Source organism: Ipomoea nil, unplaced genomic scaffold (assembly GCF_001879475.1).
Source record: "Ipomoea nil cultivar Tokyo-kokei standard unplaced genomic scaffold, Asagao_1.1 scaffold0519, whole genome shotgun sequence".
Classification (NCBI taxonomy): domain Eukaryota; kingdom Viridiplantae; phylum Streptophyta; class Magnoliopsida; order Solanales; family Convolvulaceae; genus Ipomoea; species Ipomoea nil.
The window spans coordinates 818,362-890,450 of record NW_017616947.1 but is presented as its reverse complement, the minus strand read 5'-3'; the positions used below and the strand labels follow the sequence as shown (position 1 = coordinate 890,450).

The following is a 72,089-nucleotide window of genomic DNA, read 5'->3' as shown; positions in this document are numbered from 1 at the left end:
GCCAATATTGGAGTTTTTATCTGTTTAAAGTGTTCTGGTGTGCATAGAAGCCTTGGCACTCACATCTCAAAGGTCAGTTTTTAAACTATCCAACCAAAGACTCCTTTAAACTTTTAAACTTTTTTTTTTTTTTTTTTTTTTTTTTTTTTGCGTTTTTGTTCTTTGGGTTTGTCCATACCATGTACATATGGGTCAAACCACACTAAACGACTGAATTCAATCAATTAGCTAGTCTAACCCATGGCCTAATAGATCCATATGTTCTCTCTTATTTTTTCAATGTGAACTCTTAACAAAACAATACTTGGAATTCTTTTGCATGTTTACCATAGAGGATTCTTGAGTACTTAACTGTTAAGAAGGCTCTGCTTCTTCCTTCCCTTTTGGGATGGATCTTACCAATTTGTCCTCTCATAGCTGAGCCTGCTGTAGTGGTTTTCTCCTTCATTTTCCATCTCCAACTAATGAATGCCCACAATGTGCAGGTTTTGTCTGTTACTTTAGATGAATGGTCGGATAATGAAATTGATGCAATGATTGAGGTTGGAGGAAATGCGTCCGCAAATTCAATCTATGAAGCTTATATCCCTGAAGGAGTTTCTAAACCTGGACCAAATGCCGGCCATGACCAGCGTGCTAAATTTATCAGGTCAAGATTGTGTTTAGAAATGTTGTGCCCTAGCGTCCTGATACTAGACTCTTGAGTTAGTCCTAGCAGTTAGAGCATGACTGGTAAAAGTAGAGTTACAATAATATTCCAGAGATGGAGTAGGAATTCTAAAGCTGATAAAGTACAGTGTCCTAATACTCATATCCTTGAATGTTGATGTAAATGGACTCTCTGTAGGTCAAAATATGAGCTTCAAGACTTCCTCAAACCAAGTTTGCGCATCTTGTCAGCTCCAAAGAATCAGTCTCTTCAATCGAGTTTTTCATCTAGGAAGAGTATGGAAAGCTTTAGGAGTTCAAGTTCAGTGGACAATTCTGTAAGTTTTAACTACTCTTTTTGCACATGGAATATAATGGCCCTGTTTGGTAACATAGTTAGCTTATCAGCCCATTTTAATTTATTTGACCACTATTAGCTGTTTGAATTGGTTAAACAACTAATATAGTATTATAGTGTTTGATTAATTAGCTTTTTATAACAACTTATTGCTCCAAAACGCTAAAATTCAAAAAGCTGCTCAAAACAGTTTTTTGGGAAAGTCATTTTGCATGTAATCAACTATCAGCTAACAAATATTTCACCAAACATCTTTATACAATCAGCTTATGCTATCAACCAGTCAAACCCACTAACCCAGTTAGCTAATAACTATCAATTAACAGCTATTTACGAAACACTCCCAACGTTTGTAAACTATGCATTTGTTGCCCTTGGAATTATTGTTATTGGTGGCACAGCTATAAGCTAGTTAGGTTTGTAGTTTAGCCATGTTAACTGGAGGACAGTTTTATTATATTCTTCCAAAATGCCACTAACACTGAGCTTCAAACACAGGTAGGCATGGTCGAATTCATCGGAATGTTGAAGGTTAAGGTAATCAAAGGAACAAACCTAGCAATCCGAGACATGCTCACAAGTGATCCATATGTTCTCCTCACACTTGGGAAGCAGGTTGGTTAGTCACTAATATAGGAATGCCTTTTTTTTTTTTTTTTTTTTTTGCTCAAATCAGCACTGCATTGACATGTTGTTAGCTTATTAACACTCTCATTGCTGTTTGGGTATCCCAGACAGTGCGAACGAACGTAATAAAGAGCAATTTGAATCCTGTCTGGAATGAAGAACTCATGCTTTCTGTTCCTCAACATCATGGGGCACTAAAGCTGGTAATGCACTTCTTTTCACCTTCTTCCCTTCTATTATGTATACTTGCATCCTCCTTCACTTCCACCATCACTTTCTGTGTGACATTCCACTGTACTCTGGAAATCCACACTAGTCTCAGTTTGCCTGTAGATGGAACCGCGTGCACGGCTGTGAATGAAAATGAAAGGGGAGATGGTGAAATCCATCATCCACTCGAGTTCATGCAATAACGTTTCTTTTCTGATTTGGATTTCCAACTTCTGCATTTTCAAATTTGATCTGTTGGGCGGAGGCCGATGAAGGGTCAAGTCTAACAATTGGTGGGTAGGGGAATTGTTGGGCAGATGCTAGTGAAGTTCCAAATCCAACACCCTGTCTCTCTAAAATGTGGTGTCGATATATAAGGAAATAAAGTTGTGCTTCGTTTTGAGTTATAGCTTTTGGTGTAATGGTATCCTAACAAGTGGTATCCAATTAAGACGGGTAGGTGCTGGAAGGGGAATTGTTGGGCAAAGGCCGGGGAAAGGCCAAGTCTAGCACCTTGCCTCACGAAAATGTGGTGACAATATATAAGGTAACAATCGGTGACTAGGGGATTGTTGGGTAGAGGTCGGTGAAGTTCCAAGTCCAACGCCCTGTCTCTCGAAAATGTGGTGTCAGTATATAAGGAAATAAAGTTGCGCTTTGCTGTGAGCTATAGCTTTTGGCTTAATGGTAAGCGCTTGATCTTAACAAGTGGTATGCTGGGAGGGGAATTGTTGGGCAGGGGCCGGTGAAAGGCAAGTCTAGCACCCTGGCTCTTGAAAATGTAGTGGTAATATATAAGGAAATAAAGTTATCTTTGCTGTGAGTTATAGTTTTTGGCGTAGTGGTAAGCATTTGATCCTAACATGATCTGTCTCCATTGCAGCAAGTATACGATCATGACACATTTAGTGCTGATGATATAATGGGGGAGGCAGAGGTTGACATTCAGCCTATGTTAACCTCAGCCATGGCATTTGGAGATCCCAGAATATTTGGTGACATGCAGATAGGGAAGTGGCTGAAATCCCATGATAATGCGCTCATTCAGGATAGTACTATCAACATTGTTGATGGGAAGGTTAAACAAGAAGTATTCCTCAAGTTGCAGAATGTAGAATCAGGAGAAATTGATCTAGAGTTAGAGTGGATTTCTCTTGATGATCACTAGTTATGAATATAGATTATTTATTTATTTATTTATTTTTCTACATTTCATTCGGGTGATGCCCGACTAATATTAAAACAGAACATTCATTATCAAATTCATTGTGTGTATTTACATATGTTCAATGTCACAACAAATCATTTTACATTTTGGAAGTGAAAGTGCAAGTGAATTCTTATGATTTATGAATCCTGAAGTCAAGTGATATGAAATGTAAATGAGACTAATATTTTATTCAATGAATAATTCAATAAACAAATCATACTTTATTTAAAGTCATGAATTCGATTCATGCTAATACTATCTTAGTTAAGATTGTTATGCGAGGTCATTTTTACACATTAACGAGTAGTGACTACAGGTTTTCCTTGTCACAAAAAATAAAAATTTTTTTATCAACATCTTGATTAGGATGAGACTTCAACTTGTGACCTTTCGTTTGAAATAGTAACAGTGATGCTATCATTCTTCCAAAAGGTTGAACTCCAACTCTAAGGCCCCTCACACCCCGGCCCGACAGAGCATCTGGGAGGATGTAAATTATGGTAACTCAACTGAATATGAACCACAGAGGCTAGACCTTTACTTACTGTGCACAAGGAGTCCCCTCACTTTGAGAGGTTACTCCCACACTGCAGCTGGTGAGACTCGATTCCTGGTACAGTGATGCTATCATACATGATTGAATGGTTGTTAACTTAAAAAATGGAAAGATATAAATTAAAGCTATAAGCACATATGTAAAATACCTCTTAATTGAGTCTTATTTACTTTCAAATATCTAATATTGTGTAGCTAAAAATAATAATATTGTTTTGAGTTCGACATACTCTACCCCTGTTTTCTAGTAGGGTAATGCTTCAATTGAAAGTATTATACACCAAGGTGAGGAATTTGTAGAGGAAATAGAGAAGAGAGTATAAAAGAAAATTAGAAAACACTAAGAGAGAGAAAATGTTAGAGCTCGTATTTCATTAATAAATGTTATATATATATATATGGAAGGGATCAGGTGCATTTGTGGTTTCCCGTGCGGTTGTGCAGTTGATTAAAGTGCGTGAGTTTTACACTTAATGTGCGTGAGTCTTGTACTTAATGTGCCTGAGATTTGTACTTAATGTGCGTGAGTGTTTAATGTTAATGTGCGTGAGTTTTGTATTTAATGTGCATGAGTATTGTGCTTAATGTGCGAGTGGTTTGTGCTTAATGTGCGTGACTTTTAACACAATCGCACAGGAAGCTATAAATAATACATTCAGACCACAAATGTGTTCAGATACAAGAAAAGAGGACAAGCATTATTGGCTCACGATTGGAAGCTCACACCATTCCACACTTTGAGCTTCAACCAATCAAACATTATACCAAATTTAGAAGAGGAAAATTTGGTCGGGAGTGGTGGATCGGGGAAAGTTTATGTTGTGCCGTTGAGTAATGGAGGGAAAGCTGCTGTGAAGAGGATTTGGAGCAAGCACAAGTTGGATGAGATGCTTGAGAAGGAGTTTCAAGTAGAAGTTAAAATACTGGGAACAATTCGTCATTCCAACATAGTGAAGCTCTGGTGCTGCATTTCATGTGAAGACTACACATTTATGCACATTAACATTACACACTCACGCACATTAACTACAAATTTCAGGCACATTAAACACAAGACTCAGGCTGCGACAACCCAAAAATCCACATTCAATCCATGGATTAATTGAGTAATTAATCCTATTTTATTTGAGGAACTAATTCTTAAAATCCTGATTTTTAATACTCAAGGACTAGTATTTGACTAGTCAACCTTAAAGTTGTGTTGTACCTTGAGCTTTGAGGGGAGTTCCCTTGTTCCTTACACTTTCTAAAGGTTAGTAAGGGTATTCTTGACTTTTCACCAAGAGTTAGTATTGTAACCTAACCTAGAAGACTTCTTCATTTCATTCCTTTCAAATCTTAGAAATTAGTTCTACCTTCTCTCTAGAAAAGAAGTGTAGCTTATTCTCCAAGCCAAGTTGAGACCCTTGTCAAGATTCCAAGATTTGCTTCCAAGATTCAACCTTTCATCTATTTGGGCATCTAGAAGGGTAAGATCTAAGTTTATCTTGTGTTTTTGGTTCTATCTTAGTTGTCTTTTTCTTAAAGGGATCTTTATGATCTTTTGGTTTGATCTTGAAGTGGGTTTGGAAAGTAAGCTTTGTGGGGAGCTTGTTGTGGTGTAAAGTGAAGTCTTTTAGTCTACAAGAGGTAACCCATGCTCTACAAAACCTATTTTGCTTACCTATATGTGATTTCTTGAATTCTACTTGTGTTTTGCTATGAAATGTGAGGGTTTATGCATTTGTCTTGTGATATTGCATATCTAGAGCTTGTGTTTAGGGTTCCTTTGTGCCATTGCTTGGCATTTTCCATGGTTCAAGTCATTTTGTTGTATTGGGTGAGATTTGGCATGTTTTGGACTTGAATTTGTGTTTGGAGAAGAAAATCTCCGAAGGGATTATTTTGCACAGGTAGATGTACCCGCGGGCGGAACGGCGGGGAGAGCCCTACCCGCCGCCCACCCGCCGGTACAAAGGCTTGTGGATAGTGTACCCGCGGGCGGAACCACGGGTAGAGGCCTACCCGTGGGTCCACCCGCGGGGAACACAATGGTGTTGAGATGGGATTTGTTCCCCGTGATCCGTTTGACTCGGTATTTGGTCTTTTGACTTCCCGTTGTTCTTTTGTGAAACTATTTGAGTGTCTTCTTGATGTTTCGTATGTCTAGAACTATATGGTAGGTATCCATGTAGGACTTTGGTGTCTTGAATCGTGCTAAGTGTTCAACATTGTGTTTCGTTGGACCAAGAGGTGTCTTGTGTGTTCTTCGGAACTACCTTGAGTTTCCCCGTTGATAAGCATGCTGTTGTTTGTACCTTCCGTTCGGTTGATGATAACTTGTGTTATTCATCGTTGTTGTTGTTGGGTTGTGACCCGTTCCTTGATTGAGTATGTATCATACCTTCGTTGTAATCCGTTGATTGACTCTTGTTGAGTTGTGGTGTGTGTGTGGCTTTACCTGGATTGCACGATTAGTGGTATGGGACACTAGTCACCAAGGTATTACAGCGGTCCTCGTGGTGGCCGTGACGTGATTATGGAGCTGTGGCCTGAGTGATGGGTCCACGTTTTTTGGGGATAACATGTGTTATCCGGGCATGTGTTGCCGTGTACGGTACCTTGTGTACTATGAATTGGTGGTCTCGTTGGTGGTCGTTGGTGGAGGACGACGGTCCCGGGGGAATAAGGTTGGACTAAGAAGTACAGGGGTCCTGGAGGTAATGGTTGGAAGAAGATATAAGGTTGGGGGTAGCCATAAGGTTGGAATAGGGCATAAGGAAGGCATACCAACTCGTGATGGGTGATGTTGCGAGGGCTTGTAAAGGTGGCGTTGTGTGTTCTTCTCTCGTGACGTGTGTAGTCACGGAGGCATGTGTTGCCGTTGGGTGAGTTTTATCCTTCGCGTTGTGGTTAGCCTTTGTGGTTTGGGATGTGTTCCCGTGTTATCTTTGAGAGTGATGAGTCTTGTGTTGACTGTTGATCTTGGCTTTTGACTTATATATATGTATTCCGTTTCGAAAATGGTTTTACACCTTATATCTATCTATATATGATACTTAACGGTATTGGTGGGTTACCAGCATTTATTGCTGACCGGGCGTCGTCCCAATGTTTATCTTTGTATCTTTCAGGTGATGTTTAGACGAGCGCGATGTCTAGTGCCTGGTAGCTTAGCACCTTCATCCTCGTTTTGTGGCCTGTGTGCCCGTGTAGTTTTAGACTGATGTTTTGGGATAGATGTATACACTTGCAGATTGTTTGCCGTAGCGTTTACCGTGTTTGGTAGACGTGGCGTGACACCCCGTTCGGATTTCTTTTATCTAGTTTTCGTTTTATGTTCCGCTGTGCTAGTTTTGTTGTTTAATCTGCATGTGTTAAGGCTTATATATAGGTCTTGTTTGGGGGGTGTTACACAGGCACATTAAGTACAAAACTTACGCACATTAACATTACACACTCACGCACATTAAGAACAAAGCTCAGGCACATTAAACACAAGACTCACGCACATTAAGTACAAAGCTCACGCACATTAATCAACCGCACAACCGCACGGGAAGCACCCACCCGCACTGGAACCTTTCACTATATATATATATATATATATATATATATATATATATATATATATATATATATAATGAGGTGTTACATCGGTTGTCTTGTTAAAAATCTTAGTTTAAGAAAAACTCGGGAAAAAAAACCTAGCTAAGGAAAAAAGAATACTACCAATAGCCTTTAGGGAATAATATTCAGGATTTTCATGTATGTATATTCAAGAGAGCCTAGACATTGTCGCTCCCCGTAAAGACAATAATCTTACAAACCTACGCATTCCAATTTTGTGAACATATTTTCAAAAGTAAATGTAGGCAGGGATTTAGTGACAAATCTGCCAAATTATCACTTGAGCGAATCTTCTCAACAAGGATTTTACCACTCTTTTGGAATTCATGTGGGTAAAAGAACTTAGGCGCAATGTGTTTCGTAAGATTGCCCTTAACATACCCACTACTCATTTGTGCAACGCATGTTGCATTGTACTCACATAGGACAGTAGGGGTGTCGACTCGGCTCGCTATACCACATGAGCTATGGATACGATGTATCAATGACCTCAGTCATACACATTCTCTTGAGGCATCATATAAAGCATTGATTTCCGAGTGATTAGATGAAGTAGTAACTAAGGATTGCTTAACGGTCGTCAAAGATATAGTTGTACATCCACAGAGGAAAACACAACCAATCTTTTATTTCATTATGGGGATCAGACATAGAGGTGTCCTGGTTACTTTCAAAATAAAGACGGAGGTCTTTTGTACCTTGGAGATATCTAAAGATATGTTTTACCATCTTCCAATGTCTTCGGGTTGGAGAAACACTAAATCTAGCAAGTAAATTTACTATGAAAGCAATATCCGGTCTAGTGAAGTTAGCCAGATAGAGTAGAGCACCAATAGCATTTAGATATGAGATTTCTGGTTCTAATACATTCTCATCATCCCCTTTAGACCTAAATGGGTCTTTGTCCACTTCAAGGGACCGAACCACCATTAGAGTACTAAGACGATATGACTTATCCATATAAAATTTCTCCAAAAGTTTATTTGTATAATTTGATTGGTGTACAAAAATTCCATTAGGGAGATGCTCGATTTGCAGGTCGAGACAAAACTTGATTTTTCCCAAGTCTTTCATTTTGAATTCCAATTTTAAGCATGAACATACTTCCACATGATCCTTGTGTGTCCCAACCATGTTTATGTCATCAGTATAGATAGAAATAATGCAAAAATCATCAGATGACTTCTTAATGAAGATACAAGGACAAATATCATTGTTCACATATCCCTTGTTCAGGAGGAATTCACTTAATCGGTTATACCACATTCTATCTGATTGTTTCAAACCATATAATAATATTTGAAGTTTGATACTATACATGTTACAGTCTTTTTTCTCCCTCATACTAGGGTTTTGAATGCCATCGGGTATTCTCATGTATATATCAACATCTAGTAACCCATATAGATAAGTAGTCACTACATCCATCAATTGCATATCTAAATTCAACTTTACTGTTAGCGAGATTAAATAGCGGAATAATGTGCCATCAATAACAGTTATGGAATTATGAATGTACAGTTATGGAATTATGAATGTAAGTTATGGAATTATGAACACAGAGCTCTGACATTATGAACTTACAATTATGAACATATATGATAAAATTATGAACATAGAGCTCTAAAATTGTGAACATAGAGTTTCGAAAATTATGAATTTACAGTTATTGAATTATGAATGTACAGTTACGGAATTATGAATGTACAGTTATGCAATTATGAATGTACAATTATGAAATTATGAACACAGAGCTCTGACATTATGAACTTACAATTATGAACATATAGTGATAACATTATGAACATATACTTCTATAACAAAGTGGTCTGAAATTTAAAAATAAAAAATAAAAAGTGGAAGATAACGGTGTCACTAATAGCACCGTTACCGTGTCAAGCATGCATGCTGGACACGGGTCCATAGCATAACGAGTGAAATTTTAGAGGAGCAATATTTAATTTTTACCTAGCTAGTTTAGAAATAAAAACTAAAAGTTTTCAATTTAACTTGAAAGACTCTATGAAGAAATTGTAGGAATGTGTGTTTATTATAATTTAATTTGGAGGTCAAAGGTTCAAAACTTTCGTGTTGCACTTGCTTTAGACATCACCCTATCATGCACACTACTATTATAATTGTAATTTATTCTATAATATGTCTTTTGGCTTTTTCTTTGCGCACAGTAACATTTTACTAAATTATTATTATTATTATTATTATTATTATTATTATTATTATTATTATTATTATTATTATTATTAGAAAAAAATTGATATTCATTTTAAAAATTAAGATTTTGGTAGTGCCTCATTTATTTACCACAACATGGCCACAAAAATTTAAAAACCGGCCTTGATACATACATACGTGCGTGCGTGCGTGCGTGCGTGCGTACGTACGTACATACGTACATACATACATACATACATACATACATACATATATATATATATAAATATAAGATTATTTTCTAATACAAACCCCCCTTAAAATACAAACTGTGTGCATGTAAGTATGTTAATGTGTGCACGAGCTAATCCTAGATATTGTTGGCAGTGTGCCTAGTGTGCATTTAAGAATGTTAATGTGTGCACGAGCATTAATGAATGATTGTGATTTTTTCCTCATATGCGATGTGTGCATGTAAGTATGATAATGTGTGCACGAGCTTTAATGGATGGTTGTAATTTTTCCTCCTACGCACTGTGTACTTGTAAGTATGTTAATGTGTGCACAAGCTAATCCCAGAAATTGTTGGTAGTGCGCCCTCTGTGTATGTAAGTATGTTAATGTGTGCACGAGCTCAAGTTTGTATTTTAAAGGGGTTTGTATTTGAATGCAACCTATATATATAGATATATATATATATATGTATATATATATATATATATATATATAGGGTAGAGTTCCAGTGAGAACATGTGCGTAGGTGAGAACGTCAGAACACATCATGTGTATCCATCTAATATTTTTTTTATTGGTCTAGATTATATTAGGTGTGTGCGAACGCGCATTAAATGTGTGCAAACACACTAAATCGCGTTTGCACACATTTAATGCGCGTTCGCACACACGTAATCTAATCTAGACCATTAAAAAATATTAAATGGATGCACATGATGTATTCTCACGTTCTCACCTAAGCACATGTTCTCATATGATCATATATATATATATATATATATATATATATATATATATATATATATATATATATATATATATATATATATATATATATATATATATGTATGTATGTATGTATGTATGTATGTATATGTGTGTGTGTGTGTGTGTGTGTGTGTGTGTGTGTGTGATTAATTTCAAATACAAATTTCCCCTTAAAATACAAACTGTGTCATGTAAGTATGTTATTGTGTGCATGAGCTAATCCCAGATATTGTTAGCAGTGTGCCCAGTGTGCATGTAAGTATGTTAGTGCGTGCACGAGCTTTGATGGATAGTTGTGATTTTCGTTCTACGCGCTGTGTGCATGTAAGTATGTTAATTTGTGCACGAGCTTTGATGGATGGTTGTGATTTTTCCTCCTACGCGATGTGTGCATGTAAGTATGTTAATGTGTGCACGAGCTCAAGTTTGTATTTTAAGGGGGATTTGTATTTTAAGGGGGTTTGTATTTGAATGCAAGCCTATATATATGGGTGCACTCTCATGCGAACGGTCGCCCAAAAGAGAACTGAGAACCCATCAACGCGCGTCACGTGTCCAGATCTAATGGATGAGAAACATTGATTATATATATATATATATATATATATATATATATATATATATATATATATATATATATATATATATATGCGGTGACATTTTCGTAAATAATTGAACATCGAAGTGCAAGTAAAATATGTTTAACAGTTTCATATAATGCACCTCAGTGTATGTAAACTGTATTACAAATGCAGGTAAAATGTATTACAGGTGCAAGTAAAATTTATATTGAGCATCAAAACTATGTCCACCTGATGTTATAACTAAGTGCACATATAGTTATAAGTAGTTGGACCTAGGTGCATGAATGTTAACAATGCAAAATTACATGCACTTGTAGGTGAAAGTAGGTGCACTTATAAGTGATTTTATATGTACCCGTACTTTTTACTTGCAAAGGTGCACCAACTACTTCACTTATAACACATTTACATGCACCAAAGTTTGAGTTATTTACGAAAATATCAGCGCGTCGTTTTCTAAAATTACATCTGATTCATTCATCTAGACACGTGGACGACGCTGAATGGTTCTCATTCCTATCCTGGGCGAGCAGTCAGCACCTGAACGCGATCCTATATATTTTAGTGTTCAATATTGTTATGAATTTCTTATGAAATATTATTTTTTTTGTTGATGTTCAGTAATACTATACAAGTAATTAGCATATAAGTCTTACCATACTATGAATAAAAATAATAATGTTGAGAATGTTGATGCGGGTGAAGAACTATATAATAAGAAGAGTTTTATGATACAGAGTATATTATAACATGTTTTGTAAGAATATCTACTATATATATATATATATATATATATATATATATATATATATATATATATACACGTGTCTAAGAGAGTTAGGCCTATAATGGGTAAAAAAAATGGTTGTCAATTTTTTTAATCAAATGAATGGCTCAAATTGATCAGATTTTAATTTTTCCTTAAAATTTTCTAATTTATCCTTAATGAATATGATTATCCGTTAACGTTTCCGTTAAATATTATCTTTTCCGTTAATTTCTGTTAGTTCACCATTAATTTACTCATTGATTTCAATAAGAAATGTCTTAGGTTCGAACCACATCCCATTCAAAGTTGGCATAATTAGTACTCTATTTTACTCTTAATAAATTAAATAATAATTTAGTAGCTACAACAAAAAATAATACATGCATTTCTTTAATTTATAATTATGTGTCTACAATGTCTTTGTTCAAAAAAAATTATTCATTATCAATAAATTAAATAAGAGAAATAATTTCATTAGTTATATTGTCTTTATTTGTAGTGGGAGAGGATGTGTCTGCTTTTGTTGTTAACTGTTTGAATACAGGTGATTTTCCTCATGATTTAAATGCCACCAATATTATTTTGATCCCGAAGAAAAATGACCCTAGGACTGTGGCAGATTTGAGGCCTATTGCCCTGGGCAATGTTTTGTATAGAGTTATGGCGAAAATGATTGCTAACAGATTGAAGCCATTGGTGGGGATTTGATCTCAGAATCCCAAAGTGCGTTCATCCCAGGCAGGCTTATAACGGATAATATACTTGTGGCGGCTGAGGTGGGGCAATTTTTGAATCGTAAACAGTATGGTCTGACAGGGTGGGGAGCACTTAAGCTGGACATGGAAAAAGCTTATGATAGAATGGAATGGCCATTCCTAAAAAGGATGATGGAGGTTATGGGCTTTGATGAGCGGTGGATTAAGCTGATAATGACATGTGTTACCACAGTATCATATAATGTTATGGTGAATGGCGTGAGTGGTGGCCGAGTGCAACCAACAAGGGGCCTCAGACAGTGAGATCCACTTTCTCCTTTCTTGTTTATTATTTGTGCTGAGGGGTTATCCATGCTTTTACAGAAAGCGCAGGCAGTAGGTTCTATTCATGGATGTAGGGTGGCTAGGGGGGCCCCTCCTATATCACACCTTTTTTTTGCTATCAGGTCAGTTGGTAAACTATCATAAATCCAACATCTGCTATAGTATGAATACTGGGGAGGGAATGAGAGAAGAGGTTGCTGCGTGTTTGGGCGTGGAACATGCACAAAATTTTGAGAAATATTTGGGACTACCTTCTTTTATAGGAAGGAATAAAAGAGTTGTTTTCTCTTATGTGGAAGACAAAATCAGGCAAAGAGTTTTTTCATGGAATAAAAAACTGCTATCACAGGCTGGAAAGGAAGTGTTCTTGAAAAGTGTGGTCCCAATCTATGCCAACATTTTCAATGAGTGTTTTTTTGCTCTCTAAAACGGTCTGTGGGTCTATTCAGAGGGCCATGAATAGGTATTGGTGGGGGAAAGGCCCAGACAGAGGAATTCACTGGAAGGCATGGGATAAGTTATGTGTCCCCAAGAAGTTTGGTGGGTTGGGATTTAAGGATCTGAGGACATTCAACCTTGCAATGTTGGGAAAACAGGCATGGCGATTTCTTACTGATTCGGGATCCCTGGCAGCAAGAGTTTATAAAGCACGGTATTATCCTAAAACCTCTTTTGTTGATGCAACAGTAGGAAATAATCTCAGTTTTTGTTGGCGGAGTATTATGGCTGCTCATAGTTTTGTTTGTGCTGGTGTCTGAAGAAGAATTGGAAATGCTGAAAAAACTTTAATCTGGGGACACCCGTGGTTACAGGATAATCATAGTCCGCTTGTTCAAACAGTAATGCCTGAACCGTTACGGAATGCAGTAGTTGCAGGCTTAATAGATTAGCAGACAAAAACGTGGGATCCCCATATTTTGTCTGATCTTTTTGAACCAGAAGATGTGGATCGTATTGTTAAAATACCTGTAAGTCCTGATTATGAAGATACATGGTATTGACATAATGACCCGAACGGCCGCTACACTGTCAAAGATGCTTATAGGCGCCTAATGGGGGAATTTAATCATACTATGGGGGATTTTGATAAATGGGTAACATTGTGGAAGATGAGAGTCCCACCCAAGTGGAAAACTTTTTTGTGGAGAGTGGTGTGTGATATACTCCCAACCACAACAAATTTGATTATAAAGAGGGTGGATGTGGACCCAACATGCATGTTGTGTGGCCTCAGCAATGAAAATGTTATGCATTCACTAGTTTTATGTGATTATTCTAGAGCCGTATGGAATATTTCGAGGCTGCCCATTATGAATATTATTTCTTCGTCTTTTCCGAACTGGCTTATGACTGTTATGGATATGATCACAGGCGAACAAGTCAGACGGTTTGTGGGGGTCCTCTATTATTTATGGATGGGCAAAAACGAGGCGGTATGGGATCACGCGGTAAGGAGGCCGGAGACGATTTGGCGCCGTGCAGCCGCGGGGGAGGCAAGCTACACGGCTGTGCATGCTCGCACGATACGAGCACCCTCCGACGGTGCACTGGTAGTGGCGGGCGTGCGGATGAAGTGCCACTTCAATGCTGGCTACGATCCGGCAACCGGGCAGGCGACCTACGGGGCAGTATTACTCGATCACGATGGTATGTTCAGAGCTGCAGCCCATGGAAAGCTCCCGGGGTGTTTTTCTCCTCTTATGGCGGAAGCACTAGCATGCAAGGAGGTCTTGTCCTGGCTTAAGGACCGAAATGAGGTCGAGGTGGATATTCTTACGGATTGCCTCGTATTGAAAAATGTTGTTTGCTCAATTGCTACGCCGAATTTATCTTATGTTTGAATTGTGGTAGAATAATGTAGGGTAGCTATCAATAGTTTCGATTATTGTTCGCTCAATTTTATTACTAGAACTTTAAATTTACATGCGCATACTCTCGCTAGATTAGCCTATGATCAGGATCACTCTATGTACTGGGATTTAATCCCTCCTGACTCTATCGTTCGGTTTTTGATTTAATATATTGGTTACGCCATTTTTCAAAAAAAAATTCATCAATTGATTATATTCGCTACATTTTCTCTACAATGTCTTTATTAAAAAAATTTATTCATTATCAATATATTAATTAAGAGAAATAATTTTATTAGTTATATTGTCTTTATATTTCTCCAATGTAAAAATTTTTACATTCAACTTCATCAATTCATTATATTCACTACATTTTTTAATTAAATATCAAAGTTATAAAACAAAATAATACTATATATTTATTTACCAAGTATTTTATTGATACCATGAAAAAATTAAAAAAATATAATTAATAAAGTCAATCATATTAACTACTTGAGGGATTTGTTGACAAAGAGATATTCAAATCACACAACAAATTGAAGTGAGAACTACATCGCAATGTCCTTGTTTGACAATCAGCATTAGCGGATTTGACCAGCGAATTATATCAACGGTTGGTAAAAAGATATTTGAAAAAATTAACTGTTTAGATTAACATGTAAAATGACCTAATAATAATTATAATGACAATAATAATAATAATAATAATAATAATAATAATAGTAATAATAATAATAATAATAATAATAACAATAATAGTTTTAAAAATAAAAAATAAAAAAATATAATTAAGCCAATCATATTAAATACTTTGGAGATTTATTAACAAAAAGAGTATTCAAATCACACAACAAATTGAAGTGGAAAACTACCTCGCAATGTCCTTGTGTTGGCAATCATGTGTTAGCTCTTCAATATTAGTATATATGTAATATTTTATGCCCTAATTTTTATTTGATCTCCCTTGTGTCCCGTAGTTGGTTTCAACCATACCTATACAATTATTTTATTGACAATTATAATCAATCTTGACTATATTATCTTGCATTTGTAAATTTAGAATTATCTATTTAAATACACAAATTCAACATTCAATTATCTATGTATGAATAATTCCAATATAATATTGCATTGATATACTTTAAAATACTTATTAAAAAAAACATTGGGCATTATCCCAATCGCACAATGCACGTAAAAAACTAGTTATATAAATGATAAGAATCGAAATAATTGAAAGTTTGTAATGATGTATTCAATTTAGAATTTCAATGACTTCTGTAGATTTTTTAAAATAAAAAAGTTAATAAAATTTTATAAATGTTTTTGTTATAGACTTTTATAAAGTTTTACAAAATTTTAAAAAGTTTTGAAAAACTCTATACAGGTCAATAAAAATTTATTAAAATCTATGATTTTAAAATTTTGTGAAAATTTCAATTTTGGTCCACTGACTATTGGAGTTATGTTAATTGCAATACTTGACTTTCAAAAATGTTAATTTAGTACCTTGACTATGCAATTTCTATCAATTTTGGTCACGCCGGCCAAATCTCACCGAAAAAATTTAATAGGTCACATAATGAGGGTATTTTAATTATTTTACTCACCACTCCTTTCTTCACCCCTTTTTTCTCCAATGAACTTCTTTCCATTTTCGGCTACGAACAACCTTCATGGGCAGATTCACGCAAAGGAATAATATAATTGCAACTAAATTCACATGTACATCTGGACAAAAATAGGAAATATAGTAGAACATCCCAATTCATGGGTAAGAAATTAATTCCTTCAAGCTGAACCAGAAAGGTACCTCAATCCCATGTCTAATTGAAAATATGTAATGCAGATATGTATCACAATATGTAAAAATAAATGAAGCGCCAAAATAAGTATACATCTGAATTTTTTAACGCAGTTAGAGAACACCTCCTAATCTGCGGGGCCACGCCCAAAACTTTTTCACTCAAGATCAACCCGTGGTTTTTACAATTACAGGCTCAATGAATTACAAAACTAGGTCTACCACCTATTTAAACATTAACCTCGTAAAACAGCTCTATGAAAAAGTATACAATACAGTTTGAACTAATTCTACCAATTAAACAAACTGTAACCAACCTGGATTTTAACTCAACTTGTACTGAATAACGTGGAGCTAAATTCTCCGGATAGTACACTAATCCTTTCCCGTCTGAAGTTTCCTTGTAGTGTCTTCTGACTAATCAATTGTAGCACCTTCCAAATTTGTATTGTCTTTTATGTTTTTGGAAACTTCATTTGTGTTCATTACAAGAATCCCCATTTATAGTAAATGTCCCCATGAGATTAGGGAATTTGATTTCCTACATTCATGTTTTCTTCATCCACGTGTATCACGCATGCATTTACCATTTCTTGTTTACTCATTCACTCATGCATACAATTTCCACAACTCACGCATGCATTTATATTTCTTGTTCACTGTTGGAGGATAAAAATAAATAGAAAACAAATAGTATAGGGCTTTTATAGTCTTTTCTCCTACTTTCCATAACCGTTCATCTTCTTCCTTATATTGTAAAGTTTTGTATTGTTTTTGTGTGAACTGAAATACATTTTTCCGTCTTCTCAAAGCTGCTCTCTCTGCTTCTCTTTCATTCGCTCATTCATGTAGTTCACCATTCCGACATGGTATCAGAGCCACCATGGTGGTTCACCTACGCTGCCGACGGCGGCATCGGAGAGTCGAGTCGAAGAGCCATTCGACGACTCTTGATGCTCGATCGCTTTTGCGATCTTCTCCGATCAATCCGCAGTGGAACATTGCTACGCAGAGCAGCAATAAATCCATAGTTCGCGCATCGCGAATCAGTCCGATTGCTACGCAGAGTAGTCGATCATCAACAACGAATCCGCAGAGGAATCCACAAGATAAGGAGACTCGAATCTCCCCGGCGATCTCCACAGTCGTTCCGCCGCGGAAGGAAGGAATTGATCTGCCGAATGAGATTCTCAATTTGAAGAAGATGGAGCAGTCCTCCGATTCAGCCACAGAGGCTGTGTCTCTCGTTCCGAAGCGATCGCAGGAGTTCGCGAAGGAAGCTGCTAAGTGCTCGCTGGAGCTGACGATTGGAGGCGAAGCCGAGAGGTCTAAGGAGATCGTGGCCGAGCAGATCACATCCACAGTAGTTGTGTCTCTTGATCAGAAATTCGTTCAGAGAGATAGTTGTTCGTGTGTGAAGTCGAGTTCTGGAGTTTTCGAAAGTGCGATCGAGCTAAAGTTGTCTATAAACGATGAGGTTTTCGATGACTACTCGTCTGCATATTCTGAGCTTCAGTCGGATGTTCTTCGGGAGAGTTCCGATTTGGATTTCTCCGATTATAGTCCGTCAATGTGGCGTTTACTGTTGAGTGAGCTTCATGTTGAGCGTGCTAGTGCTATAGAAATTCCCAATGGGATTGATGGTAGTAGTAGTAATGCATAGGTGTTTGCGAATGCTATGGTTAGGTTCCGTGAAGGCTGTAGATTTGAGAATGGTAGGCCTAATGAGGGTCCTATGCATATCATAAGTTCTTTGGAGAATGAGATTGTGTATCCAAAGAAGTATAATCTTAATCCTGAGGTGAAGACTTTGTTGAAAAGGAATGTGGGAGTCTGTTCTGCTGGACTTAGAAAGAATACGAAATATTTAGAGAATCAGTCGCAGGCTTCCTTAGGCTCTTTGAAGATTGGAGATTCTTTGGGATTAACTGAAACAGGGGGTGACCAATCCCCAAACGTTGTGAATAATGATGACACAGTACTTAATCACAGAGTTTCATTTGAGGTTACTGCAGAAGATTTTCTAAGGTGCATGGAAAAGAAGCCAGGATTGTTGTCCAAGGCTGGATTTGCGCCTCTTGAGAAAGGGAAATCTGGTGCCAAAGGACAAGGATGTACTCCTGAAATGAAAATTGGTCACGATTGTTTTGCAGTCGAGTCCTCGGGAGAAAGCTTTGAAAGGGCTTCTGCAAATGGAGAGGAGCGTAAGCAATGGGCACACGAAAAGACAAAACAAGCTGCGATGAAGTTGTTCAATGACATTTCAGAACTTGAGATGCTGAGGAAGGAAAGGGATAAGAATCAGCTGCTAAAGAAGGGGATGCAAGCCATTGAAGATAACTCCATGAAGAAGCTTGCGGAAATGGAGAATGAACTCCGTAAAGCTAGTGGTCATTCTTCCTCTTCTGAGGCTCCAAACATGTACAGGTTGTGCATAGTGTTCCTAACGTTTAGCTGCATTGGCTATGCAATGCTTTTTATTCTGTGTGTAACAATCTGTTGCTGCCTCCCTTGCATAATTTCTATCCTAGGCTTCAGAGAAGATCTGTCACAAAACAAAGGAGCCACACCAGAATCAATCAATTCTCTGCCTACCTATAAATTCAAGGTAAAGAAAAACAAAAGCAAAGATAGTGGAGGACTTCTGCGCTCATGGAGCTGAGTTCATGATGAAGAATGATTCTTCATGTTGATGGTTTCTCTAGCAGAGCAGAATGGCAGAATCTGATGGTTTGAAAAGAATAGGTGTTTAAGGAGGTCAACCATCCTTGGTGGACTCAATGAGAAGCCTGGATAATCAAGAAAAGAAAAGAATTACATAAGTCCTACTAGTTGAAGCTACTGATTGTGAATCTCACTACATTTTGTGTTTAAGCTGGGCATGTAGGATCTATACGCTCCAGCTTACGGGGGGGTGTTGGAGGATAAAAATAAATAGAAAATAAATAGTATAAGGCTTTTATAGTCTTTTGTCCTACTTTCCATAACTGTTCATCTTCTTCCTTATATTGTAAAGTTTTGTATTGTTTTTGTGTGAACTGAAATACATTTTTCCGTCTTCTCAAAGCTGCTCTCTCTGCTTCTCTTTCATTCGTTCATTCATGTAGTTCACCATTCCGACATTCACCAATTTACACTCATGCATTAACATGTGCCAATACATATAATATATTAGTACGTAACATACATAATATATATATATATATATATATATATATATATATATATATATATATATTAGCGCTCAAATGCGGCAATGGCTTTAGGTGCGGCGGTGCGGCTATATCAGCATCGTCCATTTTGCTTAATCTAACGGCAGCGGCTAATTTCTGAAGATTTAAAGATTTAAGCGCGTCCTGATAAGTGGGGGGTGTTATGGTAATTGTAGTGGTCATTTATATCGGCCGCTTCTCAGAATACACCAACAGTGTTAACAAAAGACACCAATAGTGTTAGGAAAAAGCACCACAATGAAATGCACAAATACACCAAAAAACACACAACACACTCAAAAAATACACCATATAACTCACCACCCCAATGGTGTATTTCTGAACACTGTGTGGTGCTTTTATTCATACCTAATGGTGTGTTCTGGTGATGCATATCTAATTTGTGACATGTTTTTTTGGTGTGCATTTTCTAACATGGATGGTGTATATTTGTATAACTATTAGTGCACTCGCACTGACCGCATGGGAAGGCGCGGGCGCACCTAAACTTGGCACCAACACGAATCCTCAAATACACCACAGTAAGGTTAATAATGCACTAATAACGAACATAAAACACACAACACTATGATTTGATCTATTCAGGTGCCCAATGACGACTTTAACCTTGCAGTTCGCGTAGTGTGAGAACGTGCGCGAAAATATCGGAAAAGCCTGGATGAATGTGATTCATTGAATTTATCTAATCTAATGGCCTACATTTAACCGCACCGCCGCACCTAAGCGCACTGCCGCACTTGAACCTTCCTCTATATATATATATATATATATATATATTGTACTAACAATCTCCCCCTTTTGGCATATGTTAATCAAACACCCATACAACGAGTTCTCCCCTCAATTTGTAAACATTCTCCCCCTTAATTTATACACTGTCCCTCTTAATATCATCTGTCTCCCCCTCAATTCATATCATATTCCCTCAATTCGTAAACATTCTCCCGCTCAATTTATGCATAGATGTACAGCAATTTCTCCCCCTTAATTTATACATTGTCCCTCTTAATATCATCTGTCTCCCCCTCAATTCATATCATATTCCCTCAATTCATATCACTCCCTCAATTCATATCATATTTCTCCCCCTTTTGATGAACATTAGCCAAAGGTAACATAACCATAGCAGCATGTATTGAACAATGCAATAAACTTCAACTAAGAGCATGCAATTGATAAGACGTAGATAGAATCTGAAACAGGAGATGCTCATAGTGGGAGTATATGAGAGGTGTATCAACACTGGAAAGCTTTCACACCAGACTCTTCTCAGGTCCTTGTGAATCCATAGTAAGTACCGGGTAGCCCTCTTCCAGGTAATCAGTGGAGAGGTTCATAATGGGAGTATAGGAGAGGTATATCAACGCTGGACAGCTTTCACACCGGACTATTCTCAGGTCCTTGTGGAGCCTTAGTAAGTACCAGGTAGCCCTCTTCCAGGTGAGTAGCTTGTGAAACATCGAAGACTAGAAAGCTTTCACTCCGGGCCGTTCTAGGGTTCAGTATAACCGTAGTAGACACCGGGCAGCTCTCTTCTAGCTTATGAAGCGTAGTACACTAGACAGCTTTCACTCCGGGTTGTTTTAGGTTTCTATAGAACCGAAGCAAACACCGGGTAGCCCTCTTCTAGGTAAATAGGATTAGCATGCATGGGTTCAAAAATGACATATACAGCTCAAGTGTATTGTGTTTTCGGAGTGGAAAACCAAGAACACATGCTATTATGAGTAGAATTTGTAGTGGGAAATGAGCAACAAGCTCTTGAATCAGGTTTAGAGTGGGGCTAACAAGATAGACTATCCATAAACTATCAATAGTATGCTCTAGAGGAAATACTTGCAAATTGAACAACACTACTACTGAAAGTTAAACATTACCAGTGATCTCAATAGAACTGATTTGATGAAGAGCTCGTGGATCCAGAAGAAGTATCATCATTACACACAGGGTTGTGCCCATCACTATTTTCAGTACCAAAACCCTTCAGTTTTAACAGAAGACTTCGGGCGTGAACCTCCCGATCAACCAATTCCTTTCGCTGATGAGAAAGCAGACATAGCTCCTTTTCTAGGAACTTAATAGCCAATTCTGTAGCATTTGCATTTGACGAGGGACTCACATGATCAAAAAACTCTGGCACGCCTGGGTCAGCAAAATGTGATCTCGTGAGAAGGCGATCAACCATTATGAGTGATCACTCGGCTTCAGAAAGCTCAGATTGTCTCTTTTTAAAGTCCTGCATCACTAGTAAGCCATAACAAAATGACGTTTTCATTAAAGAAAAACCTTTTTTTTTTAAATAGACAAACAAACAAAAATAGAATCTTGTTAGAAATAAAATCCTAAGCTAGTTTTTTTTTTTTAATTGAAAAAAAAAAAACTGGAAAAGAAATTAAGCAACAATTTTTTTTTTATTTTTTTTTTTGAAATAAATCATTTCGTTGTCAAGCAAGATTGCTTGGGTCGCCACACTTGTCGCGGTAGGTTTTGCCTGCATTGCCTCCAAACATGTCCTTTTAGGTTACACCTGAAACACATCTTGTGAAAGAACCTGTTCGTGTACCTTGGGACGGCAATGCTTCGTCTTTGCATCTTTCCTGACATCCATGCTTGTTGTTGATTTCCTTGCCCACTTGTGAAGCCTAGACCTGCTTTGTTATGATTATTTACTCCTGACTGGAGAATTTCATTTAGATTTTTGGTGCCTGTATTTAACATTCTCACACGTTTCTTGAGATTTTCCAATTCACTTTGCAAGTATTTTTCATTTGACAATCTAGTAACCACGTCAGCCTCGAGGTTTTCTACCGTGACTTTTAGACCAGAGTTTTCTAATTCTAAGGATTCACCATTTTTAATTAATATGAGATTCAACTTACTTACCTTACACAAGTTCTTGTACATATCTCCATATGCTTCAGCTAGGTCAATATCTTCATCGTCAGTCTGCATATCTTCATTTGCCTCATGTGTAAGGTCGATATCCTCATCGTCAGTCTGTATCTCTTCAGCTGCCTCATGTGTTTCTGGTGTCGTAGGTTGTATCTGATTTGAGTCCCACCTTACCTTCTTCCACAACTTCTTCTGTAATTTTGAAGAACTTCTCATAGTTTGCACGTTCTTCCACATCATCGGGGTGGCACATGTAGCCATGGAATGCAACAAAATTGCTTGTTTGTTGTTCTACATATTCATCATTATCAGAATCTTCAAAATCACTCCATGTAAGTGTGTAAGATTTCTTGTCTTTGTTGTTTCCACAGTCCGCTGCAATGTGTCCATAGCCTCCACATTCATAGCATTGAACGCCCTTGAGCTTAAAATCTTGATTTGGACCTTTTTGCTTCTAAATATTCCCAGTTCCACCCCCTTTGCTAGTTGTTTTCATCCTTCCGTGCCCATTTGCTTTCTTCAGCATTTTGCCAAATTTCTTTGACAACAAGGCCATGACCTCGTTCATTTCTATATCTGAGTCAACTCCTGTAGGTACCGTAGCGCCGAATGCAACTCCTTTGTTGTCCTTGTTCAGGTACTTGTCTTCCTCTTCCATTTCTAACTCAAAAGTCTGCAAATTTCCCATTAGAGCATCTAAAGTTAGAGTTTTTAGATCTGCAGATTGCTTGATAGCAACAGCTTGCATCTTGAACTTCGGAGGCAGTGATCTCAGAACTTTGCGAACTAGTTTCTCTTCTTCAAATGGTTCACCCAAGTTCCGTGCGCTATTTGCAAGGTTCTTTATCCTTGCACTGAACTCAGAGACTGACTTCAGTTTCTTCCATCCTTAGACTCTCATACTTGGTCATGAGTAATTTCAACTTTGAGACTTTGACAGATCCTGTTCCTTCATAGTGAGTCATAAGTGCATCCCAGGCAACTTTTGCAATATCCGTGGCTGAAATCAACTGGAATTGACCTTCTCCAAGAGCACTATGAATCTCATTCATAGCTCTATTGTTCGCTGATGATTTCTTCTTCTCCTCTGCTGTCCACTGGTTTAGTGATTTTTTCTTCTCTTCGTTTTGGACCATCATCGTGGGTGGAGTCCAAGCATTTTCTACGGCATCCCAACATTCTTCATCCAAGGATTTGATAAAGGCTTTCATCCTAGCCTTCTAATAAGCATAGTTGCTTACTCCTTTCAACAATGATGGTCTTGTAATTGAGGCACCCTCTTCCATTCTGCAAAACAATACTCGAGTATCCCTAGGATCTCGCTAGCAAATTAAGCGACACTGCTCTGATACCAATTGAAAATATGTAATGCAGATATGTATCACAATATGTAAAAATAAATGAAGCGCCAAAATAAGTACACATCTGAATTTTTTTAACGCAGTTAGAGAACACCTCATAATCTGCGGGGCCACGCCCAAAACTTTATCACTCAAGATCAACCCGCGGTTTTTACAATTACAGGTTCAATGAATTACAAAACTAGGTCTACCACCTATTTAAACATTAACCTCGTAAAACAACTCTATGAAAAAGTATACAATACAGTTTGAACTAATTCTACCAATTAAACAAACTGTAACCAACCTGGATTTTAACTCAACTTGTACTGAATAATGGGAGCTAAATTCTCCAGATAGTACACTAATCCTTTCCCGTCTAAAATTTCCTTGTAGTGTCTTCTGACTAATCAATTGTAACACCTTCCAAATTTGTATTGTCTTTTTATGTTTTTGGAAACTTCATTTGTGTTCATTACAGGAATCCCCATTTATAGTAAATGTCCCCATGAGATTAGGGAATTTGATTTCCTACATTCATGTTTTCTTCATCCACGTGTATCACTCATGCATATACACATTCCACCACTCGCATGCATTTACCATTTCTTGTTTACTCATTCACTCATGCATACAATTTCCACAACTCACGCATGCATTTATATTTCTTGTTCACCAATTTGCACTCATGCATTAACATGTGCCAATACATATAATATATTAGTATGTAACATACAAATAATTCATAATATGCTTAATAAAACAATCATTTATGAAAAAAAAAAAAAAAAAAAAGTTCACCATCATTATTTTAATGCATGTTTTGGGTAAAGTTCTACAAATAACCACAAAAGAAATAAATTAATTTCAGTTGCCTACGAATTCAAAAGTCAAGAAAATTAATAAACATCTGATATGGAGAATCAAATTTAGAACATACATTTTATCCAACTTGATTTTAACGAAAGAGAGGTTGAAATATTTATGGATAAATTTTCAATTCTTTCATGTCATCATGACAAATTGCAGGTGTTTATATTGTTGTTTCATTAATAATTTAATATTCTATCATTATAATTTCAATTATGTTTACACCACTTGAGTCGCTCCGCTAGACACATTCCGATGCAGTGCGTCGCCGTCCGGCGGCGAGCCATGCAATGTCGAATCATACGTTTCTCCGTCGCCCCACAGAGCATAAGCTTCCTCCCCATGTACGGCATCGTCGCCGATCTTTAGTTGTTCTTCCGACATCCTCAAAGGCACTACCAATCCTGTCACGGGAATACAATTTTATATATATGGCCGGCGACATTTACAATGATAAACATAATTCGAGAAAATTTTACAAAGTTTATACTTAATTTGCAATTGTTATTGTGTGGAACATATTTTGTATATTGTAAAATAATGTACATTCAGTACAAAAATAATGTATTTTTTATATATTAAAAATGTACATTGTATTCAGGTGATGTACATTATTTGTGTACTGAGTGTACATTATATTATATAATGTACATTTAGTACAAAAATAATGTACATTTAATATATTAAAAATGCACTTTTTTGTTATGATTCATACGACACTGTGTGGACCAATTTGCCCCTAATTTGATCCCTCGAATATTATGATTTCACCACTTTAGTTCTCGACTTCCAAACTTGTTCAATTTCACCCACAACTATGCAATTGTTAACTAAAATGGTCTTAATTCGTGTCTCTTTTGGTTTGGACCAAAGATTATTTTAGGTAAAAATTGCATAATTGGAGATGAAATTGAGCAAGTTTGGAAGTCTATGAACAAAGTGGTGAAATTTTAATAGTCGAAAGACCAAACTGAGTATTAACTTTTAACCACATTTGGTCTTGACTATTAAAATTTTCTAATTAGGTGCATGACTATGTAATTTGTATCCCATTTAGTTTTGCCAGCTAATTTCTCGATCAACTATTGGTGGAAGTGCTCCTTCCGGGGAAGCACTGCATTTGATTTTTTTGAAAGGAGCACTTCCACCAGTAATAATTCATCATAAAATTAGATGACAGGATCAAATTTAATACAAATTACATAGTCATGCACTTAATTAGAAAATATTAATTGTTAAAAGATCAAATGTGATTCATGTATAATAGATCAAAATTAAAATTTATTCACATAAAGTTTAACCATTATTTGTATACCGATAACTCGACAGATGATGGACGTGACTACAACGTTCCACCCGATGATGAAGCCGGCGCCGACGATTTGTTTTAGGAACTGGATGCCACCGGAGCCACCGTAGATGCCACCCCTGGTGTTGGTGACCGGCAAAAAGAGGTTGCAAAGGACGGGCTCGGCGAAGACGCCGGTGAGAATGCCGCCGAGGAAGCCGGCTACTGCGTGGGTATGAAAGACGGCGAGGGTGTCGTCGATTTTCTGGAGCAAAGAGCACCTCTTGTGGATAATCATCATCGTGAACCATGGAACGCTTCCTGAGAGAATCCCCATGATTATGGCCGACCATCCTTGCACCAAACCTGTTCAATTCAAACAATTACAACATCAATATAATTATTGATAGTATTTTTTTAGTGACAAAAAGGATAAATCCTGTTTTGCAATCTTGTAGAGAACCACAAGTTGGTAACTAAGCTAGTTGCTTATAGCACTCAAACAAAAAGTTCATTAGGCCGCTTTTATTGGGAATGAACTTGTAACTTTATAGTTATCAAGTCAAATATTTGACCTGACTATGATGAGAGCCGTCATAACGGACTTTGCCGGTCTGGTCGGCCCACTCCCTACGGCAAATTATTGTGTGGACCATGGTCCACACAATGTTATGTGCACCATAACAAAAAGTACATTTTTAATGTACATTATTTTTGTATTGTATGTATATTATATAATATAATGTACACTCAATAAAAAAAATAATGTACAAACAATATACATTATTTTTGTACTGAATGTACACTATTTTACCGTATACAAAATATGATCTATGCAACTTGGATAGACCATGGTCCACACAATAATAATTGCGCCCCCTACTTAGGTAGGGGGTGAATTTCGAAAATAGAAGCTCGCCAAAGACCAAGCTTTTTTTGCCCAGGCTAGCCAGCCCGCCAAAGTGCCCCATTAATATATATATATATATATATATATATATATATATATATATATATATATATATATATATATATAATGTTTAAGGCTAAAGTGTCATCCCGCACCATGAACTATATTGGATTATCCATGCCGCACCTTGAACTTTCATAAGGTATATTTAGATCCACGTACCATTAATTTTTGTTCATCTAGCATTTTTTACAGGTTTTTCGGTTACCATTATGACATGGCACCGTAATATGCTGATGTGGAACTTATTTCATGTTTTAGTGGGCCCTAAATCCCTAAATTAATCAATGTAGCTTATCCTTGCACTACTCTTCTCTATTCTTTATTGAGATAGCATTCAATACCGTAAAACCATCGATGATGCCGACTCCTGTTAGTTCATGTCTGGTGGTCCTTTCTCATCATATCGCCAACTGTCATGCTGTACGCCATGGCTACGGAGAATTTTCCAGACGCTTCCTTGCTCCAGTAGAGTTCATCATCATCGTTGCTTTGGTCTTGAACGCTCCAGTTAGCGAGATTGGTCAGGTGGTGTTGCAGCAACAAGCCAGTGAGACGATTCCAGTCCCAGTCGCATCCTTGAGTCAAATAGTCAGCCACCTTCCTCTCTCTTTCTTCTTCTAGGAGGACGCCTATCGTACATGTGCTGAGAATGTCCCCATGTAACCAACGGTCCTCCCAGAATCTAGTGTTTCTTCCAGAGCAGATAACCTTATGAGTTCCAGCTTTGACTGGGATGGTGTGTGGAAGCTGAAAATCCCTAATAGAATATGTATTTTCCTTTGCAGGCTGCTCAAACATGGAAAGATCATGACCAGCATGGAAAGGAAGAGAGGTTTAACCGCATGTAGTGACTGTGATGCTTGCGTGGGAACATAAGAGGATCTTGATCACTTGTTTAGAAGATGTCACTGTGCTCGGGATGTTTGGGCGACATTCATTCCCCTGAATGAAAGACGGCGAATTGATAACTGTAGTTTCAAAGTGTGGTTGGAAGACAACATCAAGGGAGTCCGCAGCAACGGAGTCCATGACTGGTGCGTGGTGTTTGCAGTGGCAATTTAGTGGCTGTGAAAGTGGTGCAACTTGGCTATTTTCTAGCAGGATGAGTGCCCATGTGTCCGGAAGAGTGACTATATAATCCAACAAGCAAAAGAGATTGAAAGGGCGTTCATTAAAGCAAAGTGCCCAGGCGCCGCCAACTCAAGCAATACCCAGAACGACTATATCTGGAAACCTGCCCAGGCTGGATGGGTCTCGGTCAGCACGGATGCCTCCTTTGCGAACAACGACGAACTTGATGGGTATGGAGGTGTGATGAGGGACCACGATGGCTGGCTTTAGTTGAATGACGAAAGTGAATACTGTGACTGAAGGTGAGGTTGGCGCAATACTGGCTGCACTGCAATGGGCTTGGGCGACTGATCAGAGGCAAGTCTTGATTCAGAGCGACTCGCTTGAAGCGGTAGACTAGATCAACAATGGCATCTCACTTCTTGGTCCTATTCGTGAAGCAGTTAATTAGAGAATGCAGGGATTGGATAAACAGAGATGGGAGAGTGACTATCATGTTTACACCTCGAGAAACTAACAAGGTGGCAGATGCTCTTGCCAAGATTGTGTGGTGTACTTCGGCCAGAGTTGCTGTATTGAACTAATCGTTACTGTTTTCCGATGGTTTTGCCGTATTGAAAATTACCGTAAGAAAGAACAGAGAAGAGTGGTGCAAGGATAAGCTACATGGATTAATTTAGGGATTTAGAGCCCACTAGAACATGAAAGAAGTTCCACATCTGCATATTACCGGTGCCATGTCATCATGGTAACCGGAAAACCTGTAAAAAATGCTAGATGAACAAAAATTAATGGAACGTGGATCTAAATATACCTTATGAAAGTTCAAGGTGCGGCATGAACAATCCAATATAGTTCATGGTGCGGGATGACACTTTAGCCTATGTTTGATGAACTTAAGAAGTACTATTTAATATTTTATAATTTTAGACTATGACATTTAGAATTATTGTTTAATGTTTTAATATTTAAATTAGTACTTATGTAATACGTTATTTGAACTATTTTTATAGTATACAAATGGTAAAACTTAACAAAGCAACAAACTAACAATTTTTTTTTTTTTTTTGAAACAAACAAACTAACAACTTAAGAACAAGGAAAAAAAAAAAGTTGGGTGGCGGGGGATCACCTAGCCCCTGGGCCAGCAAAACCTAGGCCCGCCAAAAGAGTGGACTTTGTCGAGAGCGTTATGGCGTTATTACATTATGCACCCATGCCTTCCTCGTGTTGGACTTATGCTTTTCAAGCAGCGGTTTACCTAATAAATCGCATGCCTACTGCAATTCTTAATTATTCGTCACCATATGAGAAATTGTTTAATAAACACCCGAATTACCAAAAAATTCGCCCATTTAGGTGCTTGTGTTATTCATGGTTAAAACCATACTTTCCAGCCAAATTGAGTCCAAAGTCTCTGACATGTGTTTTCTTGGGGTATTCATTAAGTCAGTCTGCTTATAGGTGTTTAGAAATGTCCACTGGTCGGGTCTATGTGTCACGTCATGTTGAGTTTGTGCCAAATCAATTCCCGTTTGACACACTAGTTCGTCCTCCAATTCCCACTGTTGCACAATCACTCCCACCTGTGTGTTTGAGTTCGGGTATGCCTTTGCCTCCTGCTACTCCTCGTACTATAGGTACCAATACGCCACAACTATTACCGCCTAGTGCTGCCTGGTGTCTACCTAGAATGGTCTCGGTGTCAGAGTCTCCTACAACTACAACTCTGATTGCGGACCAACCGACGTTTGTCCTTGAAGTTGCGGTGGCTGCCTTGGGGTTACTGGCAACTACTTCGCTCGTTGGTGCGTGTCTGTCAGTTCGAACAAAGCTCTCTCCGCCTACTTCAGAGTCCCAGCATCCGCAGTTCCGAGTGGAGGTCCCTCGCTGGCTAGTTCAGAAATTTCGATGCGTGCTCCAGACCTTCCGTTGGCTGAGTTTCTTCCAGAACAACAGGTGCCTAGGCAGATGGTTGAGTCGGCGTTGGCAGCGGGTTCGGTGCAGTTGGCATCGGCGACAACTTTAGTGGAGTCAGCTGGGTCCATGCAGGCTGTGTCGATAGTTGGTGCCCAGTCTACTTTGGTTTCAACACACTCAGCAGAGCAAGTTGCTTCGGTAGTTCCGTTGTGTAGGTCTCACAGGCAGCGTCGTCCGAATCCCATGTATTTTGGTGATAAGTTCGTTAATCTGACGACTACCCATCCCGTTGCTTCGTCTGTTGAACCACGCACTGTGGAACAAGCACTGAAGAGTGATTTGTGATGGGTTTCTATGGCGAATTAGTTTAACGCATTGGTGAAGAACTCCACCTGGGAGTTAGTGCCCCGGGTTAATCGTAACGTGGTTGGCTGTAAGTGGGTTTTCAGGGTGAAGCGTAGGCCTGATGGTTCGGTGGACAAGTTTAAGGCCTTGATGGTTGCCAAAGGTTTTCTATAGGAATCGGAATGAGACTATTTTGAGACTTTTAGTCCGATGGTAAAACCGGTCAATGTTCGTGTCATTCTTAGCATTGCATTATCACAAGGTTGGGCATTGCGTCAATTGGATGTCAACAATGTTTTTCTGAATGGCACGTTGTATGAGGAAGTCTATATGGTGAGGCGGCAGGTTTTGTTGATGAGGAGAAGCCTGGTCATGTCTGTCAGTTGAGAAAGGCGATATATGGGTTAAAGCAAGCCCCATGGGCTTGGTATCTTGAATTGTCTGATTTTCTTGTTTCTTCTGGCTTTAAGAAGTCTGTGGCGAACTCTTCCTTATTTATTTATTGTACCTATAATTTTACTTTATATTTGTTGGTGTATGTCGATGACATATTCGGTACAGGAAATAATGAGGCTTTCACTGCGGCCTTTGTCCGTCGTCTTGCGGAGCGGTTTTCCCTTAAAGATTTGAGGTCCTTGCACCATTTCTTAGGGGTTGAAGTGTTTTATACTGTGGATGTCTTGTTTTTGTTACAGAGTCAATATGTGGTTGACATTTTGGAATAGTTTAGCATGACGGGGGCGAAGCCGGTCTCGACTCTGATGTGTATTTCTGTTGATTTTGGTCTAAATGACCCGCCGTTTGATTCAACATCTTATCGTCGTGCTATTGGTCGCCTGTAATACCTGGCGATTACTCGACCTGATGTCTCATTTGTGGTGAATCACTTGGCGCAGTGCATGGCGTCGCGGACTGAGGGTCAATAGCAGTCTCTGAAGCGGATTCTGCGCTATTTGAAAGGTACACTGCAGTTTGGACTATATTTCCAGCGTGGTTGTCCACTTTCTCTTGTGGCTTATTCGGACTTGGATTGGGACGGTATTCATGACGGGGGGAGGTCTACCACGGCCTATTGTGTATTTTTTGGGTCTAATATTATCTCCTGGAAGTCTACGAAACAACGTTCGGTGTCTCGGTCTTTCACGGAAGTTGAATTCCGAGCACTTGCTAATTCCGCTGTTGAAGTTATGTGGGTCCAGAATTTGTTGCGTGAACTTGGGGTTCATTTGCGGTTCACTTTGTAGGTAACTGATTACTAGAGTGCCTCGTATGTGTGCAAAAACCCAATTTTTCACTCACGAATAAAGCACTTGGCGCTTGAGTATTTCTTTGTTCGTGAACAGGTTACTTCTGGCTCCCTGCGAGTCAGTTATGTTCGGTCGTCTGAGCAGGTTGTAGATCTCTTGACTAAACCACTTGCTCATCGGCTGTTCGTTGTGTTTCGGTTCAAGCTTGGGCTCGCTAGTGGCGCCTCAATCTTGCGGGGCATACTATGGCTTAGTCTAGCCTCTGTTATATTTGTTTTATTATATTAGCTTTATTGGCCTAGTCGTGTGGTTTAGGTGTACCTGTTTCCTACTTCCATGCTCTGTAGCTTATTTAATGCTTGTCCTTATGGTGAATGAATTACAGAAGTTCTTACTCTCACATAAATCACTATTGTGATTATCAAACCAGCATTGCTATATTATTGGTAGTATTCGAATTGTCTAATATACTCATCATGGTGAAGGATTATATGTCATACCAGCACCGGGGGTGATGCAGACTAGGCCAGTGATCATTCCCTGGACGGCGCCAATAACAGAGGGTTTCTCAAAGTAGATAACGTCAAGACAAGTCCAAACAAGGAGGCTGGTGGCGGCGCAAATGTTGGTGTTGAGGACGGCGAGGGAGGAATCGACGTTGGCGCTATAAGGATCGCCGCCGTTGAAGCCGGCCCACCCCATCCAGAGCAGCCCTGCCCCAGCCAACATCAGAAGTACATTATTTGGTGGAAACCTCTCCCTGTCCGCCTTGCTCCTTGGTCCTACCTAATAACACAAAGGAATATGAAACATGTTCATTAAGGAAATCGGATCCAACTCCAACTCATCATAACTTCTTATACAAAAATTATATTTTACTCAATTATTTTTTCTAGACAAATGTTTATAGTTTGTAAACTATAATTTTTTTAGGTGATGAAATGACCCCGCAACTACTACTGAGTAAATTCTACCTTGTGACAAGCGCCAACAAAAAATCACAACGATGAAAATCAACCTCGGTTGCGCAGACAAACTCAAACCAAAAGTTGTATATAATTTATAAGGGAAATTAAATTACATTTCTGGTCATTTAGTTAGACCTGAAAGGCTGTAACACACATGTAATCTCTTAGATATATGTGTATGTGGTCACCTTTAACCCTTAATTACACACACGAATGAGTAATTTTAGTCCCTTTAGAACTATTCCTGTCAATAATATGTCACTTAATATAGTGGCTGATGTGATATCTTAAAATTTTAAAATCACTACTTTATTACACATCATTTAAAGGTTAAAAGATGATCGTGGATATGCGACTCACATGACTGACTCTTGGCGGTGGATGGGTGACATCAATGGAATGTATGCGGTCAAACACGGGTATGGAATCTTAACGGTTGTGGCGGCTGAATCTGGTAACATTGGAGCCTTCAACTCGTGGGAGAAGTTATGGAAACTCCCAGTTTCGCCGAAGGTTCGCCATTTGCTGTGGCGATGTGTTCGGGGTATCTTGCCGGTCCACGAAAATCTCAAGGAGAAACACATATGGATAGGGGGAGGTTGCCCGCTTTGCGGTCAACATGCGGAGACCACTGAACATGTGTTGGGGGAATGTTGGTTTGCTAAACAAGTCTGGAGGGATGACGATGTGCTTCATGGCTTGTCCATACCTGCTTTCATTGAATCGAAATTGGCAGCTCATCTTCCGAAGGCAGCAGTTCGCATGGCAGGTATCATTTGGTTGCTTTGGACCGCTCGTAACGATAAAGTGTGGCATGGGAAGATGTGGACGACGGAGGAGTTTCGCATTCGCCTTACAAGTCTGATCAATACCTGGAACGAGTGCTACAAACGTTCTTCCGTTGGTAGGGTCGAGAATGTGAGTTGGGAAAGGCCTGCGCTTCAATGGGTGAAGTGTAACGTGGATGCCGCGCTTTTGGCTACGGGTGTGTCTTTTGGGGCGGCAATACGAGACCACGAGGGTCGATTTCTGGCAGCCAAGAGTGGTTGGTTAGTGTGTGATCGTGATCCCCTTATGGCGGAAGCATGTGCGGCCAGGGAGGCGCTTCTTTGGATTCGTGACCGGGGTCTGCATCGTGTGGTTCTGGAGTCGGATTGTTTAGTTTTTTGTAATGCTTTCAATTCCTGTAATTTAAATTTGTCGTATGTAGGTCTTGTTGTGAAGCAATGTTTACAAATTGCTAGTGACATTGGGGATGTTGTGGTCCGTCATGTCAAGAGATCAGCGAATCAGGTGGCCCACGTGTTAGCACGGGCGACTGGTTCTTCGTTTGACTCGAGGTCTTGGTCTGATGTACCTCCTGATTGTATTTCGAATCTTTTGATTTAGCAATGAAGTTTTCCTTTAGTTTCAAAAATTACACATCATTTAAAGGTTAAAAGATGATCGTGGATATACGTCACTAACGGTCTAACGCCTAAGTCTTACTATGTGTTTAACTGGATAAGCACAAATATAAATTTTCAATTTTATATTGGAATATTATTTTGAAGTTGTATCTCAAAACTCCATATATATTAAACTATTTAAATTGTCGTATACATAGAGTAAGTAATATGATTAACACAAAATGAGAGTGAAATGAAAATGATTACATATAAACCTTCAAAAGAGTAGCGACAACAAATGAAAATAACGTTATTTTTCAAATGATTTTTACACAAAATTTTAATTTAAATTAAACTTAAAATATTTAGTACCTTCAAAAGAGTAGCGACAACAAATGAAAATAACGTTATTTTTCAAATGATTTTTACATAAAATTTTAATTTAAATTAAACTTAAAATTTTTTTTTTTTTGAATGTTACTAGCTCTATTACATTGTAGTATCTGTTCATATACTTTCTCAATCTACTGAAACACAAAGAGCTAATAACGCCTCCATTGAGGCTCGAACTCACACCGTTCTAAATAGAAGTCCAACCCGGATACCATTGGACCACATAGTCCTGGTAAACTTAAAATATTTAGTTGAGTTAATTTCATTTTTTGTCATAAATTTACATGTGACATTTCACTAGTTCTTAGCGTATCCACAATAGAGATTTTGGTGTAATTTTTGAGGAGATTTTGCCTAAAGTGAAAGAGAGAGAATGGGGGGAGGGAAGGATTGAGAGCTTCCCAGGAGAACTTGATTTTTAGTTAATGAAGTGGGCCCCACTAAATATGAAAAAGGTACTCTATTGGTCGGGTGAGGCGTAACAATAACGCCCAGCTGGGCACGTTAATCTAGAGCTTTTTTTTTCAGATTTTGTTTTGTTTTTGTTTTTTTTTTCCTCTCCTTCCCATTTTCTTTTTCCTACTTGAATTCTAAGATCTTGTGCAAAAACTAGTACTATTGAGGATGCTTTTAGATAACGACATCCCGGGAAGTTCGACATTTCCCAACCTACTCTCCATTTCACGTATACTACGATTATATATATAGATCCCCAATCTAGTGAGAACGAGGTGTTAGGTGAGAATGTGTGGTCAAATTCACACCATTGATTAACCCTTAGATCACCCAAAATCAGGTGCCAACAAAAGACCACAAAGCTGAATGTTTGATTTTGCATGGCCATGACTAATTCGTGCAATTCATTATTTGCACAGTACACACAACTATACATATTGCACATGCAAATAACTAGACATATTGCATAATAAATATCAACTGTTAGATCACCCAAAATGAAGGGCCAACAAAAGACCACACGTTCTCACCTTTTATATATATATATATATATATATATATATATATATATAGAGAGAGAGAGAGAGAGAGAAAGAGAGCATGTTAACTCAATTTGTATAAAAGAAATTAAAATATCCTTATATTTAACATTATTAAAATATATTTATTCGCCACTAATAAAAAATGACCATAACACAATAATACTAGAACCAGCATCTATCAATTAAGACCAAAAATGAAATTAGTTTTCCAATTAAACTGGTAAAAAGTATACATACCCAGTAAGCAGCAGTGATACCGCCGATACCAGAGGAGAGATGGATGACATAGCCGCCTGAATAGTCAATAACACCCCAGTGGAAAAGGAAGCCGCCGCCCCATAGGCTGAACGCTCCGACAGTGTACGAAAACGTCAGCCACAATGGCACAAACATCATCCACGCCTTAATGTTCATCCGACCCAGCACCGACCCGCCAAGAATGATCACCGTGATGGCCGCAAACACGCACTGGAACCACACCATCGACGCCATGGGGTAGAGCGGCGTCGATGTCGGGGTCTCGACTGTGACGCCGTCGCTCAAGTAGTGGGTGGTGGCGGGGAGAGCGGCCTGCCTACAATAGTATACTGAATCACACCCCTAAATTTTGATATGGTGTAGTATGGTTTATGATATAATGAATATAATGATAGCTTGCCTGATGAGGAAGTTCTGGGCGAGAGCAGGGCCGGGCTTGGCCCAGAAAGGGAGGATTTTGTCGCCGAAGGACATCTTGTACGCCCACGTGACCCAGCAGATGACGACGGCGGCGAAAGCGTAGAGCGCCATGAAAGCGGAGTTAACGGCCCATTTCTTCTTGACGATGCTGCCGTAGAGGATGACGAGGCCCGGTACGCTCTGTAGGCCCACTAAGGTGGCGGAGATCATCTGCCATGCGTTGTCGCCTTTGTTTAGCCAGTCCGGCGCCGTCGACGTGTTGTTCTGGTACGCCAGAGGCACCACCGTCGCCGCCATGATTAATTAGCTGGTTATGAATTTCTTTGAGCTCAATACTGGGAACTCAGTTTAATTGCTTATATATTTATATAATGATTTTTCAATATTAAATAAAATGATAATGACAAGCTAAACTACCTATAAAATAAGTTACTTCATATATATATATATAGAGGCGGGTTCAGCTGCGGCAGTGTCTTACGGTGCGGTTATTTCTTACGGTGCAGCAACACCAATAGTTCACCAAATATGCACCATCAACGTTAGGAAATACACCACACAAAACAGAGGAAACAGAGCCCTGCATCACCAAACACACACCATTAGGTGTGAGTAAAAACACCATACACTGTTCGGAAATACACCATTGGGGGTGGTGAGTTATATGGTGTGTTTTTTTGAGTCTGTGGTGTATTTTATGATGTTTTATTACATTTCATTGGGGTGTGTTTTTATTACACTGTTGGTGCATATTGTTAACACTGTCGGTGTATTCTGGAATTTGACCGCACCGCCGACCCCGCCGCATATGAGCGCTCTTCTATATATATATATATATATATATATATATATATATATATATAAAAGACCGTCCCAGCACCCAGATTTACAAAACTGTCCTAGCACTCACCACCTCTGCTCCTCCTCCACCCTCTTCACAGCCTGAAGTTTGGCTTGTTCATCGTGGAGGCCGGCTAATGAAACATCAAAACAAAATTCCCTTACAGAGTTTATTTTGGCATTTGATTGTTACGTTGTTTGTTTAGGGCGGGCATAGTTGCGTGGGTACTGGGTATGTAGCATTTTCTTGAAGTCTTGCAGGCACGGTGCTTCAAAAATCAATGTGAAGCTTTAAAATTTCGAAAGTTTTTCGTTTAAAAAAAAATTGAATTTTTTTTTGGCTTTTAGTGTTTTGCCAATACAGCTCATGCTTAATTACCGCGCTAAATCACATGAAATTTCCAGGAACCTAAGGCGAGATTTAAAAAAAAAAAAAACAATATAATAATAATAAAAACAAACAAACAAACAAAATTGAAGCTTGATTGGAAAAGGCGTTGCATGGAATAATGGAATTTCTTTGCATCGGATGACTTATGTTTATTCAATCATTATTATATGGTTTCTTTTATACCACGTTTGGTTCACGGAATGAATTTTGAGGTAATAGGAATGCTATTCCATAAGGAATGGAATAGGCAAGGAATAGAATAGAATATGAATTGTATTCTATTGTTTGGTGCACGTAAGGAATAGACTTTTGGAATTATATTACAGTGTTTGGTTGATTTAAGGAATAGAAAAGAAATATGTTTTAAAAGACATAAATACCCTTATAAAAATATGTGATGGTGGCGATGGTGGTGGTGGTGGTGGCGGCGGTGGTGGTGGTGGTGGCGGTGGTGGTGGCGGCGGTGGTGGTGGTCGTGGCGGTGGTGGTGGCGATGGTGGTGGTGGCGGTGGTGGTGGTGGTGCTGGGGTGGTAGTGGTGGTTGTGGCGGTGGCAGTGGTGGTGGCGACGGTGGTGGTGGTGACAGTGACGGTGACGGTTGTGGCAGTGGTGGTGGGGGCGACGACGGTTGTGGCGGTGGCAGTGGTGGTGGCGACGGTGGTGGTGGTGACGGTGACGGTTGTGGCAGTGGTGGTGGGGGCGACGACGGTTGTGGCGGTGGTGTTGCTGGGTGGTGGTTCTGGTGGCGGTGGTGGTGGTGGCGGCGGCGGCGATGATGGTGGCGGTGGTGGTGCTGGGGTGGTAGTGGTGGTGGTGGGGGCGGCGATGGTTGTGGCGATGGTGGTGGTGGCGGCGATGGTGGTGGTGGTGGCGGCGGCGGCGGTGGTGGTGGTGGCGATGACGGTGGTGAAATAGGATAAATTTATATATAGGATAAAAAAATAAGGTTAAAGAAATGGGTAAAAAAAAATAGATTCTAAAATCTATTCCTGAGCGTTCAGTAATAGGCTAATACCAGGGGGGCCCTAGTAATAGCTATTACCTTATTTGAGGTAATAGGCTATTACCAGGAATATTATTCCTAGTAATAGAAATGGTTACCAAACAAAAGAATAGGCCTATTACTGGGAATGCTATGTCATTCCCGGCCTATTCCGTGAACCAAACGGGCCATTAATGAAAAGAAAAACGGCGGCCGTTACATCTATTACGATAGACTTATATTTTTTCTTTGATGCTTTACGTTTCTTTATTTCAAGATCAGTAAATAAGGCCGCTCATGCTTTGGCTAGAGCAGTTCGTTCCAATTTTGATTTTTCAACTTGACTTAATATTGTTTCTTTTTGTATTGAACACTTGATTTAATGGTGAAAGTTCTTTGATTTTCAAAAAAAATAAAATGAAATTGCATAATAGATTTCATATTGAATGTATATTATCTAATGAAACTATAGTTATAATGATACTTTAGTTGTGATTTAATGAAACTATAGTGTGTATAAAATGAAATTGAATAGCATGTCTCACATATTGAGTGTAGATTGTCAAATGAAACTATAATTGAATAAATGATATTTTAGTGGTGCCGTAATGAAATTGCATTGTGCATAAAATGAAACTGAATAGCAAGTCTCACATATTGAATGTATATTTTTAAATGAAAATGTAGTTTAATTAGATACTTTGGTGGTGTTGTAGGCTCTGTTTGACAGAGCTTATAACTTATTTTAAACTACTAATAAGCTATAAGCTATGTTTAATTTGGTAATGTTTTCAAAATAAGTTACTCACGTAAAATAAGATATTATCTTGAAACGCTACCTTAGGTAGTTGGTAGTATAAGTCCCGACCGAGAGCTCCACGTGTACTTTACGTAGCCTCGATCCGTCTGTCGATCGGTTAGCCCGACCGTGTATCCGGCCGCTACTTTCCCGACCGCCTTGCCTTTGCCGTAATAAAGAAGGGACAACATGTGTCAATAGAAGGAGATGACAAAGAGCTAAGGTGGCATAGTGACACGTAGAAGACATGCTTGCAACATGCTGATGAAGATTAAAGCTATAAATACCCTTTGATGGCTTGAGTTAAGGGACTTTTGGAAGATCAAATAGACTTGACCTAGAGCTGCCCGACCGCACCCGGTCGGTCCTCGAGTTGAGTCGTGTAGATTATCCTTAGGACCACGTGTATTAACATTATCATTTTGACGCCGTCTGTGGGGAACGACACGAAAAGTCACTAGTGTCCTATACCCAATTTCAAACATGTATCCTTTCATGTATTAGCAAGATGACGAAGAAGCTAGTTCGACCGAGCAATATACACAACATGGTCCGACTGTTGATCTCAATCTTACACCCGGGTATCAAGCCACGCCCGGCCCGATTAACTATATTCATCCTGCATTGCAATTACCTTTCCAACCCTTACAGTATCCGGTTCAACAGATGCCTGGTCAACCTTACCCCTATTTAGGAATTCCGTAGCCTGCATCTGCAACGCCTTATGGGTATTGGCCCGGCACTCTGGTGTATTATCCTACCGCTCCTTATACACCAGTTTCTACAGCTTACCCGCCTTTATTGGTCGCCCCTGCGTACACGGCTCCAGCACCGCCTCCTCAGCACCCTACAACATCTCGGACCGAGCCCGGGCTACGACCTGCTCCGCAGGTCCATCGCTCGGCTCGTTCTCGGTTAAGGTCGCAGTGGGTGGGGGCGGAGGTACCACGGCAGAAGGAGGAAAAACCACAAGGGGATGAGCAAACTACACATGTGGTAGCAGATCCAGAGCCGCGGGTTCCGCAGGCAAGTGCTTTCGAAAGACTTCGTCCCCCTCTGCATCAACGTTTAGGCCCTTAGGATGCAGATCGACGATCGATTGACTCACCCATGAGACCCGTTAGTCAGGGAGATTCATCTTCGGAAGGGACTCAAGCGCCTCGTCGACGCCGTGCCCGGGATAAAGCCCCGACCGCTGAACAGCTTGATGCGCAAGGGCAGTTAAACGAAGTTAGGCAAGAGTTTAGTCGATGGAAGCGTGAACACGCGACGGGTCCGTCAGAAGCCACCACCCCATTATTGCGTACACCTTTCATGAGTGAGATAATGCTTCAGCTATATCCGTACGATTTATGCATCTCGGGTAGTAAGGATTATGATGGACGGACAGATCCAGAGGTCCATGTCAATTCATATTATGGAAACATGTTGATGATGGGAGTTTCCGACGCAGTTATGTGCAGAGCTTTTTATTCCACGTTGTCCGGGCGACCAGCCGACTGGTTCCGGACGCTGGAGCCAGGATCAATCACTTGCTTTGCTAATTTGGCTACCAAATTTGTGCGGAAATTCGTCACCTCAAAAGCAGTCCGTAAACACTATATGTACCTAGAAAAGGCAAAACAGTTGGAAGGGGATAACTTAATAGATTTCTTGAGTAGATGGAAAATCGCCATTGGAGAAATCGAACCCATGGATGATTTAACAGCTATTCACATGTTACATATGTCTTTAAGTGCTGGAGATCTGTACCAGGATTTTATCTTGCATCCGCCCGGATCGTATGAAGAAGCTCTTCGGAGAGTCACGTATTATGCTAATGCTGGTGAAGCCAATGCCGCGAAGAGGTCTCAAGAGGTCGGCTCGTCACATAAACCCACCGGACGATCCGAGAACCGTTTGACTGATCAACACGCCAGGGGTCGGGGACGCCAAGGCGATTTCACACCCCTAAATCGCTCGGCCGCAAAGGCTCTGCAATGCGCTCAATCGTGCAACCTCGTGAAGTTGCCCGATCCCATGCGAGATGGCAAAGATAAAACCAAGTACTGTGCTTCCCACCGGTGCCAAGGTCATGATGCAGAGGATTGCACCAATTTAAAACAGTTGCTGGAAGACTTGTTGAATGCCGGCAAATTGGATAAGTGCGTTGGAGAAAGAAAATCCAGCAAGCGTTCGGGAGGCCGAAGAGGGTCCAGGCGGTCGGATCACGACCGGAAGGATCTTGAACCCGATCAGGAAGCTCGCCCTTCGTCTAAACCGACTATCCAGGTGATCTTTTGGAGGTCTGGACGATGCATCCCGAGTCCCAGAACATTATCCAGTTGGAATAGTGGATTCCCGCGAGAGTGGAAAAAGACATAAGATGGAACCGATCACCTTTACGTTGGAGGATCAACCGGAGACTGGTGATATGGGGATGGAAGCACTCGTGGTGACCATTGATATTATGGGGTTTGACGTACAGAGGGTTATGATTGACACTGGTAGTAGCGTCAATATCTTGTACTTGGACGTCTTCCAGAAGTTAAAATTGGATCCTATTGAATTGACTCCGATCGCGACTCCTTTATCGGGATTTACAGGAGACACCATTCATCCGGAGGAAAAGATTACCTTGCCAGTGGAGATCGGGACCCCACCGCGGTCGGTTAAGACCCAGATGGAATTCTTGGTCGTCAACTTACATTGCGTTCATAACGCAATTTTGGGTTGACCAGCAATTATGCGGATCGGTGGAATTATCTCAATGCCACATTTATGCATGAAGTTCCCCACCCCAATGAGAGTTGGAGTGCTTCGAGGAGATATACATACGGCGAGAAAATGCTATTCACGAGCATTCAACAAGCGCGATGCGAGCAGTTCTCAGGTGAACACTATCCTAAAGGAAACAGAAAAGGAACGAAAAGAGCAACCGGAACCCTCTGAAGAAATCAAGGAGGTGTTGCTCTCGGAAGATCGTCCGACCAGAAAGGTGAAGATTGGCCGAGCTTTAACCCCTCCCTTACGAATGGAGATTATAGCCGTCTTAAGAGAGTTTGTAGACATATTTGTGTGGGGACTGGAAGATATGTCGGGCATTGATCGAACGATCATATGTCACCGTTTGGCTATAGATCCTTCCGTTAAGCCCGTCAAACAAGAAACAAGGCACTTGTAGTCAGATCGAAGAGAATTCTTTCGGGAAGAAGTGAAGAAGATGGCTGCGATCGGCCATATTTGGCCGGTAACATATCTCGAGTGGGTAGCAAACATAGTGTTGTTACTTAAGCCACCGTCATGGCGTATGTGCATCGATTTCACAAATCTTAAAAAAGCATGCCCGTTGGACCCATAGCCCTTGCCAAGCATCCATCAAATGGTGGACGAGACGGCAGGAGCAGATTTGATGAGTTGCATGGATGCTTTCAAGGGATACCATCAGGTAATGATGGCTCGGGAAGATGAGAGTAAGACTGCTTTCGTGACTCCGGATAGTTTGTACTGTTATAAGGTCATGCCATTCGGACTCTGGAATGCTGGAGCTACCTATCAACGAATGGTCAATTTGCTATTTGAAAAGTTATTGGGTCATACAATGGAAGCATACATTGATGACATTCTTGTCAAGAGCCATGACCGGGTAGATCACACCTGAGACCTTCGGCAATGTTTCCAAATCATGAGAACGTACCAGTTGCGGTTGAACCCTAACAAGTGCACATTTGCAGTTCAGACCGAAAAATTCTTGGGGTTTATGATGACTAAAAGAGGAATTGAGCCGAACCCTTCAAAGGTCAAAGCGATAATTGACATGCAGCCACCTGCGACCGTCCGGGAAGTTTAGCAACTGACCGGTCGCCTGGCAGCTTTGAGTCGATTTCTCTCAAAATTAGCCGAACGAGTGCTGCCGTTCTTTAAAGTGCTGAGGAAAGTCAATGGTTTTGTTTGGGATGAGGAATACCGATCAGCTTTCGATGAGTTGAAAGAATACTTGATGTCTCCGATTGTGTTGTCTAAGCCAGAACCCGGGGAAGATCTAGAAGTTTACCTTGGATTATCAGATCGAGTTGTAAGTGCTGTGTTATGCCGGACAGATCATGGGTCGGTACAACGACCTGTGTATTACATCAGCCATGCCTTACACGGTCCGGAGCTCCGCTATTCCCGAATGGAGAGGCGGTTTATGCTTTATACATTGTAGCAAAAAGGTTAGCTCTTTATTTTCAGGGTCGGGTGATTCGGGTGTTAACTGACCAGCCGATCGGTGCAGTCCTCCGTACGGCCGCTTATTCTGGTCGTTTAGTCAAATGGGCATTAATGCTCACTCAGTTTGCAATCGAATACAAGCCTCGACCGGCCATTAAGGGTCAAGCTTTAGCTGACTTTGTAGTCGAATGTATTGCCCGAGAGATGCAGCCCCAAGCCTCAGAGGATCCTGATGCAGCTTGGTGGGCGATTGCAACCTACGGATCGAGCAGTAAGAAAGGAGCCAGGGGGGGGGGGGGGGGGGGAGTCGTGATCACCAATCCGGAAGGTTTCAAGATATATTATGCTCTAATGTATCAGTTCGCTCCGACTAATAATGAAGCAGAATATGAAGCTTTCATTGTCGGTCTCCAATAAGTCCGGGAACTGGGGGCTGATTATGTTCGAGCACAAACTGACTCAAGTTTGGTCATGGGACAAGTGTTGGGCGATTATGAGGTTAATGGGGATCGTCTACTTTCTTATCGCGACTTGGCGTTAGAGAAATTGAATAACTTTAAGGCATATGCCGTTCGACATGTTTCGCGCTTGGATAATGTTGATGCAGATGTGCTGTCTAAGTTAGCCCAAGATGCCCCCGAGCACATTTCTAAGATTGCTCAGATTGTGGTTGTACCGGCGCCCAGCATCAACCGTTTACCGATTGCCCCTATCCAAGATGACGAGGAGACGTGGATTACAGATATCATGGGTTGTTTACAAGATGAACGTGCCGAGTGATCCATAGAGAGCTCGGAAAACCAAGCTTCGGGCGCCGAGATTTCAAGTTATGGACGACCAGCTATATCGTCGATCGTATGGAGGGCCATTAATGCGATGTTTGACAAAATTTGAAGCCGAACTCGTCATAAATGAGTTACACTCTGGATTGTGTTCATCCCATCAGGGAGGTCGCTCTTTAGCACGTCGCATCATGGTCATAGGATAATATTGGCCGTCAATACAGTTGGATTGTGAGAAAGTTGCAAAGGACTGTGAAGTTTGCCAACTGTACGCTCGGATGCCCGGACGCCTTGTAACATATTATCAACCGGTGAGCATGGCAATCCCGTTCGCCAGATGGGGTGTGGATATAGTGGGACCTTTCCCTCAGTTATCCGGTCGTCATCGTTTCATCATTGTCGCTATTGATTATTTTTCAAAATGGGTTGAGGCAGAACCCCTGGCGACCATCACTTCTCAGCAATGTGCCCGATTTTTGTGGCGGAATGTGATTTCGCGCTTTGGAGTTCCGATCCAGTTGGTAACCGATAACAGACGACAGTTCGAAGGACAATACTTCAAAAATTTCTTGGCAACTGTGGGAACTACCTCCATCCGGTCATCCGTGGCTTATCCTCAAGGAAATGGTCAGGTTGAAAATGCGAATCGCACCATTTTGGAAGGTTTGAAGAAAAAACTACATTCGGTAGGCCGGAGTTGGGCGGATGAGTTGCCATTTGTGTTATGGACATACCGAATGACGCCTACGGAAGCCACTGAAGAAACCTCGTTTGCGTTGGTTTATGGAGCTAAGGCTCGTCTCCCGATTGAGGCTTGGATCCCGACTGCGTGCGAAAAAGGGTATGATCCAGAAGAAAATGATCGGCTCCTTATAATAGACCTTGATTGCGTTGAGGAGAAAAGAGAATTGGATGCTCGTCGAGCGGCTGAATATCAAAAGAAAGTTAAAGCAAGTAGGGATCTCCGTGTTCGGCCTCTTTATTTCCAAGTCGAAGATTACGTTTTACACCAACGGGAAGCAAGCCTACCTTTAGAGGGGGGAAAGTTGTCACAAAATTGGGAAGGACCATATGTCATTTCGGCGGTCGTACGCCCGGGAACTTACCGATTGGAGACTACTACTGGCCGACCAATCGACCGAACATGGAACTCTGAAAATCTTGTGCTTTACCGGCATTAAAACACAAGCTCAGGTTTTTATTATTTTTAATTCTAAGCTAGGAGTGAACAAAAACCTGCGCGTTTTTTTGTTCATCTTAGTGTGTCATGTAAACCCGTTCGGGAGTTTATGGCCAGTCTGCGCACGGTGTCGCCGACTGGCTTTATTTATGTGTAATATTAGTAGTATTGTCAATCGAGTTTGTTTCTCTTTGATTTCATGTAGTCTCAATTTTGGGCGAGATAACGAAGATTTTAGCTGTCGGGAAGCCTGCCAAACTGATCTAATATAGATCTATGAGGGTGAAAACCCGCCGACAAGAACGTCGATAAAACTGGACCGGTAGCACCGGTGAGATTTCCGGCCCCAACCGAATAGTGCGATATCGCGGGGAATACCGCGTCGCTCACACTACGCTCGATAACGAGCCAGAAGGGTAACACCCATTAAGCATCTCAATCCGCTCAAGCATGATCGCGGTCGCCTGTGTAAACGCGAAAAACTTGAATTGTATATATTCAAAATTCAAAGTATCGGTTACAAGTAGTATCAAGTATATATCAAACGGGAAGGGGTACAATCTCTGTATATGAGAAGTCCTCTGATTCTCTACTACAAGTATGCCTATTGGAAGTATGCCAAATTTGGAATATGCCAAATTGGAAGTGTGCCGGGTTCAGAGTATGCTGAACTTGAAGTATGCCGAGTTCGGGAGTATGGCCGAACTGGAAGTATGCCGAATTCCTTGTTGAAAGTGTGTTGAGTTCAGAAGTATGCTGAACTGGAAGTATACCGAGTTCGGGAGTATGCCGAACTGGAAGTAGTTCTTTGCTGAAGGGCCTCCGGAGTTATATAGCTTGTTCTTCAATGAAGGGCTAATATGCAGCTTGATCTTCAAAGAAGGGCTTCCGGTGTTCAAGTGGCGTGTTCCTCAGCGCGGTATACGCAGTGCAACTGCGGGCGTGTTCCAGACGATATCCTGGAGAGATTTCGGCAGAGCTTCAATATGTAGATTTCCAGAGCTCCCAATTCTTGAAAATGAAACCACTATTTATAGTGGTGAGGGTGAGAGAAAATCTCCAACCAACTCTTAATTCCTTATTTAATTTAATTTCTTTAATTAAATTAAGGAACGTATCGGGACACCATTGTGTCTAGGTTCATGATTTCATTAAATTTCCAAATAATATCAAATATTCAAATTCCTCAAAATTATATAACCCACATATAATTTTAGTGGGCCAAGACCAAGTCAAGCCCGCTAATTAGGCAACCCAATTCATCCAAGCAGCCTGGTCCAACTCGATTAAATATTTCATCATCTCGGGCCAAACAATCCAACATCCAATTACATTTAATTAAGTAATTAAACCAACTAAATATTTAATGGGCCATTTAATTAACCGATTAAATAAATATTAGTCCAATTAGCTTAATTAAAGTAATTAATTTAGCAACCAATTATCCACCACGATCCAATAATATTATTTAAATTTTTCAATGCTTACAGCCTGTATTAATCCTTAATAAAGTCGACCGCGGGGGGCTAGGAAGGCGTGAGTATGTAAGTTACGAAAGAGTAGAACAAAAGCAAGATAAAAATATCGAACGCTAAAACAAAACATTATATTTTTGCAAAAGGTTAGATGCTCGGTACAACGGGACCGAGCTCCCGATCAGAAGTGCATAGGCAAAAATTTTTTACAAACAGGAATCAATTATGCGCCCGGAGCCTCCTTGCCGATTGTCTCGATGGTCACGAAGCCTTGACGGTCTGAGGCCCCGTCCTTCTCTGTCGCAGGATCAACAGTAGCAGGTGCTGGATCGGAGTATGGAGCAGGACCGGGGTCGAGAACGTCATCTGGAAGGTTGGCCAGCACACTTCGAAGGTCTTCTCCTTCGAAGACCTGCTCCATGATGGTATGCGCCTCTTTCCTCATGGCCCTCTGCCCGGACGCATAAGCCCAGTGACCAAAAGCCCACACTAGGTCTTCCCCAAGTTTTTTCTTCATAAATGCCCGGAAGAATTGCTCGGCGGATCTAGTGTCGCGGCACAAGAATGACCCAAGACCGTCCATGTTGCTCAGCCGGGTTTTTAGCTCGTCCGCTTCTTTCCAAGCGATGCGGGCATCTTTCTCCGCTGCTGATTGCGCTTCCTTAGCCGTTTTAAGCTCCTTCTTCAAATCGACGATTTCTTTATCTTGTCGACCGGGAACCTGCTTCAATGCCCCGGCTTCATTCGCCAAGAGGGTGCGGTAGTGCAAGTCGGTAAGCATGCGGGTGAGCTGCAAAGATAAGGGTAAGATACATAGATTATCATCAAGAGACGGTCGAAGGGAGTTGAGAGTAACAGCCTGAATGATGTCGTGAGCTCCGCGCTCGGCTACTTGATTGGGCGTCTAGCTTCGCAAGGTATCATCAGTCGGGAGCAGAGCGTTTAGCCTGGATACAAGAGAGCTCGCTGGCCCTCCGCTCGTTAGAGCCTCGATAAGTGGAGTGTCCAGGGGGAGGTTGCTTGGGCCGGCGCTTGAGCGGTACCACTTCCTCTCGGTCACTCCCTGTGGCCTTGTCTTTGCCTTTTTTGCCGTGGACCCGGATAGTTTGTAGCTCGGCTCCTAAGCTGAGAGAAGCGTTTACCTCGGGGACAGAAGCGAATGTCTCAACGGCTCGCTCGGTGACAGCGGCCGGGTTGGTACCTTCTGTGATGGATGGTGGCGGCCCGGTAGACGACTTCTTCCCGAGCGAGGCTTTGGCTCGGGGGGCTCAGTTGCTACCGGAGGCTAGAGCAGGAAATCCGCGAGCTGGACCCATATCTGCAAGAAGGAATAAACAATTTTATAAATTTAAGAATAATGGTCATAATAAACCTGGGGGTAATGAGAGTTAACCTTCGTCAACCGGGACACTCGGTTGAGGAGGTATGATGGTTCTCGCAACTGCAGGTTTCGGCAAGTACTTCAGCTCCAGGTCATACCGTGGTGGAGGGAATCGAGTGTTATCGTAAGCCTCCCTCGTCCAGTAGTATTTGTACTCGTAGTATTCACAGCGGGAGGTGGCTTTTTAAAGGGCTTGGGTGGCTGGAGGTTGGATTTGTTTTCTAAAATGTGATGCCCATGTCATATCGACCGGGAGGATCCAAGGCTAGTATTTAACCGAGAAAATCCTATTCTTCCACCCTCGATTATTTCCTAGAAGGTCTGGGATCGAGCAGAGATGCTATCGAGACTGTGCCATTAGAAAGCCTCCCTCGTATTTGGCCGCTAACGGCTTTACACTATAGATGAAGTTGAATAACTCCATGGTGCACACCGCGTTATGACGGGTGCAAATCTGAGGAAAACAAGCGATGATTCGGTGAGTGTTCGGGCAAATTTGCCCCGGCAACACTTGGTAATAGCCTAAGAAGGCGGTCAAAAAAGGGGAGAAAGGAAAAGTTATCGGGGCCTTTAGAAAGTCATAGTGAAGTCCGATCCATTTGCCTTTGTCGCGTTCTTTGATCCCGCCGGATGACCGTTTGGTGTCAAACGTTACCCGACCGTTTAGAAGCGCTACGATATCGGCCGCTTCTCTAGTCGTTAGGAGGCATTGTTGCCGATCGACGCTTTCGCTGTTGAGGAAGACCATTTCCACTTCCTCGACCACGCCTGGAGCGGTCCCTGCAGCGGTCTCGGATAAGGCCCATAAGGAGCGAGGCGATAAATGAAGACCGGGCCCAATCCCTAACGTCCGGGTAGGCGTCTATGGTTCATCGAGCGTTAAGGATGCTTGGGATGGCCTAGAAGTTTCCTCGTCGCCGTTTGTAGAGGCCTCCGAGTGTTCAGAAGTTTCCGTCGCTTTCCTGGGTGCGGGAAGAAGTTGAACACTAACCGTCGCCTCTGATGATTCTTCGATCATCGTCTCTTCACTATCGATCTCTACAGCGTCGTCGTAATCCGCAACCGAGGCGTTTTGACTATCTGAGCTCGGCATTATCCATCATAAAGGATTGGACGACGTTTAAAAGTTGAGGATCGGGTCGTGGAGACGAGTGAGGAAAGAAATGAAGTATAGAGAAAATAAGGCTAAAGAGAATCAGTTAAAGAGGAAAGTTTTAAAAGCTTACCGGTTGGTTGCTCGAGAAGCGTGAAGGAGCGGAGACAGAAATTCTCGATTGGTTGCAAGGCAGATAGGTCGGGAGTCTCTAAGGAATTTTTACAACGGTAAAAGAGTAAAAGGAGCCCCAAGGCCTCTATTTATAGGCGGTAAAATTGGGCGGCAACGCTCTAGAGTACTCGAGAAGTTTCTCGCAGATCACGAGGTAATCACAGGGTAGCACGTGGCGTGACGTCGGCAAGTGACACACGTGTAGATGATCGGTGCGGATGACAAATGGTGACCTGGCATCTTCACCCTAGGCTGCTTTTCCCGAGTCCTCAAAATGACCCAGGCTGGGGGTCTTTTGGTAGTATAAGTCCCGACTGAGAGCTCCACGTGTACTTCCCGTAGCCTCGATCCGTCTGTCGATCGGTTAGCCCGACCGCGTATCCGAACGCTACTTTCCCGACCGCATTGCATTTGCCATAATAAAGAAGGGACAACACGTGTCAATAGAAGGAGATGACAAAGAGCTAAGGTGGCATGGTGACACGTAGAAGACACGCGTGCAACATGCTGACGAAGAGTAAAGCTATAAATACCCTTCGATGGCTTGAGTTAAGGGACTTTTGGAAGATCAAATAGACTTGACCCAGAGCTGTCCGATCGCACCCGGTCGGTCCTCGAGTCGAGTCGTGTAGATTATCCTTAGGACCACGTGTATTAACATTATCAGTAGTGTTTCAAAAATGAGCTAGTAGCTTCTTAACTTATTTTTCTTCTTTATCATTATTATTTAAAATAAATGACAACCCCTACCTCTCCCAATTAAAATCCTTTTGTCATTATTATTATTATTATTATTATTATTATTATTATTATTATATTATTATTATTATTATTATTATTATTATTATTATTATTTTTATTTTTATTATTGTTATTATTATTATTATTATTATTATTATTATTATTATTATTGTTGTTATTATTATTATTATTGTTATTATTATTATTGTTATTGTTATTATTATTATTATTATTATTATTATTATTATTATTATTATTATTATTATTATTATTATTATTATTATTATTATTATTATTGTTATTGTTGTTGTTGTTGTTGTTGTTGTTATTATTGTTATTGTTATTGTTATTGTTATTGTTATTGTTATTGTTATTGTTATTGTTATTGTTATTGTTATTGTTATTGTTATTATTATTATTATTATTATTATTATTATTATTATTATTATTATTATTATTACTATTTAGGATTGTATTGGATTATATTGAGATGAAGGGGATTCGAAACAATATTGCTACTTCATTATAAGATGCTAGATCATGATTATGCTAATAGTTTCATTTCAAAATGTTAATTTTTAATATGTAAACAAACCTATTTAAATTTAAAACTATTTAAATTTTACATCTATCAGTGAGATTATTAGAAAGATAATTTTACCAAACACTTTTAAGCATAATTAACTAATTTTACCAAACACCGCACGGGAAGGCACGACCGCACCTGAACTCGACTATATATATATATATATATATATATATATATATATATATATATATATATATATATATATATATATATATATATTTACAATCAAATAAGACAATCTATTTAGGTGAGAAATAGGAATTGGTTTAGAGCGTCCATCTTAGATGTTTTAATGGTTGAGATTAGCCCTTCTTTTCTTCCTTTTTTTTTTTTTTTTTTTTTTTTTTTTGCGTAAATACTAATGAATTGGGGTTTTAATGTAATTGTCGTGTGTTTTATTTTTAGAATGGGATTCTATCCGTATCTTATGCTTGTTTTTAGGAGTTTAAATTGTGGTAGGAGTCTTTTTTTTTCTTCCCATTGTTGATTCTCGTTCGGTCGTTTGTCTACCATCTTTAGACGTCAGTGCACTCGTTTGCAGAAGATTGACGGTGTTCCTCACCGTTGCCTAATGATGGAATGTGTTAATGAAGTTATGTTTCTCTAAGTTTTTTTTTTGGGGTTTTTTGTTCTGCAATTTAATTATGGCGTGTTACGTGTGATTGTGCATGTGGGATCATTGTCTTTGTTCCGTAATTCGTTTTTAAGGGGTTGGAGTGTGTTGTTTGGAAGCATTTTGTTGTTTATGTTGGAGGTTTCAAGTTTCTTGCAATGCTCCAGTTGTCGGCCATGTTCGTGCTTTTGTTTTTTTGTTTTTTTTTTTTTTTTCCCGTCGGTGTGTGCATACCCGGTGCCCGCCGTGCGCATATCTGTGTTTTCGCCCTGGGCTAATGTGTACATGTATGTAATCTAATGTGTGAATTACCGTATTCTGCCGTCCTCACATGTGTCCTAGCATCCCTATTACCCTTATTTTTTGTGTTTTTTTTTTAATTATACCTTGGCTTTCCGGTAGTTTTGTGGCGGATTAGATATCTGATTTCCAGGTGGTGGCATTATTTGGTTGTTATATAGTGCATATGGTTGTTAAATTATGTGCACATAGTGGTTGTTGGTTGCTATTGTTTTTATTATTTCTCAATCGTCGGTGTTTTTAAAATTTCCCCTTCACCATTTGGCAGTGTCGCTTTCTGGTGATGAAGTTTCTGCAAATGACAGTCGTGGGTGTGTCATGGATATTTCTCCATGGAAAATGAAGTATTGGGTGCCGGTGTGTGACAATGCGATCAAGCCATTTGTTGGTCAGTGGTTTAGCAGGTTGGACGATGGTATTGAGTTCTATATCCGCTATGCATGTACTGTTGGGTTTAATGTTCATCGTGGCACGGATTCAAAGAATAGTTGTGGGGAGGTATTGAGGAAGTATTTATTGTGTTCTCGGGGAGGATTTAAGCAGCCTGCTAAGGAGTTGTGTCCGGGTGGTGACGTGGTTAATAGCCCATCAATATCAAAGAAGGGGCGTCGGGTTACGAATAGGGTTGGTTGTAATGCCAAGATTATTTTCAGGCTTAAGGGGGATGGGAATTATTTTTTGTTCTATTTGGAGGAACGACACACACATTGTTTGTACACCGAGGCATCCAAGCCATTTATGAGGGTTAATCGCAAGTTGGATCTCGGGCATCAAATATTTGTCGCCAATTGTGCGAAAGCAAATATTGGTCCTATCAAATCGTGGAAGCTTTACAGGCAAATTGTTGGAGATTATACTGATGTTGGGGCCACAAGTGTAGACTTTCAGAATTTTAAGCGTGATTTAATGGCATACATTAGCGGCGGCGATGCACAATTGATTGTTGAGAAGTTCCTTCATAAAAAGGAGTTATGCTCATCATTTTTCTTTGACTATGTTGGTCCCAAAAGAGGTAAGGAGAAAGTCTAGAGGGGGGGGGGGGGGGTGAATAGACATTCTAACTTTTTTCGCACAGCACAACAATTGCTAAGACAGAGAGATAAACCAAAACTCTTAACTAGATTGTTAGAGTATGGTGCACAGCGGAAATAAATAAACATAAAGTGTGTGTGAGATAGTGTGAGCAGTATATCTCGTGTAGAGCGAATATGTAAAGAGCAGTAAGTAAAGAAAGCAGTAAAGAACACAAGACAATTATAGTGGTTCCGAAGTGGTGTAATCCTCCTACTCCACTTTCTCTTATCTCCAAGAGCAATTCACTATATCTACCACTCCTTGGTTCCAATATACAATGAATTTCCGTGATCTAGTTCTTTGATCACAAAGCCCGCACTAATCACGCCCAGTGACACCACACTGCTGCTTCGGGTTTCACGTCGCCACGCTACTATCCCAGGATTTCACGACTCCGCGTTACTTTCCCCTCGTCTTCCACACTCCGGTAGAAACGTATCCCGTGATCTAGTGCTTTGATCACAAAGTCCGCACTAATCACGCCCAGTGCCTCCGACACTGCTGCTTCGGATCTCACAGCTCCGTGTGACAATCCAAGATTTCACAGCTCCGTGCTACTTTCCTCCCTTCTCTTGTTTTGCTCCAAAACAAGTGTTGTCTTACTTCCAACTTCTGAGACTCTGTAGATGATCTTCAATGATGCGCAGGTTTCTTTGATGAAGATTAAAACACTCTGGAATGATTTCTCTTGATAGCTCTGAGTGTTTTCTCTCTTTGAATATATCAAGTAAAGCACTTGATATTTTTGTTCTGCTTTGCTCTGTTTAAGAACTCTCAGAATATTTTTCTCTTGAAGCTCTCTGAGTTCTTTTTCTTTTCTCACTTCTCACTTGAAGATTTTTGGTATGCTCTGTACCAAAATGAGATTTTTGCTCTATGCTCTTTTAAGCTTAATTGCTCTATTCGATCTCCTTGATGAGTTCGAATTTTCTGCTCTCTTGTTCGTGAGTTTCTCAACTGCTCTTCTCTAGTTCTCTTTCTTCAAGTCTTCATATCTTCATCATTTTATAGCTGGTAATGAGAATCTGTCTGTTGGAAAGAGACGCTCTCATTTTTGAAATCTTGTATCATTTTGTCAGAGATCTTATCTTATCTTCTGCAAAGATGTCAGAAAGGATAAGCTAGCCGTTTGATGGATCTTAATCTCCATTTAAATGAGCTCCCAAACTTCATATGATATTCCTCTGGTTTAACGTTGAGTGGGAATATCTGGGTCTCTGTTTTGGTGTAGAATGGCTTCTCTGATCAGCTCTGAAGTGGTCCTTGTATCTTTGGGATTTAAAAATATTCATTAATTTAATTTGGCTTCTCAAATTTTACCTTGTAAAATTGTTAATGGTGAGATTCGAGCTTGAGCCATTTTGCATAACATATCAAGCATCATCCACTTCGTCCATACTACTTTTGATTAAATCTCCAATCACATTTTATGTACTCCTTTCTTTCCATAGATGCTTGATCTCCAAGTCAATTTCATGCATTCTTCCAATCTTAATTTTCTTCACGAAAATTCTTCTGGGATATTTCTTTAAGTAGCATTGACGTGAATATTGTATCATTCATCTTCTTCTTCAATTTGTCATTTTCTCCAGACAAATTCTTGATTTTAGGCGTTATATCTTCTTCTTCTTCTTCTTCTTCTATTTTCATGCATCTTCCTATGTTTTTCTCTTTTCCAATTTAAATAATTTCCCGATCATGGTCTAAGACTCTACTAGACCTAAGAAATAAAATTGGGGGATCTACAAATACAAATTTGGCATATCAAAACCATTACACTTTATTCCTAACAATTTCCCCCATTTTGATAATGCCAAAACCTATACTCAGTCATTGGCTTTAAGTCTTTGAAAAATAATCTTTTTTTCTCAATTTTATTTGACAAAGCCAAGATGAGTTTAACAATGGTTTTCTAGACACAATCAGAAGAAACTTGTGAATTAAATTTTTAGACAAGCTCCTAAACGCATCTTGAATTATTTTTATTTTGATCATCATCAATTTTAAATTTTGTCGTGCGTTTGACATATTTCTTGTCTTTTAATTCACCAAAGTCTAATTACATTAAACAAACAAAATTAAAGACTCAAAATAAACCATGGGAAATTATTATTGATATATTTCGAGAATATTGAGAAAAACGCAACAGAGGTTCGAAAATAGAAAATATCAGCTTAAGAGAATTTTTAGATTACCTTCTGGGTTTCTTTACACCAGATTCTTTCTTCAAAATTTCCTTGACATGTTCTCTGAGCTTGAAGAAATCATCTTTGAACTTTGCATTCTGAAATTTCTTTGTAAGCTGTCCGGCCATGTAATGTCCAAAAGTTTCTTTGATATTGTTGCCCGAAAGAACTCCGTTTTCCCACCATAAGACACATTCTTCGAAGCTTCTTTCTTCTCCAAGATTCATGCCCATATTTCCAGTGAAATCTCTTAATTCATACCACATCTCGGTTCTTTTCCTTTTGCCTTCTTCTTCTTTATTCTTCTCCGAGATCCATTGGGCTTGATCAGCTGCAGGCCATTTCTTGATCATGCTTGGTAGATTTTCCTTAGTTCATATTGTTGTCTGAGTGGCGGTACCCTTAGAGCATTCAAACCAGCCACGCAGTTCAGCAATCTTCGATGTACTCGTACCAAGACTAGGATTTGCGAACTGAGCAAAACCAATCTGAGATGGTCCTTGTGAGGATTGTCCGCGGCTTCGGCCTCTAGCTTGAGTGGATATTACTGGCTGTTGTTGGCTTCCAAGAATAAATTCTTGTTGTTGCAAAGCTAAGTGACTGAGAATTTCTTCCCCCCTTTTGGCGTTATCAACCAAAAATGCAAGGGTCTTAAAATCTCGGTCTTGGTTTGCCTTCACAGTTTCAACACTGTTGTGCGTTTCAATGGAAACGGTTTGTATGTTGTCCAGCTTGTTTGTTGTAACTGCGAGCTTAACTTCACGTTTGTTGATTCGGCTTTCTTGATCTTGAATCGCCTTGACTTGTCGCAAGTGGCGTTCGTTGTTAATCTTTTCAGCTGCTTCACGTTCCTTCTTCATGAGCTGAATCACTTCAAGTAAGTCTTTTGTCAATTCTCCTTTCAAGATTCTTTCTGCTTTGTCAATCTGAGTCTTCAAAATATTTTGATGCTCCATTAATTCCTTCAGATTGACTCGTGTATCCATGTGCTGTTGTTCTAGCTTTTGGTTTTGTTCAACCAATTTTTCTCCAATTGTTTGACAAACAACATCACTAGATTCGGCCACTTTGGCAAATAGAGATGAAAATATGCCATCATCTTGATCATTCATCTGCACAAAGTTTTGAGGGGATCCGAATGGACTTCTATTTGGATCTGTGAGAACAACTGTATCAATAAGTTGCATCCCTTCTTCTTCAGGTGATTCGGCTTCTTGATTGAGATCACCAATTTGTTCTTCTAGGACTTCTGTTCTCGTGTAGTTGTCTGCATATAATTCTTCATTTTCTAGAACAGGGTCCATGGTAGGCATGGTAGACTCGGTATGGTGTACTGGCAGTACACTGGATAGATTCTCTGTGATTTGCAGTCTACTCTCAGTAGCAACTTCTACTGCAACTTCCACTGGTATATCCCTTCTTCTTTCTTCTGACACTTGTTCTCTTACTTCTTCTCGTACTGACACTTCTCCTCTTAATTCTTTTCTTCTTTTATCCCTTTTGTAGCCATAAACAATTTTTTTTTTTAATTCATTTTTATTTTATTTTTATTCATATATTTTTTTTGTGTATCTTTTTGGCTACGAAACTTTTGATCTTTTTATATACATAGGGATTTTTCATTTTGTAGGAGAGAGAGACAGAGAGAAAATAGAGAGAATAAACATTCATTTTTATTTATCTCCTTCTTTTAGAGAAGGAGAGAGAGAGAGAGATAACATAGAACTTCTTCAACAGGCAGAGAAACCGGTACTCATGCAATCTTCTGAGTCATAACCTCCTGGTGGTGAGGGGGCGTATCCTGGTCTAGAGTCACCACTGGACTCACTTTCCTCGAGCATCGACCCGTTTGAGCTTGAAGATGAGTAGGTTTGATTGAAAAGCCTAGTAAAGTCCACTCGAGGACGGATGAACGGGTTGAGTGGCATCTGTTGAGGAGGCGGTGGAGGAGCAGGAACTTCTTATGGCAGAGGTGCAAGAACTGGCAGACTTGGTGGAAACTTTGGAAGAGGCTCTGGTGGACGTGGAGGTTGATAGAGCCCATCGAAACCGAAACCAGGAGGGGGTAGAACTGGTCCGAACGTCAGTTGTTTTAAATAGATGAGATATTCTGAATTGCTCATATTCAGAATTTCAGCATACATGTCAGGTTGAACAACTAGTGAAAACTTCATAAATGGAGGCTCAAACCCTTCCATTTTCTCTTGTTCCACAGATAGTTTCTTGTCACCAATGTATTCTTCATATATGAAGCCCGGTTCACGCGGTGGTGATTCTGCAACTGCTTGAATTTTTGGCGACTCCTTTTCTTGCTCCTTTTCTTCAGATATTAAAATCAAAGGGTTGCTTGGGGTTTCTCCAGCCTTCTTTCGTCCGTCCGTTCGTGTTGCCCTTCGGGGTTGCTTGAGAACTTTCTCTCAAGTTCTCTGAGTTTCCTTCCTCATCTCGTTCTCCTGAGACTCGCTGGACACCATCTTGTTCCTGCAAAAGAGTTCAAACAGCAAAATCTTCCACAGCAAATATTTCTCGGCTGTCTCCCAATAAATAGGGCGATCAGGGAGACTTATCGGTTCACTTGCCGATGGAGAGTAAATATTGCTTGCCGTCGTTTAGAGTTTACGGGATGTGACGGATAGCGGCAAGACTTCTCATTGGCTGAGATGGCGGTGGATGGGAAGAGATTTGATGGGCAACGATTTAGAGGGGAGAGTTTAATGAGGGGTTTAATTGCTCTGTGAGAGTCGATTGAGATTATTTAGCTGGGAGGAGGTATGGGTATGCCGATTTGAGAGAGAAAATGAATCAGTTGGGGAAGGGTGCTGATATAGGAGAGGATTATGGGGGGAGGTTTAAGTTGGGTGGAGGTTTAGAAATGGTAGGAGTTTATGGGTGGAGGTTTGATGCCCAATTAAACTCTAATTTTCCTCATTTGTCTCCTGATTTCCTTCTCAAAATCGTATACCACAGATATAATCATACTCAACATCTCGTTAGTAGCAAAAATTAGTCCACAAATAATTAATCACACATACCAATTATATTAAAACACATACACGGTAATTTCCAATCAAAACAAACAAATTTTGGAAGCTAACAAAATTAACACATATATTCCAAAATTATAATTAGAAACAACCTTAATTTATATAAATTTTACACAATTCAGATTCCAAAATATTTTAGAAACTAACAAAAATATTAACTTTCAGATTTCTAAAACATTTTATTGCAAATAATAACACATACACATATACACGAAACACATACAATAAACACATTATCCACATATATAATAAAATAAACACGGTAAATCACATATTTAGACAAATTGTTCATGCAAACAAATTAATTAAATTTAAAAACATGAACAAGTACTTGTAGACTAAATAACACGTTAAAACATGCAATTTTAAACAAATTGACAAATAAATCACGAATTACACATTTTATCAAATTAATTTGCATGGCATATGATCTCACGTTAAATATCACATGCAAATACACAAATAACTTCCTAACACATACTGCAATTTTATCACATAAAAATTTCGAATAAAAACATGCATATAAACACATAAAACAATTTATTTTGAGCACAAGTATCATTTTAAATAGAGAGATTAAGTTCAGTGATACTTAGCTCATTTCGATCATTCCCAACTCGTGCCTTAAGGTAGAAAATCTCGTTTCGCATAAAGGCTTCGTGAGAATATCAGCAACTTGGTTTTTCGTAGGGATATATTCGATCTTCAGATTTTTCTTTTCAACGTGATCCCTTATAAAGTGATGTCGAATGTCGATATGTTTGGTTCTTGAGTGAAGCACTGGATTGTGAGTGATAGCGATTGCACTAGTATTATCACAATAAATACTAACGTCATCACAATTAACTCCGTAATCCTTCAATTGTTGCTTCATCCATAAAATTTGCGCACAACAACTTCCTACAGCAATATATTCGGCCTCGGCGGTACTAGTTGCGATGGAATTTTGCTTTTTGCCGAACCAAGAAACAAGCCTTCCCCCCAAGAACTGGCATGTCCCGGAAGTGCTTTTTCTGTCTATTTTGCAACCTGCAAAATCCGCATCTGAAAAACCCGTTAGAGTAAATCTGTACATTTTGGATACCACAATCCAACATTGATTGTGCCTTTCAGATATCGTATGATCTTCTTTGTTGCGGTGAGGTGGCTTTCTTTTGGATTTGCTTGAAATCTTGCACACACTCCCACAGCATAAGAAATGTCCGGCCTGCTTGCAGTAAGATATAGAAGAAAACCAATCATTCCTCTATATTTTGTTTGATCGACATCCTTTCCATCTTCATCTTTGTCTAGCCTTATTGATGTGCTCATTGGAATTTTGATCGATGATTTTCCATCAAGGCCAAACTTCTTTATCAAGTCGCGGGTGTACTTTGCTTGATTGATGAATACTCCTTCTTTCAGTTGTTTGACTTGTAAGCCCAAGAAGTAATTCAATTCACCCATCATGCTCATTTCGAATTTGTTCTGCATAAGCTTCGAAAATTTCTCACACAAAGAATTGTTAGTGCTTCCAAAAATAATACCATCAACATATATTTGCACTAATAAAATATGATCACCATCTTGAATTCTAAATAGAGTTTTGTCAACAAGGCCTTTGGGGAATCCACAACTTATCAAGAACATTGACAAAGTATCATACCAAGCTCGAGGTGCTTGTTTCAACCCATACAATGCCTTTTTAAGTTTGTAGACTTTATCACCTTCGCCTTTTACCTCAAAACCTGGGGGTTGTTCGACATAAACTTCTTCTTCGAGTAGACCATTCAAGAATGCGCTCTTCACGTCCATTTGATAAACGGTGAAATCTTTGTGTGCGACGTAGGCTAGGAAAATTCTGATTGCTTCGAGTCGGGCTACCGGTGCAAAAGTTTCATCAAAATCAATTTCCTCTTCTTGAGAGTATCCTTTTGCAACGAGCCTTGCTTTATTCCTAACAATCACGCCTTCTTCGTTTGCTTTGTTCCGGAAGACCCATTTGGTTCCTACAACATTGTGGTTCGCCGGTCTTGGAACAAGTTCCCAAACATCATTTCTTTTGAATTGATCGAGCTCATCTTGCATAGCATTTATCCAATTCAGATCATTTAGAGCTTCGTCAACTTCTTTTGGTTCAATTTGAGATAGATAACACGTGAACAATGCTTCCATGGTGGATGATCTCGTTTTCACGCCTTCATGAATATTCCCAATAATTAATTCTGGAGGCTGATTTTTGAGCTATCTTAAATCTGGTTCAAATGGGTGCATGGTACTGGGTGGATCCATTTGTTGTGTACTGGGAGAGTTGGTTCGAATTTCCACATTTAATTCTTCTTGAAATTGATTACCAACTTCACCAGTAACTTGATCACAAACTGGAACCCGTACTGCATCCTCATTCCCACGTGAGGCATCACCTTCAAAATTATTATTAAAAGAATTTCCAACTTCTTCTGGATGAGGGATGGGATTTTCTAGAGAATTAATTTCCAACTCATCCATTCCCTGCAAAACATCATCTTCACACGTATCATTAGTATCACAAAAATCAATATGACACTTGTTACCATTTTGTGCAATTTCTTCGTCCAGTGCATCATTTTTTATCTGTGATTTTTTATCAAATACCACGTGTATGGATTCTTCAACCACCATTGACCTTTTATTCAAAACTCTGTACGCCTTGCTGGTAGTCGAATATCCTAGAAAAATTCCTTCATCTGCACGCTCATCAAAAGCTTTTAGATGCAATTTATCATTAATATGAATAAAACATTTGCATCCAAAAATATGAAAATAACCAATATTTGGTTTTCTCCCTTTATATAGCTCGTATGGCGTCTTCTTGTACTGCTTATGGATCATGCTTCGATTTTGCGTGTAACAAGCAGTGTTGATAGCTTCCGCCCAATATCGTTTCGGGAGACCGGCAGCACTAATCATCACTCGTGCGGCTTCTTTGAGCGTCCGGTTTCTTCTTTCGGCAACACCGTTTTGTTGCGGTGTTCTTGCGGCAGATAATTGATGAGAAATTCCATGTGAATTGCAAAAAGCTTGTATAACTCCATTCACGAACTCGGTTCCGCGATCCGTTCGTATTTTTTATATTTGCAATTCTTTCTCATTTTGTAGTTGCTTCAACAGCTTCGGTAGAACTTGCTCAACTTCATTTTTCTTCTTGAGGAACACGGTCCAGGTGTACCTGGAAAAATCATCAACAATAACGAGAGTATATTTCTTACCACTTACACTTATTGGATCAACCGGTCCAAATAAGTCCATATGTAGTAAGCTTAGCGGTCTTGACGTTGACTCGTGTGTCTTTGATTTGAATGATGATTTGATTTGCTTTCCGCGTTGGCATGCATCACACACTTGGTCCTTCTTGAAGATAATATCTGGCAAGCCTTCTACTAGATTCTTCTTTGCAAGCTGATTGATAGTCTTGAAGTTTAAGTGGTTGAGCTTTCTGTGCCATTCCCAATTAGCTTCATTCGAATTTCTGGCCATTAAGCACACTGAATCTTTGCTTTTGCTCCAATCAACAACATACATGTTCTTTCGCCTTTTTCCAGATAGAACAATCTCATTTGTGAGCTCATTTTTGATTAGGCAATTATCTTTAGAAATTTCTACAAGATAGCCTTTATCACAAAATTGACTAGTGCTCAACAAATTGAATTTTAATCCTTCAACGAAAGAAACATCTTCAATCATTAATCCATTTTTCTTGATCGTGCCAACTCCTTTTGTAATTCCATAATTTTGATTTCCTCCGAATATAACTGTTGGTCCATCGATTTCTTTGAAATTCACTAGATATGATTTATTTCTAGTCATGTGGCGTGAGCAACCACTATCGATGTACCAAACATCCTGCAAAAAAGATTAATTAACTTTAGGTACCCATATTTGCTTGGGTCCTTTACTGTTAGTGATTTTAGGTAACCAAACCCACCTAGATCTTATTGAATTAAGATGAGGCGATTTGTAACCATTAGAGACACGATAATCATAACTCACTTTTGAAAACATTTTTGGCGCCGGGTTTTGAAAATTATTTTTATATTTTGGCACCTAGGAAGAGAATGGTTGCTTTGGTCTATAAAAAACATTACATCTATTACACAACCAATCCTTTTGAGTGGGATAAAATCTCCCAACTTTATTTCTAGAAAAGCTTCCCTCTTTTCTATGAAATCTTTTTGCACTTGACTTTTTGGCATATCTTTGCTTGAAGAAATTTTGTTGCTTTGCCGTATAATTAAATTGTTTCGGCCTTTCAACATTCATCTTTGCATTTGTTTGATAGCCAAGTCCTTGTCTCATTGTGCTATTCTGACTTTTAACAAATTTTACCACTTGAACTTTATTATTTAAAGTAGTAGTAGAATTAGTCAGATTTTGAGGGGTTTGAAAACATGTGGAGTCATAACCGATTCCAGTTCTATCTCCTGATGGCTTTTGCATGCTCACCATTTTATCTATTATTTTAGACGAATTAGTCAACGTAGCAATAGTAGCTCTAAGATTATGTTCTCTAACCTCTCTTGCTTTACACTCTTCTTGAAGATGAATATTTTCATTCTTCAATTTACTCACTTCAAGTAAAGCATCTTGCAATTTTTTATTCATTTCTTCTTTTTCAAGAATCAGAATATTATTACGCTTCTTGAGTTGAGGATGAGTGAGCATAATCTCTTGACATTCTCGCATTAGATTGTCAATAGATTCACGAGAAAAAAGAAGAATTGAAAGAATTAGATGTTACCTCTTCTTCCTCTGCTTCAAGAGCCATAAGACAATCTCCACTTGTACTCAACTCAATTGACTTGCATATTAGTGCCGTATCATCATCCGAACATGAACTTTCATCGCTTGATGATGAATCCTCCGAATCATCATTTTCATTTGGTTTGTTGCTAACGAGAGCTTTTCTTTTGTCGCGCTTGAACCTCTTGCTTTCGGATTTGTTCGGCATGGATTCAACATTTTTGCCTTGATACTTGCTAACGATCGGATATGGACAATTTATTTTAAAATGTCCGGGTTTGCGGCAATTGTAGCATAAATCCTTGCTTTCTTCGACTTTCTCTTCTTGTGATATGCGCGAAACAAATTTTCCACGAGCAGAATTTTTGTTGTCTCCTTTTCGCATAAACCTTCTAAACTTTTTGACAAAAAGAGCAAATTGTTCGTCAGCCATAAAATCAACATTATTTTCTACTGACCTGGAGGTTGACGGTTGTTCGGCCATTAGAGCAGAATTTTGAGCTTCATGAACATCATCATCTTTGGCCTTCATTTCGAACTCATATGCTTTTAGATCACTAAATAATTTGTCTATTGACAACATTCTTAGATCTCGGTGATCGCGCATAGCCGTAACCTTCATATCCCATGCAGATGGTAAGCCTCGTAGGATTTTGAGATTAATTTCTTTTTGGCTAATATTTTTGCCAAGATCACTAATCTCTCCAAGAACTTTGATCATTCGAGCTTCCATGTCTACAACACTTTCATTTGAGAGCATTTTGAAATCTTCAAACTTCTTCATGGCGATTGTGAGCTTATTGTCTTTTTCTTATTCATCTCCTTCGCCAATCTTGATGAGAGTTTCCCATATTTCTTTAGCAGTGGCACACTTTCGGATCTTTGAAAATATTGTATCATCTACGGCTTTGAATAGAATATCCTTGGCAATATTGTCAAGATTATTCCGCGTTCTATCGTCCGATGTCCATTCTGGTTTTGGCTTTTGTACGTACTGTGGAGCATCCGAGGATATAACAAACAACGTATTGATTTTTAATATTTCTATAGGGCCAGTGGAAATAACTTCCCACATTTCATCGTGTAAAGCCGATAAGTGTACATGCAAACGAACTTTCCAATCATCAAATTTATCAAGTGAGAATAATAGATTTTGAGCCAAATCTTTCTTCATCATCATCATGAGAGATATGAAAGATTAATCCAATTCACACACTTTGTAGAATGGATCAGCCTAGCAGTCAAAACAGTTAACCCAGTTAGGCAACGTGTTTTAATACCAAAGGTTGGTATAAACTGACTCAAATAGGCTACAGGCTCTGATACCAATTGTTGGTCCCAAAAGAGGTAAGGAGAAAGTCTAGAGGGGGGGGGGGGGGGTGAATAGACTTTCTAACTTTTTTCGCACAGCACAACAATTGCTAAGACAGAGAGATAAACAAAACTCTTAACTACATTGTTAGAGTATGGTGCACAGCGGAAATAAATAAACATAAAGTGTGTGTGAGATAGTGTGAGCAGTATAACTCATGTAGAGCGAATATGTAAAGAGCAGTAAGTAAAGAAAGCAGTAAAGAACAGAAGACAATTATAGTGGTTCGCGAGAAGATGTAATCCTCCTACTCCACTTGCTCTTATCTCCAAGAGCAATTCACTATATCTACCACTCCTTGGTTCCAAGATACAATGAATTTCCGTGATCTAGTGCTTTGATCACAAAGCCCGCACTAATCACGCCCAGTGACACCACACTGCTGCTTCGGGTTTCACGTCGCCGCGCTACTATCCCAGGATTTCACGACTCCGCGTTACTTTCCCCCCGTCTTCCACACTCCGGTAGAAACGTATCCCGTGATCTAGTGCTTTGATCACAAAGCCCGCACTAATCACGCCCAGTGCCTCCGACACTGCTGCTTCGGATCTCACAGCTCCGTGTGACAATCCAGGATTTCACAGCTCTGTGCTACTTTCCTCCCTTCTCTTGTTTTGCTCCAAAACAAGTGTTGTCTTGCTTCCAACTTCTGAGACTCTGTAGATGATCTTCAATGATGCGCAGGTCTCTTTGATGAAGATTAAAGCACTCTGGAATGATTTCTCTTGATAGCTCTGAGTGTTTTCTCTCTTTGAATATATCAAGTAAAGCACTTGATATTTTTGTTCTGCTTTGCTCTGTTTAAGAACTCTCAGAATATTTTTCTCTTGAAGCTCTCTGAGTTCTTTTTCTTTTCTCACTTCTCACTTGAAGATTTTTGGTATGCTCTGTACCAAAATGAGATTTTTGCTCTATGCTCTTTTAAACTTAATTGCTCTATTCGATCTCCTTGATGAGTTCGAATTTTCTGCTCTCTTGTTCGTGAGTTTCTCAACTGCTCTTCTCTAGTTCTCTTTCTTCAAGTCTTCATATCTTCATCATTTTATAGCTGGTAATGAGAATCTGTCCGTTGGAAAGAGACGCTATCATTTTTGAAATCTTGTATCTTTTTGTCAAAGATCTTATCTTATCTTCTGCAAAGATGTCAGAAAGGATAAGCTAGCCGTTTGATGGATCTTCATCTGCATGTAAATGAGCTCCCAAACTTCATCTGATATTCCTCTGGTTTAACGTTGAGTGGGAATATCTGGGTCTCTGTTTTGGTGTAGAATGACTTCTCTGATCAGCTCTGAAGTGGTCCTTGTATCTTTGGGATTTAAAAATATTCATTAATTTAATCCCATACTAGTTAGACTAGTATTTTTTCTTGTGAGAATATTTTCACTGTAAGTTCATCTTCATCTTCTTCATTCTCACGTCTGGGTGTTCTCAGACTTCAAATTGGTTGTGAACTTCTACCCAATTTGTATTTCTCCTTTGCAATTGACACTTAATTTCAATTGGCTTGTAATTGGCACCCAATTTGAATTTCTCCATTGTAATTGGCTCCCAATTGACTTTGACTTGCAATTGCCTCCCAAACTTCTCCTGGTGCTTTCAATTGCTTCCCAATTTGAATTCAATTTGATCTCCATGTCTTCTTTGAATCGGTCCCCAATTTGAATTTGCATCCCATACTACAACTTCAATTGGCTCCCATACTACAACTTCAATTGGCTCCCAATTTCAATTGACTTCGAAATGGCTCCCATACTACAACTTCAATTGGCTCCCAATTTCAATTGACTTCGAAATTGGCTCCCAGACTTCTGGTATTGAATTTCATCTCAATTCAATTTGATCTCCATGTCTTCTTTGAATCGGTCCCCAATTTGAATTTGCATCCCATACTACAACTTCAATTGGCTCCCAATTTCAATTCTACATTGGCTCCCATCTTGAATTGAATCCCTTTTGAAACAAGCTCCCTCGGTCCCCAATTTGAATTTGCATCCCATACTACAACTTCAATTGGCTCCCAATTTGAATTCTACATTGGCTCCCATCTTGAATTGATTCCCTTGGGTGAATTTCAATTCTACGGGTGAATTTCAATTCTACATTGGCTCCCATCTTGAATTGATTCCCTTGGGTGAATTTCAATTCTACGGGTGAATTTCAATTCTACATTGGCTCCCATCTTGAATTGAATCCCTTGTGAAACAAGCTCCCAACTCCCAATTTCAATTCTACATTGGCTCCCATCTTGAATTGATTCCCTTGGGTGAATTTCAATTCTACGGGTGAATTTCAATTCTACATTGGCTCCCATCTTGAATTGATTCCCTTGGGTGAATTTCAATTCTACATTGGCTCCCATCTTGAATTGAATCCCTTGTGAAACAAGCTCCCAACTCCCAATTTCAATTCTACATTGGCTCCCATCTTGAATTGAATCCCGAATTTCAATTCTACATTGGCTCCCATCTTGAACTGATTCCCTTGTGAAACAAGCTCCCAATTTCAATTGCTAGCCAAACTAGCGCTCAACTCCATCAGATTTAATTAAATTTGGCTTCTCAAATTTTACCTTGTAAAATTGTTGATGGTGAGATTCGAGCTTGAGCCATTTCGCATAACATATCAAGCATCATCCACTTCGTCCCTACTTTTGATTAAATCTCCAATCACATTTGATGTACTCCTTTCTTTCCATAGATGCTTGATCTCCAAGTCAATTTCATGCATTCTTCCAATCTTAATTTTCTTCACGAAAATTCTTCTGGGATATTTCTTTAAGTAGCATTGACGTCAATATTGTATCATTCATCTTCTTCTTCAATTTGTCATTTTCTCCAAACAAATTCTTGATTTTAGGCTTTATATCTTCTTCTTCTTCTTCTTCTTCTATTTTCATGCATCTTCCTATGTTTTTCTCTTTTCCAATTTAAATAATTTCCCGATCATGGTCTAAGACTCTACTAGACCTAACAAATAAAATTGGGGGATCTACAAATACAAATTTGGCATATCAAAACCATTACACTTTATTCCTAATAGACTATGATGTGGATGAGTATGATCAGTTTTTACGTGTGTTTTGGGTAGACCCAGTAGCACGACGGAATTTTGCATGCTTTGGTGATGTGGTTTCTTTTGATGCAACGTATCGGACGAACTGGTATGTGCATTTATTCTCGTTGGCTTGTGCATCTGTGTTTTGTTGGCAGTTTGTTACGAATATCTTTTTACATACATGTACGCAATTTGATTTTTTTTTCCCCTTTCTTGTATTTGTGTAGGTATAAGCTTGTGTTTGTCCCATTTACGGGCATTGATAATCACAAGAAATCAGTTACGTTTGCCGCAGGGTTGATTGCAAAGGAAGATGTTGGGTCCTATGTCTGGTTGCTCGATAATTTCAAGCGAGCTATAGGCCACGAGCCAACATACATTATCACCGATCAAGATCCAGCCATGCGGGGGGCTGTCCCCACGGTGTTCAATTCTTCACATCATCGCTTTTGCATGTGGCATATCATGACAAAGTTCGGTGACAAGGTGGGTCCAGTGCTTGCTAAGGATCAGTCGTTTCGGCGTGCTCTTAATGATGTTGTTTGGGACGAGTCTATAACAATCGAGGAGTTTGAATCTAAATGGCTTGGTGTTATGGAGGTCTATGATCTCAGTGAGTATAGGTGGTTCCGCCAGATGTTTGATTTACGTGCATTTTGGATTTCAACTTTTTTTCGAGACTTGCCTATGGGTGGTTTGTTGCGAACGCCTTCCCGGTCGGAATCGCAGAATACTTCATTTGGAGGTTGCACTAACTGTCATGCGAGCTTAGTGGAGTTTGTCATTCATTTTGAAGGTGCTATTGATAGCCAAAGGCATAAGCAGGCTAAGCTCAATGCGGCGTGTGAGGGCCATTTGCCAGTGGTGAAGACGCCTTTGGCAATTGAGCAGTATGCAGCTGCTGTTTATACCACTACTGTATTCTATGAGGTGTAGACAGAGATTGTGGCTGGGTGTTTTGATTGTTCTGTTCTGTCTTCCATTGTTGATGGTGTCTTGAAACGTGTTGGAGTTGAGGATGCATATGGTAATGTGTATGTTGTTGTATATAACCCAACCGAAACTACAGCAGATTGTTTCTATCGGATGTTCCAGCATGTGGGCTTGTTGTGTCGGCATATATTTCTTGTCTTTAAGGATGCTCGTTTGGACTCTATTCCACCTTGCTACTTGGTTTCTCGGTGGACACACGAGGCCTACAAGCGTCAAATTTATGATATAGAAGGGGTTCATGATGATGTTGTTGTAGGTGTGGCCAATAGTAGGGTGATTCGAAGCAGGTTTGGAATGATTTTTACAGTTGTGTTGCTCTTGCAGGTCATAGCTCGGATCGTATAATGGAGTTGTCCCGTTTTTGAAGGAGTTGAAACTGTCATTTGTCAATGCCGACACTAGTATTGGTACGTCCATTTGTAAGTCTAGTGTTGTTCGGGCGTTTGGTGGTATGATCACGTCTCCTGATATTCTTGTCCACCCACCAACTGTTGCTAAGAATAAGGGTTCTGGGAAGCGGTACAAATCGACTAAGGATCTTGCTGCAGAGAGAGCTGCAAAGTCTACACGAGAGTGCAAGAGTTGTTACTAGTTATGCAAAACTTCACTTGGTATCAGAGCGGGTTCCAAGAACCTTATTCTTGATCAATTGATCTTTGTAACTCAATCATCCTGTATTTATATTCTGCGGTTTTTTGCACGTCTCTGTTGTTACATTTGAAAAATTTGCAGATATGAAAGGACAAGAAAGACCACCACAACTAGTAGGCACTAACTATGGTTATTGGAAGGCAAGAACGAAGATCTACTTACAGACCCTAGTCGTCCACGTGTGGCCGAGTCCGGCACAAACCGAACATGTTCGTGCAGCGAGACCAACGAAACTTGTTTTGCCGGACGTGGCATGAGGTCCACATCAGATGAATAAGTAATGAACCCATCTTTGTCATCTGGGCAATCACTTTCTTCGTCTGATGGGACGTTCAGCGAAAAAGTAGGGGCATCGCCTATATAGTAACCACACTGAGCGACCCCACAGGCGATGCATTCCCGCACGGCGTTTGATGTTGACGTCCTGTTGAGAAAATCGGCGCCTATATTCTTTCGCCGTAATTTTTCTGTTTGCCTTCTTGGAATTCGTTAATGCATAAAGAAGAACAAAGGAAAAAGAGAATACGCAACCCAGGCGAACATGATTTGTTGCTTGTTACTCACGAATTTATAAGCAACCCTGATTGTCAGAAAAAGGGCAATATAATCGTTTTGTTGACCAAATATAGACGACACGCACTCAAAGTCCACACCGCTTAAAGGATTCATCAATTTAGCCGTTTACGTGGCAACGCATACGACGTCACATTCCAAATAACTGCTGGAATTTGTCTCGGAAAAAATGATGGCCAGCAAGGCAAACAAAATAATGGCAAATGCGTAATTCTTGCATACGGAAATAAGGAAGAAACTGGCAAGACACAAAATAATCGGCAAACGATATTTCTTGTGCACCGCAAAAAAAAAAAAAAAAAAAAAAAAAAAAAAAAAAAAAAAAAAAAGCGTAACATTAGCACGACACGGCACGCAAGATAAAAAAAAAAAAAAAAAAAAAAAAAAAAAAAAACTGCATTTAAACATCTATGGTAAAAAAGGCAGACCCATAAGAGAAGAGAATTTTAACAGGAATCATTTACCATTTAATATAACCGGTAGATAAGCAGTAGAAATATAACAGTTTTCCCTGCCCACAAGGAATCAAAAAAGTAGACCTGCGCACGAAGACATATGTCCGGCAAACGCCATTGAAAAGAGTAATAGAACAATGATTCAAGTGCAAGACCAACAACCGCGGCAAAGAAGATAGCCGGTAAAATGTAGTAGAATAAAATATAACAAAAAAAAAAAACGTAATGACCTGCAAGTTATATGAATCTACTATAACTAAATGAATTCACCCAAATGCAAAATGACCATAGAAATAGGAGGTAATCGGACAGAAGCTGGATCAACCAGAAAGAATGAAGATGCGCGATCTGCAAAGGACACGCTCAAATAAGTTCCAAGCAAGACAAAAGTGAACAGAAAACAACCTCAGAACCTTGTAAGTAGCCCGGCCGAACCTCATAAACTTTTATTTATGAGTACGAATCGGGTAGGATTCAAAGGATGGATCATCGAAGGCAACCAAGAGAAAACAAATTCCAGGGGAGGCGTGAGTATGAATCAGCCACAATTCTGAGAATGGGTCATCTAAGGCCACCGAAGGAAGAACAAATTAAAGGGGAGGCGTCCACACACACACGTTCAAGAGCAGCAAAGCATAAATTACAACTGAAGAGGTTATTTGTGAGACCCAAAAAGACACCCTCTGTATATCTCTAATCTCTAAATAAGTAAGATAGACATCCAATCAAAGTACAAGTTGCGATGTGCGTATGCGGGAAAAGAGGAAAATACAAACTCGAAGTCATAAAGAAAATAGTAATAGATGTTAGGAGTGAGGAGCCGCCATGCATTTTTTTCTACGCCAAACAGTCAATCGTTATACCTTGCACCACGGCGCACAGTGCACTGTGCGCCCTGCGGCTCCCAAAACGACGTCGTTTTGGGAGGCGCGGTAGGAAGTTAACATGATTATGTATATTTGTTTATACAATTATGTATATTTCTTATTATGTACATTTTTTATACAATTACGTACATTTTTTTATAAAATTATGTACATCCGAATCAGGAAATTTTTGTGTATTATGCAATGTTGCAAAACACGTTAGGCGCTGAATTTTTTTTTTAATTAAAAAAATTAAAAATTAAAAATTTTTAAAATTTAGTAATAAAACATAAGGTTTCCATAGTTATTTCTTACAAACTATTTACGTAAGTGGTTGTAAAAGTGTTCAAAAGATTGTTGAAACCATCTAAATATATAAAAACTAAAATTAAGAGCAAAAGAAGTATTTTTTGGAGAAATTAGTGGACTAAACTGCCTTTGGCTGTTTGCGGTGGATAGATCTCAAAAAAATACGCGATTTGAAAAAAAATTGTCCAAAAAGGACAACTGAGTCAAAAGTTATGTCTTCCCGAACTTTTTCCACTTTTCAACGAAAAAAAAAAAAAAATCAGCGCCGGTTCAGCCGGCTAGGCGGTCTAGGCGGCCACCTAGACCGCCTAACCGGCCGGCCGCGGAGGAGGCTGATTCCGGCCTTCCTCGCGGCGGCGGCCGGGCGCATAGCGCCTAGGCGCGATTTTTGCAACCATGGTATTATGTTAAGAGTTGATGTGTATAATGTTAAAAGTTTATGTTTATTATGTATTATGTTAGATTATGTGTATTATCTTTAAAAAAAGAGTATGTGTATTTTGTTATATAATTATGTACATTCATGTATACAATTATGTATATTCTAGTATAACATTATGTACATTTTTTAACATGAGATTTTTTTTTAAGGAAAATTAACTGCCAAGCACTAGGTAGCAAAATTTCAAAAAAAAAAAAAAAAAAAAAAAAAATTAAAACGACGTCGTTTTGCATCTGGGCGCACAATGCAACGCGCGCCGTGACGCAGGATATAAATTGCCCCAAACATTTTACAATCTCACGAAGCTGGCCCACAACTGAGTGATTTCGGTATCTCGCCTTTCCCATAGGCGAGATATATTTTTCCATTAATTCTCCATAGACGGTGGAGTAAATACGGTAAACCACCGTATTTACTCCCAACCTACCATATTTATTCCTTTAGGTTCCCAAGATATCCGCTCCACCATCTTTCTCCTCTTAAATATAACCCTATTTCAAGCTTTTTCTATCACTTCTTCCCAGCCAAAGAAAACAGCCGTGCCATTACAGCCCAGCGAGAGAAATCAGAAGAAATCAGTTTTCTTCTTCCTTCTTCCCATCCAATAATCAATTTTTTTTTTCCTTTTTATGTTATAGTTTAACCAATAATCAATTAAAACTTGTCACATTAGAAATCAAAAATTTGTGAGTAGAAATGTAAGAGTACTAATGGCATGTATGGTCCTATTACGAAG

At 39.6% G+C, this 72,089-nt stretch overlaps 5 protein-coding genes across 7 annotated transcripts in view; 4 read left to right on the top strand and 1 right to left on the bottom strand.

Moving 5' to 3' along the window:
- Nucleotides 1–3,126, top strand: part of LOC109174134 (ADP-ribosylation factor GTPase-activating protein AGD12-like) — a 5,648-nt gene extending 2,522 nt beyond the window's left edge. For 2 of the 3 annotated variants that reach the window (XM_019323425.1, XM_019323424.1), the window contains exons 4-9: nt 1–72; nt 486–649; nt 848–986; nt 1,505–1,621; nt 1,705–1,836; nt 2,727–3,126. The exon at nt 1–72 is cut by the window's left edge and continues 4 nt beyond it. In XM_019323425.1, coding sequence (XP_019178970.1) covers nt 1–72; nt 486–649; nt 848–986; nt 1,505–1,621; nt 1,705–1,836; nt 2,727–3,011 — 909 coding nt within the window. In that variant the 3' untranslated portion in view covers nt 3,012–3,126. The remainder of the gene's footprint in view (nt 73–485; nt 650–847; nt 987–1,504; nt 1,622–1,704; nt 1,837–2,726) is intronic. The other variant, XM_019323426.1, reaches the window with a different exon arrangement.
- Nucleotides 3,127–24,862: 21,736 nt separating this feature from the next.
- On the bottom strand, nt 24,863–36,359 carry LOC109174079 (ammonium transporter 3 member 1-like). The gene is made up of 5 exons (XM_019323370.1): nt 36,026–36,359; nt 35,605–35,941; nt 32,121–32,406; nt 26,092–26,430; nt 24,863–25,180 (listed from the first exon to the last, which is right to left on the bottom strand). The coding sequence occupies exons 1-5, from the start codon at nt 36,340–36,342 to the stop codon at nt 24,996–24,998; spliced, it is 1,464 nt and encodes a 487-aa protein (XP_019178915.1). The 5' UTR covers nt 36,343–36,359; the 3' UTR covers nt 24,863–24,995.
- Nucleotides 36,360–40,167: 3,808 nt separating this feature from the next.
- Nucleotides 40,168–41,421, top strand: LOC109174032. The gene has a single exon (XM_019323324.1). It carries the CDS (start codon nt 40,168–40,170, stop codon nt 41,419–41,421), a length of 1,254 nt encoding a protein of 417 aa, XP_019178869.1.
- Nucleotides 41,422–42,418: 997 nt separating this feature from the next.
- LOC109174031 lies at nt 42,419–44,028 on the top strand. The gene is made up of 3 exons (XM_019323323.1): nt 42,419–42,682; nt 43,270–43,519; nt 43,667–44,028. The coding sequence occupies exons 1-3, from the start codon at nt 42,419–42,421 to the stop codon at nt 44,026–44,028; spliced, it is 876 nt and encodes a 291-aa protein (XP_019178868.1).
- A 7,866-nt stretch (nt 44,029–51,894) lies between these two features.
- LOC109174029 (protein FAR1-RELATED SEQUENCE 5-like) lies at nt 51,895–68,649 on the top strand. Its single transcript, XM_019323322.1, has 5 exons — nt 51,895–52,588; nt 67,050–67,170; nt 67,292–67,967; nt 68,001–68,330; nt 68,425–68,649. The coding sequence occupies exons 1-5, from the start codon at nt 51,895–51,897 to the stop codon at nt 68,647–68,649; spliced, it is 2,046 nt and encodes a 681-aa protein (XP_019178867.1).
- Nucleotides 68,650–72,089: the final 3,440 nt, after the last annotated feature.

What these genes read in the sequence shown, in the direction of transcription:
- LOC109174079 (XM_019323370.1), bottom strand. Translation starts at nt 36,342, where the DNA reads ATGGCGGCGACGGTGGTGCCTCTGGCGTACCAGAACAACACGTCGACG. An exon ending in GCCCAGAACTTCCTCATCAG is followed by an intron (nt 35,942 to 36,025) that starts GCAAGCTATCAT and finishes ATACTATTGTAG; the next exon opens with GCAGGCCGCTCTCCCCGCCA. An exon ending in GTATCACTGCTGCTTACTGG is followed by an intron (nt 32,407 to 35,604) that starts GTATGTATACTT and finishes TTGTGTTATTAG; the next exon opens with GTAGGACCAAGGAGCAAGGC.
- LOC109174031 (XM_019323323.1), top strand. Translation starts at nt 42,419, where the DNA reads ATGGTGGACGAGACGGCAGGAGCAGATTTGATGAGTTGCATGGATGCT. An exon ending in TTGTCAAGAGCCATGACCGG is followed by an intron (nt 42,683 to 43,269) that starts GTAGATCACACC and finishes CTTTATTTTCAG; the next exon opens with GGTCGGGTGATTCGGGTGTT. An exon ending in TGCAACCTACGGATCGAGCA is followed by an intron (nt 43,520 to 43,666) that starts GTAAGAAAGGAG and finishes GTCTCCAATAAG; the next exon opens with TCCGGGAACTGGGGGCTGAT.
- LOC109174029 (XM_019323322.1), top strand. Translation starts at nt 51,895, where the DNA reads ATGGATATTTCTCCATGGAAAATGAAGTATTGGGTGCCGGTGTGTGAC. An exon ending in CTATGTTGGTCCCAAAAGAG is followed by an intron (nt 52,589 to 67,049) that starts GTAAGGAGAAAG and finishes TATTCCTAATAG; the next exon opens with ACTATGATGTGGATGAGTAT. An exon ending in GCAACGTATCGGACGAACTG is followed by an intron (nt 67,171 to 67,291) that starts GTATGTGCATTT and finishes GTATTTGTGTAG; the next exon opens with GTATAAGCTTGTGTTTGTCC.
- LOC109174032 (XM_019323324.1), top strand. Translation starts at nt 40,168, where the DNA reads ATGAGACCCGTTAGTCAGGGAGATTCATCTTCGGAAGGGACTCAAGCG.